General features: G+C 44.9%; 1 long non-coding RNA gene and 1 other non-coding gene across 2 annotated transcripts; one reads left to right on the top strand and one right to left on the bottom strand.

The window, feature by feature from the left end:
* Window positions 1-35593: 35593 nt before the first annotated feature.
* Window positions 35594-35734, bottom strand: LOC134021771 (U4 spliceosomal RNA). Its single transcript, XR_009930556.1, has one exon. It is a non-coding gene; the product is annotated as a U4 spliceosomal RNA (small nuclear RNA).
* Window positions 35735-41300: 5566 nt separating this feature from the next.
* LOC134021768 (uncharacterized) lies at window positions 41301-65092 on the top strand. Its single transcript, XR_009930554.1, has 3 exons — window positions 41301-41672; window positions 47241-47291; window positions 64921-65092. It is a non-coding gene; the product is annotated as an uncharacterized LOC134021768 (long non-coding RNA).
* Window positions 65093-72089: the final 6997 nt, after the last annotated feature.

Raw genomic sequence — 72089 nt, 5'->3', positions numbered from 1 at the left:
GCCTTGCTATCCCAGCATTTATACACTGGTCTGGTTTGGGAGCTATGACAAAGCGGTAACACTTTATAATAAGTCAACGCTTTTTGGCATTTACAAAGTGTTAACTAATAGGTAGTTAACTCTTTATAAAACATTTTGAAACATTAACAATACATTATTAAATAGTTAATAATCTTATTATTAAATGCTATGTTAATCATTAATAAACACTGTTAAACATTATGGATTTGATTCATAATACAATTCATAAGGTGTTTGATAACTGCATTACCATACTTTATAGACAGCTTGTTAATATAGTTGCAAACCAGTAGTTTATAATCTGTTAATGGTACATGAGCTGGTATAGAAAGCATTAGCAAATGGTGAACAAACCATTTACATTACCTTTACAAAGCATGAGTAAATAACTAACAACATATTAACTTATGTCTTTAATTAATGTACGCCAAGTCGAATACATGATGTACACTACTACTTAGCAGATGTCTTAACAACTATTTTATAAACACTTACTAATGATGCAACTTGTGATTAGTAATGCAAGTTATAAAGCATTTACTAACTGTTAGTTAAGGCTTTTGTGTTATTTATTAAGGTATTCTTGTCCATTCTCAAACCTCACATTCACAAAGGTATCGTAACAACTATTTTATAAACACTTACTAATGATGCAACTTGTGATTAGTAATGCAAGTTATAAAGCATTTACTAACTGTTAGTTAAGGCTTTTGCGTGACCTAATCTAAAGTGTGAACTATCTCTGCCTTATTAAACATTTATAAGTTATTTATTAAGGTATTCTTGTCCATTCTCGAACCTCACATTCACAAAGGCTGAACATACGTTTCTCAAAAGGAAACAGACACAACACAATGTGAAACACAAAATTACTATTTTATTGAAGTAATGACAGGCATGTGTCTTACTAACTACTTAGCTCTACTAGCCGAGAGTGACAGCGGTCGATACGTTAAAACCTCAGTTTGATATTTCCCGGCATGACCGAACGGTCGAGGTTAGTAAGTTGTTTATTATATGGCATTTTTAGCTCTTTTCATTTAAAACATGTAGTTTTGTTCAGCTCTACTCGTCTTCTCACGGTGTGTTTCAGGTGTTAGCACCTAGCAACCAATCTGAAATCTGAGCAACCAAACCTAGCAATCTGCCTAGCGCTTGTCGTTTATCTCTCTGTGTTCACAGTTTTCTGCTCTTTTAGAAAGTTAAGAATTTCCTCGTCGCTGTTGATGTCTTCATTGTCATCTGGATAGTAAAACTCCTCGATCTCGCTCATTTTGAAGATGACATCAGCGGAGGGCAATAAGAATACGTATCAGACCGCAGATGAGGTCAATACGCGCATAGATATACGCGGCTGGCATGACTACCCATTAGCCAATCAGAACGCTCGTACTGTTGTTGCAATTGAACCAATATGCTGTTCTTATTGGTTCAGAAGACGTTCTCAAAAGAGTTGTTGATATGTTGCCTTGGAGATGTAGTGACGTCACCAGTACAAGTGCAGCTGATTGCTCTGACAAGATGGCGTCTGCTCCAGATTCGCCGTGTTTGATTTGGGATCTTCCCACGTATTGTTGTAGTATATAAGAAACCAAATGTTTACTCTTCGACAGGTCAGCAAACGCTTTGTCGCCTAAATTTGTTAAAACGATTTGTTTGTAAACCTCGACCTACGATCAAATCTCTGCTTTCAAAGGCGTTTGCAGACCTGTCGAGGAGTAGCTAAACATTTGCAGTTTATTACAGCCATTTTTGGAAAATAAAATACAGCTTCGGGTAACCAACTTTTATACCAATTCTACTGTATTGCTTCTTAATGGAAATAAAATACTATTTTATTACCCAGGTAAATAAATTAACAGCTATTTCTTCTAAAAAAACAAAAACATCTATAGGCCTATAGTCTTTCTATAAATGCTTAATAAGGCATAAATAGTTCACACTTTAGATTAGGGCACGCAAAAGCCTTAACTAACAGTTAGTAAATGCTTTATAACTTGCATTACTAATCAGAAGTTGCATCATTAGTAAGTCTTTATAAAATAGTTGTTAAGATATCTGCAAATCATAGTGTACATCCTGTACTCGACTTGGCATACATTAATTAAAGACATAAGTAAATATGTTATTAGTTATTTACTCATGCTTTATAAAGGTAATGTAAATGGTTTGTTCACCATTTGCTAATGCTTTCTATACCAGTTCATGTACCATTAACACCTTTTAAACTACTGGTTTGCAACTATATTAACAAGCTGTCTATAAAGTATGATAATGCAGTTATCAAACACCTTATGAATTGTATTATGAATAAAATGCATAATTTTTAACAGTGTTTATTAATGATCAACATAGTGTTTAATAATAAGCTTATTAACTATTTAATAATGTATTGTTAATGTTTCAAAATGTTTTATAAAGGATTAACTAACTATTAGTTAACACTTTGTAAATGCCAAAAAGCGTTGACTTATTATAAAGTGTTACCGACAAAGCTTCTGTCTCGGTAATTGCCTGCAGGATTGGCAGATTAGTTTCTATCACAGAGAGCACATGCCTGTCACCTTACCATTCTGCTGTCTCGGTTTGATTCCATCCTAACGATTCCATACCTCTCATGGAACTACCACCGTGTGTGTGTGTGTGTGTTAACTCCCGGTGGCCTGTGGAAAAGTTAGTAAGGCGCCAGGAAAAAATTCACTAGGTGGATTTGATTTGTCATTGTGAGACGCAGGGCTTTTCTCACACAACACACAACACGCAGCTCAGAGCCTCGACAGGCTAGGCAGCATATGCTGGTGAACGCTCACAGACAGGGAAATGGGGGACAACATGCAGCAAGTGTGAAGAGCAGATGACAAACGAGCAGGCGCAGCACACACAGGCATCCATCACATCGTTACGAGGCTAGAATCCGATTAGTTCTCCCGAAATAGGTCATGCGTCCTGCGTCTTCACCAGATTTACTGTACAGGAGGCCCTTGGAGGTGTTCAAGGGAAGGCTCCAGACTTCCATGACATTTTATGAGTGACTGTACTGTTGCGGATGAGCAGCGTAATGTGAGCAGGGCGAGTGCTGTAATACAGTTTGTCATCAACCCAAATGATGCCTCTGTGTTTTTATAATCTCATTGAGGAACATTCACCTCCTCAATTAATATCCGAATTTAATTTCATGACAACCGTATTAACCTTCATGTGGTTTAATTGAAAACATGTGGTTGGGAAACAGAACTAGTGATGGCTGTGTGTGTGTGTGTTTGTCCGAGTGTGTCTAAGCATGTTAGTTCATGTGTGAGTGTGCTTAGTTAGCAATGGTGGGTGAGCAATGGTTCTTCTTTGATGTTAATGAAGAGAAATGTTTGAAGACAGAGAGGGAGGGAAAGACTATGTCATCACGGCAGCCGGGTTGCCATGGCTGGGGCTGACGCACGGAGAGACAGGGCCACAGACAGACTCACAGAAAAAAACAGCATGGGTTGTTATTTTCAGCAAAGCCAGAGTCCCTTCAAGGTAATTTGGTAGATCTGTTTCAACCCGCTGCCACTCAGGGCAGATGGGAGGAGGGGCGGGTGTCCTTGGGGTCAAGGTGGTGGGGGCTGGGGTGGAAGGGGTGAGCATGAAGTTCTGGAACAAAGCCCAAAGTGCCAGGATGTTGGGTCAGACAGCGAGCTAGTTAGTCAGATGACCCCGGACCCTTCAACAAGCTTTCATCTGCTCAGAGAAAACATCCACATATAGTACACAGTTATTTTCACAGAAAAGCAGAATTATGCTTTTGTATTTGCTTGCTGTAAATACTGAGCGAGGTATAGCATGTATACTACAGCGTACTGTCCAAAGTAAGCAAGTGTACTGCACATACTGTATATGTATGCAAATAAACGTGCTGGAAAACGTACATTTAGCCATGAATGACTGAAATGAATTAGGCGGGTATTACTCATCGGAGACCATTCAGGACAAAGACTCATGCTCTCTGGTGTGGCTCCGAAGAACCATGTTCTCCGTACACAGTCATCTAAGAACACCGGAGCCAGCATCAGACACATGGAACCAAGCAGCATCAGACACCTGGTGTGAGGGCTGGGGAAAGGAAAGCCACGGCGATCCGTCAGTCATCAATTAGTCCAGAAATAGCCTTTGTTGTAGAGGTGAAGGCAGTCGTGACAGAGAGGAGAGGAAAGGAGAACAACATGGTTTGTTTGTGGAAGTGATAGATGAAGAGGAGACAGGTGGCAGTGACCAATCAACCAGCTTTGAGTGACGTGACTCGGAAACCCATTAGGCGAGGGTTTTCACACGCTCAACTTGTAAGACTGCCATCTTTAAAAGTTGTACTGATAAGTAGACCCAAGTCTGGTGTCAGGTAGAGGCACACATATCCAATGATTTATACTAATCTCTTTAGTTGTGTGTGTCCATAAAGTATAAAAATGGCGTCCAGGGTCTTAAAAGTTCCACTTAGGATCAAGGATTCTACCACCAAGGATTCTCGGTCAAAGTGTTTAAGTGGATCTCTTTTTAAAGGTATTTTTGTCCTTACAGGCCCTCCAGCCCTGCTAATAATCGTTGGAGGGATCATCCAGTTTGGGAGTGGGATTCTAAAAGGGCTTTTTTAATGAGAAATGCAATTTGGCTTTCAGGCTTTCTTGCTAAGGTTAAAGCGCCCTACAATCTTTGGAAGATTAGAAAGTAATCACAAGGTATTAAATTTGACTGTCTGTCCCTGCCCACGCTTTTAACTAGATTTAGGGAATACTCTCTCCCATTATTCCATGTGACTTTTCTATAAATAACTGACATTTTCAACAGAAAACAGGGACAGACATAATATGGCTTTGTTTGTGGAGGTGTCGGTTGGGATTTAGTAGGCCTTATGTACTCCCTTAACCCTGGATCCCTCTTCAAGCCGTCATTAGGTCTCCAATCGTGGCCCCTCAAAAAAGAACGAAAAAGAGAGAGAATAAGAGAAGAAGAGAAAGTTTAGTGGGAGTTCAAAGGCAAGAGGAAATATGAACCAGCTGCGCCGGCCCCACTTTCCTGGTCGTAAAAAGCATTTTTGTATATTTTTATATCTAATAACTGGGCTCCATGCCTCACAGCCATTTTCAGACAAGGTCTTCAGCCCTTGTTGGCAAACAAACATTGAAGCAATTAGATATTAGCCAAACATACAAGTTAGACCATTGAAACAGTCATATCTCCCAGACATTTCAGTGGGGTCGAGCAAAGTTTACAGTAAGACAGCCTCCATTGTTACTGTCTGCACACACTTTTGCATAGACAACTGTTAATCTATAGTTTCATATAAAACATTTCTTCCAGAGCATATTACAAGGACAAGGATAGAAATGTTCGAGATCTTATCAGTATTCCCCCCACCCCCCTATTTTCTTGCCGAGTTCGATTTCTCACGATAAAACGGTTCCCCTTTTTCTCGCAACGTCAGAACGAACTGTTTCCGTGGCAACCACCCTCCCTCAGCCAGCTGTCCAAAGTGAGATAGTGCATGGCAAGTTGGACAAAGAGTTCTCTAAATTCCCCCTGCAATTATATACATTAGCAGCTGTGCTGTGCATTTGCCTCTAAACTGATCACTGCTGGTCCGGCCGCCAGGACTGCAGGACTGCTTGGGTTCATCTGCGTCTACATTTGGTGAAAAACCTGCTCAGCAAAATTGATACTGTTTATGAAGAATGAAATAAGTGACAAGGTCATCTTGATATGGATCTGCAGAGTTTAGACCACATTGTCTCTTAAGCTTCAACAGTAGCACACAGATGAAAGCTTTTTCATTTGGGGTTTTCAGACACACACACACACAAACCTAGTTTAACATGTACAGTTTAGCATCAGCGCTCCCCTGAAGGGACCAGGTAGTGCCAATGTCTGCCCGCCTGGCATGGTCATGTGACAGTGTAGGTCACCATCTGGTTCCATGATCCATTGTTTGCCCTCCTGTGTGGGCTAAGTGGACCACATCAGACTCGTCAGCATATGTCATGTTGAAACAGATTGTCTGTGACATACTACGCTTGTTTACGTGTCCCCATAGCCAGGATCCAGGTGGCATTGTAGCTTGCCTAGAGTATGCCCTGTACCAACCTAAATCTCATAGCACCCAACCGAATGACACACAAAACCTCAAGAGCGGTTCATTGGCCTGGTATTGAGAATAATATTTACAGATGTACACACTGATTGGCTCTGGAGCAGACAACCACTGCCAATGTCGGTCCGGGCAAAGTAGAGCACTTTGCCTAATATAATTAGTTATGACCTGGTCTTATGGTGAAAGATGCCTCTCTTCCCCTCTTCACCTTATTTCAGTAATGGCTAATAAGTTGCCATGACAACACAGCAGTGTAGAGGATTGCCCTTGTTGAGCTCCTGCGCTCTGATAAAAATGAGGTTTCCCTCTCTCTCCTTCTCTCTCTTTCTCTCTCTCTTCCTCCCCCCTCTCTGTCTCTCTGGACCAGTACAATAGATTGGATAATAATAAGGACTCATCATCCGTATAGAACATTCTCATTGGTATCATATTATTGTTAAATATTAAATTAGCCTACTTAAACATTACTGTCGAACGGTCAGAAAAAAAATATTGTGTTAACTCCTCCCTTGTGTTCTTTAAATGTAACAAATTAGACAGACCAAATAACTTGCATGATCCTCTTCATAGTATTATTGCTACCCAGCGATAGGATGATTTCACGACATCAAGACTATACTAGAGAGGGTACAATTTCTGGGGAAATTGTAGGGTGTGCTTGCTTGCGTCGGTTGCACAGGGGTCCGTTTTTTAATGACATTTTTACAACTGATATTTCTGTATTTTATATAAAAATGCATACTTATTATTTATAAAGATTACATAGATTTAAAAGCATTTTTTTTTGCTGCTCATTTACAACTGAAAATACGAGTGAAGTGTAGAATGAAATGGATGTCTTCTCATTTCCCCTGCAAGAGGCAGCCTCATCGTTGAATCAAAACGAATAAATTTGGCAGACCGGTGTACAAATTGACCTAATCTCTATGACTTAAACGTCCTTTTAAGTTTTTCCCTTCTCGTGATATTTTCATGCATTTAGCCTACTCATTGCATTCATTCATTAATAAAGAACCCCCTTTGAAGATTATTCTACGACGTTACCGGCAGTAGAAGATGGAATCGCGATTCAAACAGTACCATCTGCTAACTGAAAATATGCCCCCCAAAACGTAAATAAGCTTGACATTTATTTAGTGGAAAATCGCTCATTCATAAAAAGCTCACTGGTAGCGATCATTGTCAGTAACAACGCAAAATGCGACATAGCCCTGTGTGGAGAAGCTGCCCAGTGCCCCGGTAAATTGTACTACTACGGTACAGTACTAGTAGACTACTGCTGTGTTCGTCTTGGTAGCGATTGCGTTGGTTGAATTCGATGTAACGTTCCGTTGTACGGTTTAGGCTGAAATTAATTATTTTCATGAACAGATTGACAAAGTTTAGGCTGTGGCAATGAAGTTCAGGTTAGTAGTTAGATAGACTTTTGATTTAAATAAGGGGAGTGCCGAACATGTTCTGTCGCCGTTTGACTTCCTACAGCTGTGTAGATGTTTTTGTAGTGTGTCTCGCGTAGGCTACAGCGTTGCAGTGAGCAACACTGGTTTGAAACCACAGGTAATGATAATTTCACCAACAAATCGTTTACTTGTAATGTAATGTCATAATAAATCCTACAACGAAAATGTATTTGTGAGGAATTTTCATTTTAACGATTGAAACCAGATGCATCATAGACCACTGTGGTATGTGTTGCCCGGGCAACAGAGGCTAATGTCATGATGTTAATGCTTCAGTGAAATAGTAGACTACCGTTTCCGAAAGTGGATGTGGGCCTACTTCCTTAATAATATCAGCTAATATTGTACATTACATTTCACAATTGTGTTTCACATCACAAAGTAAAATGAGTAAATAGTTATCACCCTGGCCTCTTTGCTTGTGGCGTTTCTGCAGCTGCCTTGCAGTAAAGCTATAGTTAGCTATCCCCCAAGTTAACAGATGCGAAACGAATGTTCTGCTACAGGTAGTCACGCGTGTTTTCGTGACGTTAGTGACGTAGGGACGTTAGTGACGTAGGGACGTTAGTGACGTAGGGACGTTAGTGACGTAGGGACGTTAGTAACGTCAGTGACTGTGGCTAGCAAATTAGCCACCGTTAGCTTCACTTTTCACCACAAAAACGCAATTTCTACTTAAACCATGCAGCGGAGCGTAAATAAAAATACAACCAACGCAATCGCTACCAATACGAAACTTTTGACACCTTGGTTGTCTATGTAGTCCAAATATTGACTGATCCTTAGGGGGGCGAAAATAAACAATAATAAATATATATGTGAGAGAACAAAGGTTGAGCCCTTGCCGAAGGCAAAGCACACCCAAAAAAATAAAAATAAAATATATATGTGAGAGAACAAAGGTTGTGCCCTTGCCGAAGGCAAAGCACACCCAACTAGAGAGGGTACAATTTCTGGGGAAATTGTAGGGTGTGCTTGCTTGCGTCAGTTGCACAGGGATCCGTTTTTGAATGACATTTTTACAACTGATTTCTGTATATTTTATATGAAAATGCATACTTATTATTTATAAAGATTAAATAGATTTAAAAGATTTTTTTTTTTTGCTGCTCATTTACAACTGAAAATACGAGTGAAGTGTAGAATGAAATAGATGTCTTCTCATTTCCCCTGCAAGAGGCAGCCTCATCGTTGAATCAAAACGAATAAATTTGGCAGACAGGTGTAAAAATTGACCTAATCTCTATGATTTAAACGTCATTTTAAGTTTTTCCCTTCTCGTGATATTTTCAGGCATGTAGCCTACTCATTGCATTCATTCATGAATAAAGAACCACCTTTGAAGATTATTCTACAACGTTACCCGGCAGTAGAAGATGGAATCGCGATTCAAACAGTACCATCTGCTAACTGAATATGCCCCCAAAATAAGCTTTACATTTATTTAGTGGAAAATCGCTCATTCATAAAAAGCTCACTGGTAGCGATCATTGTCAGTAACAACGCAAAATGCGATATAGCCCTGTGTGGAGAAGCTGCCCCGGTAAATTCTACTACTACTGTACAGTACAGTACTAGACTACTGCTGTGTTCGTCTTGGTAGCGATTGCGTTGGTTGAATTCGATTTAACGTTCCGTTGTACGGTTTAGGCTGAAATTAATTATTTTCATGAACAGATTGACAAAGTTAAGGCTGTGGCAATGAAGTTCAAGTTAGTAGTCAGATAGTTTCACCTATTGAAAGACTTTTGATTTAAGTAAGGGGAGTGCCGAACATGTTCTGTCGCCGTTTGACTTCCTACAGCTGTGTAGATGTTTTTGTAGTGTCTCGCGTAGGCTACAGCGTTGCAGTGAGCAACACTGGTTTGAAACCACAGGTAATGATAATTTCACCAACAAATCGTTTACTTGTAATGTCATAATAAATACTACAACGAAAATGTATTTGTGAGAAATGTTTATTTTAACGATTGAAAACAGATGCATCATAGACCACTGTAGTGTGTGTTGCCCGGGCAACAGAGGCTAATGTCATGCTAATGCTTCAGTGAAATAGTAGACTACCGTTTCCGAAAGTAGATGAGGGCCTACTTCCTTAATAATATCACCTAATATTGTACATTTCACAATTGTGTTTCACATCACAAAGTAAAATGAGTAAATAGTTATCACCCTGGCCTCTTTGCTTGTGGCGTTTCTGCAGCTGCCTTGCAGTAAAGCTATAGTTAGCCTAGCTATCCCCCAAGTTAACAGATGCGAAACGAATGTTCTGCTACAGGTAGTCACGCGTGTTTTCGTGACGTTAGTGACGTAGTGACGTTAGTAACGTCAGTGACTGTGGCTAGCAAATTAGCCACCGTTAGCTTCACTTTTCGCCACAAAAACTTAACTTCAGCCTAAACCATGCAACGGAATGTAAATAAAAATACAAGCAACTCAATCGCTACCAAGACGAAACTTTTGACACCTAGGTTGTCTATGTAGGCCAAATATTGACAAAGATTTAGGGGGGCAAAAATAAATAATAACTAGAAACGGCTGTTCCTGCGAAACAGCAGTGAGAATGCTGAAAACCTGAATGGGGATAGCTGACCATGCTAAAAAAGCAGAAAATAGTGAAAATTTAGTAGAAAGTTATAAGCTGAAGCTTCAAAGCAACCGAAAGGTATTTTTGAAAGGGACTGGAGCAGCATTCCAACAATGATTTGAAAGGATTTACCATTACTTTTAAAGGGAGAATAATTTGCACAAAAACCTTAATATGTTAAAAAGTATAAAAGTGAGAAATGAGAAAATACCCGCAAGCTGAAATGAATTTCAAAAATTTGTGAGTCACACAAAAGAGGCAGTGTGGAAGCTGAACTGCATCATCTTAACAAAGCTAAGAGCTAAAATAGCCTACAATGTGGGAGAAGCTGAAAGCTGAACTGTTAAACAGAAGAAGAAGTAGGCTAGCTAGTCGTAACAAGAATATTATCGTTTTAACAGATTAAATTATAGTTGGGATAGTAATAGCAGTAGCAGATGTAGCCTACCATTGAGTGCGTTTACTCGGCTTTCTTAGTAGGATTCAATGTGTTAATGGAATGAAACATACAGCAGTAGGGCCGATACAGGAAGACACGGCGACACTTTGTTGCAGAAGGATGATGGTGCAAGTTTTGTCCGTGGAGCATACAACGATTAATAAAAAAGAATCATGTAGATGCGTTTATTGAGTAATCGCATAACTAATTACACATGTAAACGGAGTAATCGTATTATTGGTATAAACCGACAATTGCTAGTAATCGTGTTTCTCATGGTCAAGTAAATGTACCAATCACCTGTGTGAGAGACTGAGTGGTGCGTGTCTGTCGTTACGGTGATGGTGCAGCTATGATTGCTAACGCGGTGAGGGCACAGAATAAGAGAAATGTAGCTAGAATCCACACCTCAAACAAGATAACCTAGACGCAAAACTGTACGTCCAATCCAAAATCTAAGGATATTTTCCGAGACCCAAGACTTTGCCTAAACCAGAGATATTCTTTATATGTCTGTGCAGTCAGAAATACGACTCTACCTGCAGTTTCAAAAACGTGTTCCTTTTGCTTTCCTGGTGCTTGTTTGTTTGGTTGCCACGGTGATGGCGCAGCTGTGATAGCTAACGAGCTAGGCAGAGAGAAAAACGAACATTTACCTAGCATCCACACCTCAAACAAGTTGACCTAGACGCAAAACTATACGTCCAATCCAAAATATAAGGATATTTTCCGAGACCCAAGACTCTGCCGAAACCAGAGATGTCCTTTATATGTATGTGCGGTCAGAAATACGACTCTATCGGCAGTTTCAAAATCTTGTTCCTTCTTGCTTTCTCTGACTGATTTTACTCACCTCTCCATTGAAGTTAGTGAGAGAATTTGAAAGGCTGCTCTCGCTTCAAGGCTCATAGCTGAAAATCTGTAAATGTGAGCTCTTTAGTAGTTACATTGGCTGAAAGAGGACAATTTTTCCTACATTTTAAGGTATAACTGGTTTCTGTAAGTTAAACTATATGAACGTTAGAGTAATTTGTTTGACAAATTAGTTGAATATCAGAAAAAGAGCAGCCAGCAGAGTGTGCCACTCTGCTTGCTGCTCATTCATAAAAATCAAGAAGGAGCAAACATTTTAATGTATTTCAAACTGTCATAAATCAAAATTGGCTGAACATTTGAAAAAGCTGAATCATTTGGGAATAGCTGAATGTCTTGTGAACATTTTAAAGGTTGAATGGTGTCTCTAGCTGAAAGTAAGCTGAAGTAGTTACGTTTGAAAGAGGAGGAAGCTTTTTAATGATTTGAAAGGATTTACCATTACTTTTAATGGGAGAATAATTTGCACAAAAACCTTAATGTCTTAAAAAGTATAAAAGTGAGAAATACCAAAAGTCATAGCCATCATCTCCTGAAGGAGCTGAACGTTTTGATACAAAAGTTGTAGGAATCGGTTAAAGTATGCAGAACGAGTTAAAGGCCAAAAAACGGCGGAAGAACTAAGAAGTTGAAAAACAATAGTGAGAATGCTGAACAGCATTCTCACAACTAGAAAAGGCTGTTCCTGCGAAACATCAGTGAGAATGCTGAAAACCTTGAATGGGGATAGCTGTCCATCCTAAAAAAGCTGAAAAGTAAAAATTTTGTAGAAAGTTATGAGCTGAAGCTTCAAAGCAACCGAAAGGTATTTTTGAAAGGGGCTGGAGCAGCATTCCAACAATGATTTGAAAGGATTTACCATTACGTTTAAAGGGAGAATAATTTGCACAAAAACCTTAATATTTTAAAAAGTATAAAAGTGAGAAATGAGAAAATACCCGCAAGCTGAAAGCTGAAATGAATTTCAAAAATGTGTGGGTCACACAAAAGAGGCAGTGTGGAAGCTGAACTGCATCATCTTAACAAAGCTAAGAGCTAAAATAGCCTACAATGCGGGAGAAGCTGAAAGCTGAACTGTTAAACAGAAGAAGTAGGCTAGCTAGTCGTAACAAGAATATTATCGTTATTATAATAAATATATATGTGAGAGAACAAAGGTTGTGCTCTCGCCGAAGGCTTGAGCACACCCAATAATATATATGTGAGAGAACAAAGGTTGTGCCCTTGCCGAAGGCAAAGCACACCCAATTAACAAACTGGCATCTGAAAAATCTATAAAAGCTCACAACAAAAGAACCAAATGGCCTTTGTAAGTGGGTGTCTATATTAGGAAATCCATCATGGTGTTTCCATATCGATCCCAGAGTGTGTGAGAAACCAAGCCCAATTTCACAGCTTTTAATATGCACTCCATGTTATATTGGGCTGCTTAACTCTTCTCTTTCTTTCTCATTTTAATGACTTGAATCTCAGTCAATGTCTTCCCTTGGCTTGTTGCAGTTTCTCTTTCGCTCTCTCTCGCCCCCCCCCCCTCTCTCTGCTTTTGTGTTGCTCTGTGGTCAGAGTGGGCTTTTGGTAAACGAGTGGATATAGAACAGAGCAGACACACCCCATCGTTTTGGAAGGAGAACAAACTACGAATTTTCAATCTTCATATTGAAATGAAAGCTGATTTTAAAAAGGTAGGGATACGTCAGACTACATTACATTTAGTAATTTAGTAGGCGCTCTTATCCAAAGCGACTTACAGTAAGTACAGGGACATTCCCCATGAGGCAAGTAGCCCAAGGACACGTCATTTGACACGGCCGGGATTCGAACCAGCAACCTTCTAATTAAAAGCCTGATTCCCTAACCACTCAGCCATCTGACCCCCACTAGACAATTAGGGTTTTAAAAGGAATCCTTGTGGATCAAGGAACTTGGAAAGATGAATACCAATACGGAGATCAAGAATCAGTTTAGGAATGAGGAATGTGTGTGGAGAATCCAAGGAGAAGAGGACCCAGAGAAGGGATATGTTGACACATTTAGCCTCAGCTTGGTGCCTGCCTTCACAACAGGTTTGTCTTACCTGTCGTAGCTTGTCTGTAAATTTACAACAGAAAAGTCCTCTCTGCTCCACTGAGCCAGAGACACGACATGAGAGAATCTATGGAACAAGTTGAATGAGAGGATAAGGATAAATAGATAAGGATTAAAGATAAGGATTAAATTTCTGACTGACACACACTCCTCCAGGGGGAATTACCAGTTAAATTACAGCCAAGAAACCGTGTATCTCCACCATAAAGCCGTCATTACGACATCCCGTGCCAACATCCTATCCCCTTATCAACCCCACACCCTGGTCACCAGCACAAGCGTTGTCATGTTGCAAGTTTCATCCCTAATGGCTGTTTTTCATTGCAGCAGGTTCAAAGGGTGAAGGTTTTTTAGTGGACCAGTGAGGGTTTAAGGCTGGTTGATGTTTACAGGGTGAAATGTTTCCCTTAACCCCCTCCTTTCTCAAAACACATTGAGATGTAGATCAGGGCCTTTGCTGTGCACCTCTTTCTCCTCCCCTTACTTTTGTTTGATACGATAATGGATTCCCTCATTAAAAATTCCCCTCATCTGATATTACCAGCCCTGCATCGCCACTAAGCAGCAACCACAGCTGACATTTCCATTTCGATACCTTTGTTCTTCCTCCAAGGACAAAAATAGTGAACACAAATAAGCACAAAAATCCTTCTTCTTGTATTGTTTCAGAAGAGAGAGAGTCGATGCAAAGTGTACGTTTGTGACGAATGGGGGCGGGGAAATATTGTGAAAGAAAGGTCAAAGGTCACTCGATGTTTGACGTCAGGGGACGTCAGGAGGCGAGGAGGCGGTCTGCTGTGTTCCAATCTTCATTCTCTCTGAGAGCAGCGGGCAGCAAGGCAGCGGGCAGCTAAATGCCACGTCTGCTAATGCCACGGCAGGCCGACAGGAACCCACTGACAGACCTATAATGGCTGCGACTGGCACCTCTTCGCTCCCTCCTAATGGAGTCCCCCTCTTTCTCTCTCTTTCGGCCCATCTCAAGGCTTGCACACAGTGGCTACTGTCCTCGTGTCAATTTAGTGGCTCAGCTTCACGTCGAACAAACACACTGCTGCCGTGTGTGTATGTGTGTGTGTGTGTGTGGAGATAAGAATGTTGTATCTTACATTGTGTGTGTGTCTGTGTGGGCCTGCATCCGTATGTTTGTATTTGAGCAGCTGGGCGGGCATAACAGAGGGTTGTATCTCAACTATTCACACTCTCAGCCGACCAACCGTGAGGCTCCCTCTCCTTCCTACCTGCTGGGCTTTTCTCCTCCCCAACCATCACTCGCTCGCCTGCAGAAATATCCCTTTGTTAAGGTGGAGTGGTGTGTTCGCCACCCTATCTCGTCTTTTTACTTCATTAGTTATACTGCGAGGCAGGTTGTTATTGTACTCTGTGGAAGCGATTATAGCTGTAATGGACAGACACAAGTTAGGCACGGAAATTGGCTGTCTTCTGGTTCACCACCATCAATTTTTTCTGTACCCCATGCGTGGAGAAGTGGTTTTTAGATTTTTCCAACTCCGTAGATATGATTTACTGTTTGGAAATTGGAAAGCGTACCGTATATTTCCTACAGATATGTCACGGTGAACCATTTAATTTGCTCACATCAGAGGTAAAACACGAACTTGAAAGTCACAAAAGAGGAGGAGGAGAAGAGGTGGGGAAAAAAAGGGACACTTATTGAGGGATTATGTGTCATCATTGACATTTGCAGAACATTTTTATCGAGCCGTATTTATTATCTGTTGAATGACTCCCTTTTTAGCGCCTAATCAGCCCCAGCGCAGATTAGCTGGAGCTCATGTAAAATGTATTTCATGCCTCTGCTTTAGCATGAATAACCACTCAAGGCAGTGAATGTGTCACACAGACACACGCCGTTTCATTTAGTAGTAGTGTGCTGAGGAAACAGAAACGTGAAGCATAATAACTAGCCAATGAGAAGACTATATTGTGTGTTCTTTATATTCTTACAAATGGCAGTTGAACAAAAAGGGGACTTGACTCAACACCCCGACTACTTTATTGCAACAAGAAAACAGCATTTTTGTTTTTCTATTTGGCATGCCTTCTCTGTTTCCTGTTACTTAGAAGTCTGTTGCTGAGGTTGACCTTTCGTTGGAGGGGAATTAAATCATCCTCACAACCTATTGATATGGAGGACTGTACATTATTAATATGGTAATACTCACCAATTCTCCCCTGATACTCATTAGGTTGAGTAACAATTTGACCCCAGGCGACAACATGTCAACAAAATAAAGCTTACACAATTTGAAAAAGTTGTTTCATTTTAGATTTACTCACCACCAGGGCAAGAGTTTGGTTTACATAGTTTGCACACTTATGTCAGGGCTTCATTTGCCACACGAGTGAACTGTACAGTAAGTAACTCTGCTGCCCTGCATGTTGTTTGTAAACATCAGCATCGCTCGCTGATTATGCACATGTGCTAGACATTAGGTGGAAGATGGAAGATCACACGTTTGACTCATTTCATGGAGAAGATTTGTGTTCTGGGGGCATATCCCAGGCTAGAACTTATTCCTGCCTGTCTCTCACGCTGAGTTGGCAGGTCATTGGTTATCACTGGGAGTGAGTCTGTCTGGGGTGAAGGAACTGGCGGAGCTAGGCTGATGGTGAGCTTAAACAGTACAGTACACATATCTAAATAACACTACAAAATATAGGTATGCAGAACTACTGCTCTGTTGGATTCAGGAGGACAGACCAGACGTAGGTTTCCTTCCATGCAGACCTCAGTCTTATTGATGGCACCTCCCGTTGCTCTATCCCTACTGGGCACGACAGGAACGGTTGTCCCTCTGACCTCACATATATATATATCACACACATTGATCCCTTTAGGATTGCAGTGAACTCAAAACACAGACTGTTTGTCAACTCTGACCGCCAGAATACCGTTAGAACTATGCACTTCTGATACTTGACCTTCTGCTGTCCCTTCGAAATGCACTAGTTGTACGTCGCTTTGGATAAAACTTCAAATGTGATTGTGAATGCTCCTGGTTTCCCACTACAGGGTATTAAACAGGATGTGTTCTCGACAGGGTCTCAGTCCAGGTCAGGGAGCAGCTGAAGTGACATGGAACAGGTGCTGATGGGGCCCCAGGGAGACATGGGATATTCCATTGATCCACAGCCCAGATTGAATTCCCTTTAGATGTTAGCGGTGAAGTTGATGGCTATCAGTCATGAAGTGAGCGTGGCAGGAAGAAGGAAATGGGACGACAGCTGCGTCTCCACGGTGATTAATATCAGGTCCTTCATTGATCTGTTGGGGCTTCGAGGAGTAGAAATGAAAGCATCAAATACTAAAGCCAGTATGTCAGAAATGCGAAACTAATGCTGATCTGAGAAGCTAGAATCTGGTTATCTGTAAACAAAGTTCAAGTATGATTCTTAATTCAACTTTAAAAAGTATTTTGTCTAAATGTGTATTTGGGAAACCAACATGGTTACTTCTCTTCACTTGGAATACAATAATGAGAAGGATCTCAGTTGAAAGTGGTCTTGGCACTTCCTTCTCCCTTACCTGCCTTTGAAACTGTATGGCAGAGGCTGGGTGAAAAGGCTATATTGTGGCCCCAGTCAGAGCATCATGATTCAGATGTCACAGAGCTTAGAGGGCGGCCTTCTGTGCACAAAGACAATCTGTGTAAATGATTTGAGCCAGTGAAAGGTCAGACCCCACACATTTATTCCAGGAGGGGAGACATGAGTCATGCTCAGAGACATTAGTTGGGTTGGCTGAGGATAGACTGATATGTTGCAGCTTTGAGTGTGTGTGTGTATGTGTGTCTGTGTGTGTGTGTGTGTGTGTGTGTGTGTGTGTGTGTGTGTGTGTGTGTGTGTGTGTGTGTGTGGTGTGTGTGTGTGTGTGTGTGTGGGTGCGTGTGTGTGTGTGATCAGGCGGGCTAGCACTATTACTAGATTGACATCTTTATTTCTTCACTGTACAATTCATTGTCTGTTTTTTTCGAGATCGTCAAAATCGTTTGTTATGTTGTGGGTGTGCCAATGGGATTCAAGTAAATGACAACATAAATCTGTGAACACATCTGTGAAAACACAGCATTCATTTAGTTATTTGTAGTTTACAAAGCATGTCTTTTCATCAAATTCAATCCAATCGTTGCATTTTCACAAATATCTGCAAAACAATTTCTCTAAAGACTGTACTCTGTGTCTCTCTGGTGTGATCATGTGACCTGGCAGAGGCCCTCAAGCTGCAGAGTCCTGGACGTCCTGGACAGTTCTGGCTTTCAGGCGCTGGGTGGTTCTCCGCTCAGACACATCGTTACTGACACTTGTGTTTAGGCAGGGCCATAAACAGAGAGCGAGATAGGACTAAGGAGCCAGACTCATGGTTGGGTCTGAGGGAATTGATGCAGCAAGCAAATGGGCTTTGGTCTCAGGGCCAGGTACTCCTTGATGGTGTGTTTTTGCCAGATATGGTTCTGGAATCGGGCTCACAGTAGACGTTCATTCCATTTCATGTTAAATGGGCACAGGGTGGACTGGACTCACTGCACTAACAGCAAAACCATTCCCAGTTCTCTCCAACTCTGGCTGAAGTGTCCAGTGTTAAAACTCCTTAGCTAACATTTTAGTCATGATTTGTTTGTCCTCTAAATTCGATTGAGCTACTAGGACAAACATGGATTTAAATGACACCACACTCCGTTTGTGGGGATTGTTGTCAGACAAAATAATTTGCCCAGCTGTGCCACAGCAATATGGCTGCCATAGGGAGGTGTTCCTGCCCGCCTGACGCTGTCTCCTATCTGCCTGGAGACAGACAGCTGACGAGGAGGCAGAGGGAAGTGGGCGTCTCCAGTCAGCGGGGGTTCACCCCTGTCGCTCACCCTCCAAACTCATTAGACGGAAGACTCTCTGTGTGTCGCGTTGACGAGCTGTAATTAAGGAGAGCGCATCGGAGCAGTTTAATTACTCAGTGGAACATCTCGCTGGGACAGGGGTTACTTATGCTAGCATCTGATGTGACCTCAACCTCAAATTAGAACGTGAAGGGTTCTGGAGTGTGAGGTAACAAAAGCGGGGAGGGGGTGGTGGGGAGGTGGTGATTGTGGGTGGTGGTCATTACATGCATGTACTGTGTGTAAACCAGATGTATATTCTGATAGAACAACTTCATATTTCGCTCTGGATAAGAGCGTCTTCTGCTAAATGACTAAATGTATTTAATATATAGTATATATTGTGACGTAGCACCGGCTCTGACCACCAGAGATTGCTGTCACAGGTGTGGCGACACTTGCAGAATCAGAAAGGGTTTTAATCCCCATGAAAGTTTGCACAGACAAGGAATTTGCTTTGGCAGGAAGGTGCATACATTAAACATATAGGAATCTTACATTTTAATATGAGATCTAACTATACTAAAGGTACATAGACTAGCAATACTATTACTAAAATAATTAAACTAAAATATACAATAAAATATAAAGTTGCTATAATTTACAATATAAAACAAAAAAATGCAAATATTACAAAAAATACAAATGGTACAAAAGATACAAATAGTGTATTGCAGTGCAAATTGCAATGTGTTTAAAGACATTAAAGTCATTTAAAGTCAGTGTGAACCCTTGGCCTTGTTGAAGAGGCCAACAGCGGATGGGAAGAAACTTCTTCTGCCGGAGGGGAGTGACTGAAACAGAGTGTGTCCAGGCTGGGAGGAGTCGGCCACAATCTTCCTTGTTCGCCTCAGGGTCCTCGAGGTGTGCAGGCCCTCGAGGGTAGGCAGATTGCAGCCGGTCACCTTCTCAGCAGCGCGGATGATACGCTGCAGCCTGCTGTTGTCCTTGGCAGTGGCAGCAGCGTACCAGATGGTGATGGAGGAGGTGAGGTTGGACTCAATGATGGCTGTGTAGAAGTGCACCATCATTGTCTTTGGCAGGTTGAATTTCTTCAGCTGCCTGAAGTACATCCTCTGTTGTGCTTGTTCTAGTGGGGGGGGAGTTAGAGAAAATACAGGCAGGTGGAACTGGACTGCGGTGAGAAACCACCAGCCACTTCCTCAGTTGAAGTGACTTTTGTTGAACCCCCAGTTGGGGAACTTTTTGTTTTTGATTATTCTTAACACAACCGTTGTCTGCCTGAATCCTGCTCACTCTGGAAATAAAGCACCTTGATCTTTCCCCTATGCCTGGGTCCTTGTTTATCATTTGAGCAACCCACACCTAGAGCCCAGCTAATATCTCACAATATATATGTACTAATATATATATATATATATACACACAGTTAGGTCCATAAATATTTGGACATTGACACAATTTTCATCATTTTGGCTCTGTATACCACCACAATGGATTTGAAATGAAACAATCAAGATGTGCTTTAAGTGCAGACTTTCAGCTTTAATTAGGTAGGAATTACAACACATTTTATATGTGCCCCCCCCCTTTTTAAGGGACCAAAAATAATTGGACAAACTAACAATCATAAATCTAATTGTCACTTTTAATACTTGGTTGCAAATCCTTTGCAGTCAATGACTGCCTGAAGTCTGGAACCCATAGACATCACCAGACGCTGGGTTTCGTCCCTGGTGATGCTCTGCCAGGCCTCTACTGCAACTGTCTTCAGTTCCTGCTTGTTCTTGGGGCATTTTCCCTTCAGTTTTGTCTTTAGCAAGTGAAATGCATGCACAATTGGATTTAGGTCAGGTGATTGACTTGGCCATTGCAGAACATTCCACTTCTTTGCCTTAAAAAACTCTTTGGTTGCTTTCGCAGTATGCTTCGGGTCATTGTCCATCTGCACTGTGAAGCGCCGTCCTATGAGTTCTGAAGCATTTGGCTGAATCTGAGCAGATAATATTGCCCGAAACACTTCAGAATTCATCCTACTGCTTTTGTCAGCAGTCACATCATCGATAAATACAAGGGAACCAGTTCCATTGGCAGCCATACATGCCCACGCCATAACACTACCTCCACCATGCTTCACTGATGAGGTGGTATGCTTTGGATCATGAGCAGTTCCTTCCCTTCTCCATACTCTTCTCTTCCCATCATTCTGGTACAAGTTGATCTTGGTCTCATCTGTCCATAGGATGTTGTTCCAGAACTGTACAGGCTCTTTTAGATGTTTTTTGGCAAACTCTAATCTGGTCTTCCTGTTTTTGAGACTCACCAATGGTTTACATCTTGTGGTGAACCCTCTGTATTTACTCTGGTGAAGTCTTCTCTTAATTTTTGACTTTGACACAGATACGCCTACCTCCTGGAGAGTGTTCTTGATCTGGCCAACTGTTGTGAAGGGGTTTTTCTTCACCAGGGAAAGAATTCTTCTGTCATCCACCACAGTTGTTTTCCGTGGTCTTCCGGGTCTTTTGGTGTTGCTGAGCTCACCAGTGCGTTCTTTCTTTTTAAGAATGTACCAAACAGTTGATTTGGCCACACCTAATGTTTTTGCTATCTCTCTGATAGGTTTGTTTTGATTTTTCAGCCTAACGATGGCTTGCTTCACTGATGGTGACAGCTCTTTGGACTTTATATTGAGAGTTGACAGCAACAGATTCCAAACACAAATACCATACTTGAAATGAACTCTAGACCTTTTATCTGCTCCTTGTCAATGAAATAACGAACTCCCATGAGGGAATAACATACACCTGGCCATGGAACAGCTGAGCAGCCAATTGTCCAATTACTTTTGGTCCCTTAAAAAGGGGGGGGCCACATATCAAATGTGTTGTAATTCCTACACCGTTCACCTGATTTGGATGTAAATACCCTGAAATTAAAGCTGAAAGTCTGCACTTAAAGCACATCTTGATTGTTTCATTTCAAATCCATTTTGGTGGTATACAGAGCCAAAATGATGAAAATTGTGTCAATGTCCAAATATTTATGGACCTAACTGTATACACATCTCACGGCACAATGGCTAAATCTGGACTTTTGGATAGCTTATGGCAGATCGCAATGTGAAAACTAAAACACTGTGATGAGAATAATACATGCCTGGCTCCAGCCAACCAATGTCCCAACTGAGAGTGTATACACACCTTCCATGATGGACCTTAATTGGAGCTGTGAGCCCACTCTCCATGTCTCAATTTGTCTCCCTGTTTTGGCAACAACATACCTCTCGCCTACAGATCATTGTCGCCTCATGGTTCGCCTCACTATCATTTCTTTATTTCTCATTATTCCCAACTTATCTTGGGTTCTCGTTATCATGATTACAGGGAGTTTCTGCCAACGCACACACACAAAGAGGCTTGCTGCTGTCGAGGGTGAGTAAGTGGTAAAGTCTCCATCTGAGTGCATTCTATTCTCTTGAACATTCTTTGATTTTGCTCAAGCTTATTTTTCTCGAGCCAAATGTTATACCACAGATGAATCATTTTGAACCTATTTATCTTGTATTAGTTACCTCTGAAGTAGCCTACAGTTACTTTATTCATTATATAGTTTTGTGCCAACATGGAGGTATCCTGTCAGTAATATGATATTTAGTCAGAGGAATCCTGAGAGCAGAAAACCCCTTCCATTTGACTCAACAAATCCACTTTCTAATACCTACTGAGCCGCAACCACAGCTGCCTAACCCCACATCTCCCAAAAGACCGAACTTTGTATGCATAAAATAGTGTTGTGTGTAGAGTTACCATTTCCATTTGAGACTCCAGTCATCAGTGGCAATCCTCCGGTCCACGGAGCTAAACTGTGAGTCTTGAGGGATCTGTACATTCTACCCTGCACATCAATCACAGAGACTGTTTCCACTGTAAACTGGGCCCAATATTTCCTCTTTTAATTAAAGTTGAGCTTTGTCAGTGACTAATGCCACCCACAACACAGAAGCCATTAGCTCTCTCAGACCAGTGCATGTCGTGTCCAGGGGGAAAATGCCTAAGGCCTTGGTTAACCTGATTTGATTTCCCCCGACTCCAGCTATAGATCCACAAGGGGGAACTTCCCTGTGGGTTTGGCAACCATTTGTTTTCTTAATCTCCCAGAGCCCCTGAACAAAAAACATTTGTATTACTAATTAACTTTATAGACTTTATAGAAAAGAGTATATATATATATACGAGGCTCTCCCTTTAATTAATTTAGCTTGTGGTATTTGAAGATTTCCAAGGTTAAATAGCTTCATCACATTATGCTCCTGTTGTGTTCTTCCTTTTGAAGGATGTTGTTTGGTGCCTCGCAGGAGGAAGGGACATACCTTGTGTGTGTTAGCTGCCACTCCACACTTTCACACCGTCCCCCAGGGTTGCTATGGATGGGGATTAGGGAATGTGTCAAAGCTCTTTGATCAACAATCTGGCCTAAAGGGGCAAGACACTCCACTTACCTAAGAGCTAATTATCTAGAGACCAGGACAACCAGGACAGTGACATTCGTGGTGCCAAAGCAGTCAGCTGCCATGCTATCGCTGTAGCCTCTACAGACACCACTCCAGAGGTCACTCCATCAGGCGTTACCTTACTCAGACTCTTGATAAGGATTGTTTTATCATGGTCAAGCTATTCTCTGCAAAGATGGAACGTTTTCAATTTACGACAAGTTTATCGTTTTAAACGTGTCGTCTGTATTTTGTGAGATTTGAGTTCGAAACATTTGATCTTTGTTTGACGTCTCTAGGGTTCCTGTTCATTTCATTGGCCTTGTCTTATCTGAGTCCAAATGTGTAAGCTTTGCAAGAAGAACACAGACTATGCAGTTCCTTTCTGACACTGAGGACAGGCACTATTCGTACAATGCCTGAACACGTTTCTCTCATGCACCATGTGCTTGATACAGCTCAGAACATGTTCTTGGAGGGATGCATTGTTCAACCCTATACAAATTCAGGGACAGATTGGTGTTTGTTCATTACCACCATCATGAGAAGACTTACTTGTGAGAAATACTCTTTGTTGCCACTGAGCCCGAAAAAACACTAGGCTCCAATTGAAGGCAATACTACTGACAGCTCCGAGATGAAACAGGGATTCTTCTAGAATTTTTCAAGGCATGCTCTAATGGGATTAGAATCCCCTCTGATTCCCTACTAGGGAGACAGTGGCCAAAAGGGAAATATATTTCTAGCCTGCAGCCACTGTGGAGATTGTGGACTCCACATCATTGAGGTGATTACACCATCTGTGCACTGTTTGCACTGTTCTGTACTCAGGCATCTATTTATGTACATATGTATGTATCTATCGATCAATAGATAGACACTGACAGACTTTTGTAGGTGTATAATCTATTAGACTATAGTATGTTTCTCCAGGTAATTGTAATCCTGTATTGAGTCAATCTTTACCTGAGGACTGAAGACCGGATACTACTGTCTGTGAATTTTCCAGCATGGCTGTGTATGAAGAGACCTTATTTTACTGTTAACTCTTTCTACGTGAAGATCCATCCTTGTGTGTGGCGATCGATAGCATGTCTCCTTCTTCGATGACTTGAGTGGTGCGGAAACTATCTTGCACCGCTCCACTATAAAGAGAACTGAGTCATGAAGGGGAAGATGGACCTTGACCTTCAACCATCAACTGATGTGATGTCATCAGGGCTGACAGGAGCAAGGGCTGCCTGCGGGGCATGTCCTGTGTGTGTGTGTGTGTGTGTGTGTGTGTGTGTTGTGTTTTCCCTTAACTGTCATTTTTATAACAGGCCGTCACTCAATCCTTCCTTGTATCTCAATATTTTCATTCTGCACTGAAAAAAGGAAGTTCTCCTCTTCATACCCGACCTGTACTGGCCCTGTTTGAGGTGATTTATAAATGACAACTGTGAGGCTTTTACACAGTCACTATACCAGGCTCTCCATGCAGTGATTTCACTTGGGACTTGTGCTTGTAAAGCTTCCTCTGAAAAAGTAATGTAGAATCCATCTCAACTATGACAAAAGGAGCTCAAAATGCCTTGATACATTTACATTTAGTCATTTAGCAGACGCTTTTATCCAAAGCGACTTACAAGAGAGAACTTTACAAAAAGTGCATATGTCAATGATCCTAAACAAAACGATAGCCCCAAAAACTTTGTGGGTAGCCAAAACATGAAGCATACATTGTGAAAAGCAAATAATTGCCAATGGGTGGAACCAGAAGAACATGTAGTTAAACAAATTTCAATTAAGAAACATGATCCTCAAAAGTGCTAGAGTGTACCTGGAAGAAAGCAAGCAACAATAATTTAATTCACAGCGAGTACAAGCAGTTCAATCAGTTAGAACTAACCAACAAGTGCAGCAAGTCCCTCAATAAGTGTCATTGTGTTCCTGGAGGAAATAAACTAACATCTGATCCAACAAATCTTTCTTAAGTACCGTTATACTCCTGGAACAAGTGCGTCTTTAGTCTTTTCTTGAAGGTGGAGAGACAGTCAGTGTCTCTGATGGAGGTGGGGAGATGATTCCACCATTGGGGGGCCAGACAGGAGAAGAGCTTGGGTTGTGAGCGGGCGCTCTTGAGAGGTGGGACCACCAGACGGTTGTCCGAAGAAGACTGTAGGTGGCGGTTGGGGGTGTAAGGCTGGATAAGAGACTGGATGTAGTCATATGTAGTCCAGTTCACCGCTCGGAAGGTCAGTACCAGGGTCTTGAATCTGATGCGGGCCGTGATGGGTAGCCAGTGGAGGGAGATGAAGAGCGGGGTAACATGGGAGCATCTGGGTAGGTTGAAGATCAGGCGTGCTCGAATCCTCTGGAGAGGGCAGGTTGGGCATGCTGGGAGACCGGTGAGAAGCGAGTTGCAGGAGATGGAGGGCTTGGCCGGGATGATGAGAAGTTCTGTCTTAGCGAGGTTCAGCTGGAGGTGGTGCTTGGTCATCCAGGCGGAGATGTCTGTGAGGCAGGCTTCGATTCTAGCTGAGATCCCCGGATCAGTCGGAACTATAGACCTAAGGCCCTAAATAGCTTCCAAGAAAACCCATTTTCCAGCAATAGTTTGTCATAAGTATGATTACTATGACATTTGCCTCGACAGAAGCTCACCAAGACGCCATGACCCCGAGGATGTTTGCTGCCAAATGTCAGCAATTGTTATTTCATCGCTAGGACAGCATATCTTCCCTAGGACTGTGAAAGAGATTAGGAACAACTACATGAGAAACAATTGAAGGGGGTAGGCACCAAACCAGAAGCCCCTGTGTTTATAATTTCAAAATCAATATCTGGAAAGAACGCAAGCAGGAAGGATAATTTGAGGTTTTCTTTCCCCACCATTTTCTCTGGCACTCGCTTTGATCGTTTTCCCGAGGGACTGTCCAGAGTTGCTCTCTTTTTAGCAGTTGATCCCAATTACGCTTCGTGCCTTGACTCCATTAGTTTGGGGCTTAATGGAAAAACAGGAGAAGGAGAGAGGGAGGGAGGGAGGGAGGGAGGGAGGGAGGGAGGGAGGGAGGGAGGGAGGGAGGGAGGGAGGGAGGGAGGGAGGGAGGGAGGGAGGGAGGGAGGGAGGGAGGGAGAGGGAGGGAGGGAGGGGACATGGAGTAAACAAGTACGGAGAGAGGCCGGTTGGCAGGAGGAAGTGTTGACATATCGAGAGCAGGGCTGGTGACAGAGACAGCAGGACAGCCACAGCCTAGGAGGTCTGTCTGCTGTGATAGAGAGGTATGCGTTTCGTTCCAGTTGATGAGGAGGTACAGGATAGTGGAGTCCTGCCCCCAGCTTCACTGCAAGGTCAATGATATGCAAGGTTCCCATATGTGAGTTCAAATATTTAACCCTCGTGCTGCCTTCGGGTCACATGACCCAAAGGTTCATAACGAACCATCGTTGTGTTTACCCAATTTTACCCAATACAAAAACAAATTAAAATAATTTTCTTTTAACCTTTGCAATGTGGGGGGTCTGAGACAGCCTAGCTGTTAAAAGAAAATGCTTCACTTTGTTTTTGTATGCGGTAAATTTGTCGCAATACGACGGTGGGTCACAATGACTGATGGGTCAGAATGACCCGAAGATAACACAAGGGTTAAGTAAGGTAAGTGGTTTGTGTGCGCGTGTGTTTGCGAGAACATTTAACAGTTCTATTCCCTCCACTGATTATAAATCGTTTTGCCTTCTGTTCACATTCATCCTAACTCAGAACCACTTCACTGCTTAATGACAAGGCACCCAGCTGTGCTTAAGTCGAACACCAGAAGATAAAAGAGCAGCACATGCGGGCTGTTAGTAAACATTAAACATTCATACTCTGCTTGGATCCCCACGTCATCCCATTTCCTTCACCTCGTCCTTGTAATGTGCATTCCTCTGAAGAAGAAGGTCGAGTGTGGACACAGTCTCTTCATGTGTCTGACTGTACGTGCCTGCTGGGTGAGTGGATATTAACCACTGCCTCTATACTCTCAATCAGCTGGATGAGTTACACTGAGTCATTCATGCTGTTAAAAACACATGGGTCAGCGTTAGAGTCAATCTGCCCCTCCAAAACAGATCTCTCAGTCTTTGAGTAGTGGCAGCTGCCTTCATGCTGGTTGCTGGTGTAAAGTGGATTATTAGTCATGAAGGCTGGTGTGCTAGTTTAACGTGGATTATTAGTCATGAAGGCTGGTGTGCTGATGTAACGTGGATTATTAGTCATGAAGGCTGGTGTGCTAGTTTAACGTGGATTATTAGTCATGAAGGCTGGTGTGCTGATGTAACGTGGATTATTAGTCATGAAGGCTGGTGTGCTAGTTTAACGTGGATTATTAGTCATGAAGGCTGGTGTGCTAGTTTAACGTGGATTATTAGTCATGAAGGCTGGTGTGCTAGTTTAATGTGGATTATTAGTCATGAAGGCTGGTGTGCTGATGTAACGTGGATTATTAGTCATGAAGGCTGGTGTGCTAGTTTAACATGGATTATTAGTCATGAAGGCTGGTGTGGTGGTGTAATCTGGAGGTGTGAGTGGCTATTCATCTGTCTTGACTGACATCTTCCTGGTGCTGCTCTTTTGGCAGGTGCCTGTCCTGTGACACATTTGGAGATGTGACATAGAGGTTGCTCCCCATACGCCATCCCACAATATTGTGTCAATTATTCACAAATGATCATATTTCCCCACATGATGTCATCACACAGGTGTACATCAAGGTTCATGGCAACTGCTGTTTCTAACGTGTTTTCAGCAACAGCCACATTTCAAATCGGCACAGGAGATGCAACTGTGATACACTTCACCAATATTTTTCCTAGTGTTTAAGATGAGGATGGTTCATAAATACACTTAAGAACAAATAAAGCGATCTAATACATAAGGTTGAAATCTGTTAACCCTAGATGTTAACAGATTTTTTTTCACCTTCTAGATCACAGAGAGTCGTGAGGATTCCGAAGATCGGAAGATACAGGAAGAAGAGACATCAACAGTCGCCGCAGACAGTCCAGATGCTGCATTTTTATCCATCAGGAAGTGAGACAAGAGCGCTGGCTGGCCGGCTGGCTGGCTGGCTGGCTGGTAGGTTGATCAAACAACCGTTGCTGGCATCTTCAATTATTCATCATCCCTGTGGAGAAGCACTTGGCACTACAGTACGTCTGTGTGTGTGCGTCTGTCTGTTTGTGTGTGCGTGTGTGTGTGTGTGTGCGCTCAAGTGTGTGAGTGCGTGTCAGCTGCGATGGCAGACATCTCCAGGAGGCTGCAGACTGGGCCAGACAGCCCTGGTCTTGCTCCCCACCTCTGGGGTGCTCTAGATGGCGTGTCTCCAGGAGGTGTGCCACTCTGCACCAGGATCAGACACGAGGCGACACAGGAACGCACTGGCACTCTGCTCTTTCAAATCCCTGCCTTCCACTGGGAGCAGTCTGTTCACTACGATGGATACTTCGATGTGAGGCACAGAGGTGGGGGTGTTAGAATGCTGCACGTTTGATCTGTCTCGAAGTAAAAGACAATTACTGCGCCTAACTAAAAGTACCCAGTTTTTTTCGACTGTGCTTTATTCAGCCAGCTGGTCTCCATGTTGATTGGAATCGTAATTGTGCTGAAACACACTGTTCCCTGTCTGCTCTGTCTGTCTCTCACACGCAAACACGCACGCACACACACTTGGGGACCAGAGGAAGAAGGAGGACCAGTCTGTCCCCACCTCAGCCGATCAGATAGGTGGACCGAAGCTCACTCGCACAGGATATTACCCTCGTGGCAGAGAGTTCCTCTCTGTTACTCTCACTCAGTGTATTTGTTGAGATGACCCTCTTATCTGTATACACACAGGAGCCCTAGTGAGACTTCTCCACACAGTCAGACGTTTTCAGAATTGCCTTAGCATACTTTAGACACAATACTGGCTGACGAGTCCTGACAAGTCCTTTCACTCTAAATAAATTGCTTTTTTTCGCGATCTGATGGGAGGTGCACCTGGGATTCATGGTTTTTTTCTTCCTTGCAGCTCTTCTCAAGCTGTCTTGTTAAGACAAAGACACGTTAGATGCATTTGAAAGAGGCCTGTGGGTCTAGACAAGCCCCAGCACCACAGAAGCTATTAGCATGGCTGTGGACACCCAAGGGGGCTTGATTGTGTGTTTGAGCGTGTTGATTGTTTTGTTTAGGAAGCCCAACATGACACGAGTGTTGCCCACTCTTCCTACGCTGGAAACATTCTACCCTTGCAGAAAAGCATAGCCTACGGCCTGGACAGCCTCTAAGATTTCTATGAAAAAACTCAACGGTCTCATATTAGAATTTCAGATTTCTGTTGCTGGAGGCTTTTGTACGATAGAAAATGAGACGCCACTGAGCTGTTTTTCTTGATAAGGATGGGGTGTAAACAAGTGTGTAAAATTTGGGTTGTTAAATTTGGACTGGATCGTACCTTGATTAAATATTATTTACAATTCCTAATTTAGAAAATGGGATTCTCCTGAGTAGATACTCAGAGAGTATTTAATGAAAATGTAGGCAATTACCATGTGCTTACTTTTTCATCTCCACAACAGAAGTTAACTGATCGACCAAAACATTTAAATAACCATTCCAGTTGTTTTATCACATTAATTTGTAGAGCTGCAACTAAAACTGCATGAAAAACGTGTGTCTCAGGATAGCATAAAAAATGTGGTTTCAGCCATATCTAACTTCACAGAATCCGATACATAAAAAAGGAAAAATTATGCAATTGTTGTAGAGTAACACGTCATCCTACTGTTTATACTATTCCCAGTCTAGAAATATAATTGGAGTCCTAAGGATGTAGATTCTAGTTCATCTGAGAATAGGGAGTTTATTCATCATATTCATCACCAATGCAAATCACAGACTGTGTGATACTGCATTACCAATGAGGTTATTGTCTGTTTCTGGGGTTTAAGTGACTGCTACCAGCACTCTGTGTGTGTTTATGTGTGTGTGTGTGTGTGTGTGTGAGTGTGTGTGTGTGTGTGTGTGTGTATGCGCTCCAGTTTGTCCTGTATAGTGCCTACATGTAGAGCTGACTTGAGTGACCTAGTGTTTAGCCAGTGGAAGGAGAACCTGTCCGACAGGGAATTTGTCGTGGATGTTGACTACATGGTGATGCTCCATCTCTCCTGTATCTCGTGTGTGTGCATGTGTGTGCAAGGATGCGAGTGCATGCGTGTGTCCCGTGTGTGTGTGTGTTTATGTATGTGCATGTGTGTGTGTGTGTATGTGTGTGTGAAAGTTCTGCCAGAGCTAGAGATAGACGCTAATCAGTTCTTTGCACCTGCTCTGGGAAATAAGAGCAGGGCTCACTAGTTCAGGAAGCTGGGAGGTAAATCCTCCAAAAGAGCGTTGTGATTCCCTGGCTTCGACTACTGACATTTCTTTAACCTCTCTCTGTTCCCTGTGTCAATAGATCTTGGTTTAGATCAACCCTGGGATTCTGTATCACCGGAGGTGTCTGTAACTGATAGTGTCACTGATTACTTCCCCTCCATCACTGCCTGGACAGAGCTGAACAATAACGTTTTTAGAAGATTGTGTTGCACACCGAGTCTGTCAGCTTGCTTCCATTTCTGTTGCGGTCTTAAAAATGTCACTCAGAATGCCTCAGTGTCCAGCAATCCAACAGAATCGCCAACAGAATCATTTATTTCACAATAACAATCATTTCCTGAATAGCTTTCCATGAAAACATTTTAACCGTTATGAGTCATTTATTGTTTGACCCTGGCTCAGGTCATTCTTTTCTGCCTGCTCATATTTCAAGGAAAGGAGGGAGAACAAATGCAGGAACAAATTAAACGCATAAAATAATTCAGCAGTTCAGATTCAGAGAGACAAGTGGAAAATAAACTTCAGTCAAGAAGCGATTAAATAGCAGGCGTAGGAGTCTTCTAATTCACATTCACTGGTAAACCACATCACAGATAACCAGATACATGAAATAAACCAATTAGAGCTATTACACATCTGATCTTTAAAGCTAAATGGATACATACCTAATGCATACTTTCGAAACAGCTACTTATCTAATTGGGAGGAAGACCATATATATGTCTGCCCAGTGAAAAACATGACCTCTAAGTACACACTAGGACAGAAAGTCTCAGAAAGTCACAGTTTGTCTGTGGTAACTAAGCATACTATCAACGCTGATTTCCTTTTCATTATACTTTCTCTCTGGATGCCGCTTTGGATAGAACATGTCTGCTAAATTCCTCATTCGTAAATGTTAAATGTTTTAATTAAGCAGTTGCTGTTACCCAAAGCGACAAATATATTTGTTTATACCGTACCAGTCAAAAGTTTGGACACATTTTCCCATTGGACACATTTTCCCATTGGACACATTTTCCCATTGGGAAAATGTGTCCTAACTTTTGACTAGTACTGTATGTTTGCATATATATACAAATAGTCCAGATTTATATGCACTGGCTGCAGCTGTGTCACATGGGAACTGTTGCAGTGAGTGACTCAACTGTTTTGAGAACTGAGGCCTATCCCGTTGAATCTCGAAGTGTCAGGAAGAATAAAAAAACATCAAGTGGACAATAACTTGGCTCAGACTTTAGCTTGTTAGCAAATTCCACTAGTTTCTCATGACTCACTGTTGTGTCTGAGGTTGGATTGCAAAGCCGAGGTGTTGGTCACAGGGTGGGAACAGGTGACACCAGACTGGAGGAGAGACCTGTAGGGAAGGACAGATGGTTGGCAGCTGTGACAGCTCTAACTCTTATGCCTGCCTGTCTTATGCCGACGCTGAAGGCGATATCCTGATCAGCTCTGATGTGTGTGTGTGTGTGTGTGTACCGATTGCCTCTGCTGAGACAGAAGCACATGGCTGTGGCATGAGATCTCTGAGCCATATCACATTTACAAGACTTACAAGCCAGGTGATATTCATATTACAGAATACACTTTCAACCCAGTTAGTAACATTGTGTAGAGCAATAATCCAGCATCGTCCTCTCTCCCTGGTTCCTCATTATAAACCCAAGCACTGACTCAGAGAAGGAGATGGTCCTCAATTCATATGAATTAGAAGCCTTGACCTGCTTAGACCTTCTCTTTACAGAAATAATGGGATTTATTGAGACAGGAATGGAGTTGGTTGTTCTGGGTGTGTGGCAAAGGCTCCATGAAGAAAAGTCCTTTTAAGAAGGCTGAATGATTTCAGAGTGGTCTACTTCAAGGGAATAAAAGTATTTTTTCCATTTGCCAAAAGCGGGGAAATGAAGCTTATTCACAGTATATTATCAGTTTTATAGAACATTTTACGGTGTTCATACTCATTCCTTAACCTTTCTACAAAGCCATAAAACAAAAGCTATATTCACAAAGCGTTGCTCAAATATATTCTTCTACAAGTAGGCTATAACTGAGCATAAAAGGGAATCAAGGATGATCTAAATCAAGTAAAAAAAACTGAGCATGAAAGGGAAGCAATGATGATATAAATCAAAAAGTTTAAAAGAAATTGAAATGAAGACATTTCCCCTACAATTCCCATGTAGACGGGACAAATATGTACGCCTACAGGCAGACACATTCTTTATATGTATACCCATTATCTTTTGACGCACACATTCTATATGCAGCCCATTGCCCAGAATTGCATCAGAGGAATTGAACGTTTGAGAACAGCATGATGAAAACAAACGTTGTAGCCATTGCCATTCGTGAAGTCCACTCTGGTCTTGCAGTAGCTGTGGGGTACACTGTGTGAAGCATGTATGTCTGAGTGCTTCTCTCACCATAATCTTGTAAAAGGAATCGAATTAAAAGCACCCTGGCCCTGAGGAAACCGGCGAGGCCGATACTTTTCAAAAAGTCATTTGAGAACCCTGCCGGCTGCAGCCGTCTGGAGAGTCTCTGGTCTTAGCAGTGAGACAGCAGGAGAGAGCTGCATCTGGGATTTCTCTTCCTCTACACGCCAGAGGAAAACCTGCACCAAGTGCAGTCGCCATCACTTCAACTTAAACACAATGCACTTGTCTTGTTCTGAAGGGACGACATTTTATTCAGCGGTAACAGTAAGCCAAATGGAGATCCACAATAACAGTACAGTATATCTGGGTGTAAAGGCCAGTCCTGTCAAGCTGGCATGGATGAACAGGACTGCTAGCTGTGTCGCTGCATCTAGATTGAAAACTCTTTTATGATTCACCCATGTCAGCGAACACCTTTCAGCCCACTACTAACAAAGAGAAGGAAAGCAGGAAAGGAAGGTCGAGATAACACACAATCATCTCAAACAAGGAGCACTGAAAGGTGATTCGAGGCGGCGTGTTCACGGTGACACACGAAGCACCTAAATGAGCACAACCTCACTTGTAGTATGAGGTCATTAGGAAAACATTAAAAGAGAGGGGGGGCTAGAACCACGTATCCAGAAATGGCTCATTCTGAATAACTGACAGTTCTGGTGATCTTTCCGTTCTTTCATCTCAACTTTTAAATCATAGGTGTTTGTAAGTAGGCTATGGAATGGGGTTCTCTTTAGATATTAATCTCCTGGATCTGGGAGATGCTAGGATATGGGGGTAATTGGATGCACACTGCACCATCTCCTGTAGAGCGTTGCTCCCTGATCTTGATGTTTTCTCTTTGTTGATAAATAATATATTTTTCCCATCAGTTCACAAAGTTGTCACTGAATAGAATTTACATTACATTTACATTTAGTAAATGTAATGTAATGTTAAACTTTTGTACTCGCTGTGATATATTGTTTTTATTATTGTTGCTTGCTTTTTCCACAGGTACACTTGCACTTATAGCGGTTCATGTTGTTTAATTGTAACTTGTTTAACTACATGCTCTTATGGTTCTTCCCTTTGGCACTTACTTTGGTTGTTCACAATGTGTGCTTCATGTTTTGGCTACTCGCGATGTTTTGTGGCTATCTTGTTGTTATGATCAGTGACCTATGCACTTTGTAAAGTTCTCTCTTGGAAGTCGCTTTGGATAAAAGCGTCTGCTAAATGAATATGTAAATGTAGTCATTTAGCAGACGCTCTTATCCAGAGCGACTTACAGTAAGTACAGGGACATACCCCCCGAGGTAAGTAGGGTGAAGTGCCTTGCCCAAGGACACAACGTCATTTGGACGGCCGGGAATCGAACTGGCAACCTTCGGATTACTAGCCCACTTCCCTAACCGCTCAGCCACCTGACTCCCAGGATTAATTCACATTTACAGACAATTGCAAAAATTTGGCTATTGTTTTGTCCTATTTAGAAAAATCTATGAATTATTTTACATTTCTTGATGACTGAATGGAAATGTTACAGTGAATACATGGCCATGAATGTTCATGTTCTTTGGACAATACATAATAATTCATAATATTGTATTTGTCTTCAACATGTTGCCTCTAACAAACATGTCTGCCCCGGGTGGCTGGAAGACAAGGCTTTCCTATGAAAGAACCTGAATAGAACATACTAACTTGATATTCGCAACTGTCAAGCCTTGCCTTGGAGAGTGAAACCAATTCACACAAAGAGAATATTCTCACCCGTTTTCTCAAAGAACTGAGTGAGGATGCACTGCCGGTTACCATAGCAATTGTCGACAGTGTCACATGGTTACCTAGGAACCAGGCCTGTGGTGCTGGCCAATTTATTCATGTGTTTTTGGCACGCCTCCATGTACAACTGAAATATGAAATACAGCTGTTACAGAATGCATGGGCATATTTCTAAAGCGCTTGACAACAGACTTACAAATGACAAATATGTGTAAATATTTGGGGGTGGGGGCGTTTACATATCAAGTAGGCCCTTACACAGAATCCTGTTCTACATTGCCTGGCTTGATAGTTCAATAGGGTTCAATACAAGCTAATCAAATCCAATACAGGAAATGGATGCATAATGCATCCATGGATACCTCCTATAGGGTCATATGTAGGCCAACAGGACCACAGAGACAGTATTATATTATCTACCATGGAAACCCACCCACCGAAGACTGACTCATGGCTACTGGATGCATAGTGGAAGGCTTGGGCCATAAGGCAGGTCGTAAGTACAACCGTACAATGCCCATAGTAATAAAAGTTAACGTAGGGCAATGTTCCATGGCCTAGTTTTGTTTATACTGTGGAGATAGCAATCACCAATATATTCTGTCTGCCTAGACAGATTTGTTCTCCACTCAAAACAGAGACGCAAAAAACTGTCACATGTGAAACAATAAAACACTGTGAGTGCGTGCACATGTATGTGTGGCCTCGACGTGGAAGACACCGAAGTCAGATACAGAGAACAAAAAGAAATGTTGATTACTAGTATTACGTGAAGCAAAATCTTGTAAGGAGCCCATCTGCCAGATTAAGTGCCAGCCCTATTTACAACCCCTCATCTATATACAACACTGCTCTCTACTGGTAGATAATAATCTAAACACTGCGCCAGCATTGGTTAAGTGCGACCTCTACAGACCATCACGTTTACAGTTGTAAGTAATTATAAATACATTACACTAGTTGTTGATTTGGATAAGTCATACCCAATTCATTTTATACAACACAAATAAATCAAGTAATCGCAGTCGAATATTGTTCCGCAATTACACTTTCTTTCATATCAGCTTATTTTCTTTCACAAGCATAGTCAGTCTCCTTAGAAACCGTCAAAAATTGCCAACGACGACTATATTGCAAGTCGTCACGGCGGGGTATTGGGTAAAGTTTTCAACTAGCAATAATCGCGCCTCGGATAAACCTCATAGGCTACGATACTGCCACTGCGCAAAGCTGATCTCCTGACGGTCTTCGGACAGACCCTATATCTGAAAGATGAACATCCCAGTGATGGTTTGCATCGAGACCGTACTAATTGTAGATATACAGTCCTTTCAAACTACATAGACCTTACATTAAGTGATGTGGCAAAACAATACTTCGTTAAAGTATGTTTCGGTCATTGTTTTTGATCATTTAATAGAAACAGACTCACAATGCATTGTGGGATGCACCGGTTTTGTCAATGGCGAGATGGTCAACCATAATTTTACTTACATTTAAAATGTTCACATCTACCTGCGTTGAAGAGTTTATTATCAAATAGTCTGATTGCTTAGTATAAATATAACTCATATCCGATACGTTAAAAATGTCACAAAGAAACATCTTTGAAACATTTAAAACTACGGTGGCCACAAAAAGCGCGCAATAACAAATAGACACCTGGTGGTAAAAGCTCTCTCCACTCATAGCCTACTTCCATTTATCAGCATTCCAAACTTCAAATTGAATTTCACAGGAAACCGATATTTTTTGCACATTTACTCTTTGGAAAATATGGTTTTATTTATATAAATGTATGTCGCCTGTATTTCATTTACTGGTGTAATCACTATTAAGCACGTTTCCAAATGTTATTTTCCTTACCCTTTCTCGTGCGAATTTATTTCAACCGCTAGATGACAACCTCTCCACCTAAAGGGGTAGGCTATCAGCCGTATCACCCATACAATTTGCACAAACGGTGAAAACGTTGACAGTATGTGGAACCCCTCTAACTACATGCCCCAATTGTGAACGAAAACATAAGGTTCTAAAAGTCCCATATGTCAGCGCCTCTCACTCAATCTTGGCTTGGACTGTTAAATTCTTGCATTTGTACAGAATCTGTTGTGCACAAAGCAGGTTGATTACTTAACACCACTTGATCGTAACACTCAATCTCTTTCTACTGGATCTACTTTTTCGGGTACGGTAAACCGTCGAGTCGATTTTGTTTGGTACATTCTTTAGAAAACTAATCCCAATTTGAAATGAGCGCAATCTGTAATTAATCGCAAGAATTTTCCTCACGGTCTGCGCCAAGGCAGGGGTCGCCGTCGGTAGACCAGAAACAGAAGGCTCAGTAATTCACATTCACGTGACTTTACATTAAATAAAAACATAAATTTCCTAATATTTCATCATCAGTTAATGAAAATGAGTAGTAAAACATTTGACCACAAGTAAGTTAAATAGCCTACTAATACTAATTAATTGAGTTTACAGTTAAATAAAAATTTACTTGAATTATTTTTACTTTACTAAAGGGAAACGTTGTCTCATGAGACGTCTCCCTCAGGTCTAACAAGACAATTGAACACCAATTACACAAGTAGCTGTGTGTAACCCCAAAGAACATTCGTGTAGTTCTAGAAAGCATTTGTTGTTCTGTAAAGCCACACTGGGATAACGCAGGTGCTTTGGAAGCTGAGCAGATAAGCAGAGTCGCGCCAGGTGTAAAGCCTCCTGTGCTGACACATTAGGGGGGATTTACTGCTGACAGCCAGGCCAACATGCCCCAGAGAGGCAACGAGGATCACCGTCAGGGACAGGTAAGTATGTAGATAAAGGGATTACACTGTGTTTGGCCCACATAATCTCAAATGAATCCTGCTAGCTTCTGTTTCATTCCAACCTGGCAATCCATGTATTTACCCTTCCAGTCCACAACCCAGAAATTCAAAAGGAAAAAAATGGACAGCTCTTGTGACCTACAGCTACTTTATTGACCGTGGTCACAGGTCATTGTTCTCATTCGGAGATTATCAACAATAAATATTCCTGCTGAATTATTTTTCGAGCCTCATTCATCAACATTTTGTCCAGCCTCATTGTACACCCCATCCTCTGTCCACTCAGCGACTTGTAAGCTCAGTATTCATCTGGGATGAGTCACAAATGAGATCTGGCCTTCTTGTCCCTGAGGCTGAGATTGGACCTGTTGAACAAAGATGTGTTGGATATATAAGAGGGCCATGTGTGTGCAGTCCCTAGGCCCCTGGGCGTCCTACCAGTAGGCACAGAGATGAAAATAGAAAGCAGCAGATGGCTGGGCTATGGCACCGTTTCAACATGGGCTTCTGGGCAGCCCACATAACACCATGTCTTCCAAAAGGGGCCCTGTGGCAGTCCATGGTCTTAAACACACTGAGCCATTTCCCCTTCAACCATCAATCACAAGGCTTTTGTCCCCTCTGAAAATCAATGTTTTCCTCAGGTCAGCATCCAGTCTGTGGATCAGTTTATGCCATGTGGACCAGCCCCTAGTAGGGTAAGTATCATATTTATTTGTTCATGTATTTTATGGGGTGGGGTAATATAAGCTTTACTCTGGTAAAGCCCAAAGACTGCCAATGTGCCAACTTGGCTGATCCAGCTTATACTGAATCTTGTCTCTAATCACACATTCTCAAATCTCAGGCTTCCAAGAGACCTCAGTCTCCTTGAATCGCGGATGGATGATTAATCTGGACTGGGCCAATGTGTGTGACTGTGCATGGTCTGAGTTACATCCCACATCAAGTTTAGGGACAGATATTGACTGTGAGAGTCCCTCAGTGTGGACCACCTGGACTCAGGCTTGGTCGGGCAAACAGTGATTAGATTGTATGGGAAAGCAGAGGTGGGGAGGGGGGGGGGCATAGTGACATTAGTCTTGGTTGAAATGACAGTGCTGTTAGCTCAGGCAAGGCCGAGGAGATCTCAGACCTGATGGGACAGAGATGAACGTCACATGAGATTTTTATTTTTTTTATTTTTTTTAGTCCCATTTCACCAGACAGTGTGAGCTCAGGGACATTACCACGCCCAGGTAGAGTCATAGCATCTTTAAACACGCGAGCATGACTTCTAAACACGTATTCTACACTGTGTACAATCTAACATACACACAAAAACCCCCATGTCGTTACACAGCTCACACCAGCCCACACACTGCTGCCACTCTGCTATTCCCGGCGCCTATTCCCATAGCATGGCACAGTCACACCAGCTTGTCTCTTTCTCTCTCTCTCTATCCCTCAGCCCCCCCCACTCATTCCAAAACCAAAGTCTTCCAGTCACATGCTGCTCCTTATGACACCACTGAGCTCTGCCCCCCCGTCAGGTTAGGCTTCTCCTACCTCCTTCCTTCACAGTTAATAAGTCAGGTTGACAGACAGGTGATGTGGCAGCAGGTCAGGGTGCCATTCAAATCAAACTGCTCGTCATGCTTTAAATAACCTTCCCCTGTTCTCTGTTTTCACACCTTCACCTAGACCAATCCATGACAGTTTCCCATCTCTGGTAGGAAGCTCCATCTGTTATCCTGATGTCTTCAGTCTTCCATTCCAGCACACTACATCTGGCAACCTTCACCCACTGACAAAAAGAGTAATAGAGCGTCTTTGTTCTAGACGATAGCGCTGCATACCAAGGATGGGCTGGTGAATGTGTTTGCATAGTGTTATAAGGAAAGGCAGGGCGGTATCTAATCTACCCAGATAAATATTGGTTACGCATAACTACACACACCACTTTAATATGTGAGTCAGATGGCTGAGCGGTGAGGGAGTCGGGCTAGTAATCTGAAGGTTGCCAGTTCGATTCCTGGCCGTGTCAATTGACGTTGTGTCCTTGGGCAAGGCACTTCACCCTAGTTGCTTCAGGGGGAATGTCCCTGTACTTCCTGTAAGTTGCTCTGGATAAGAGTGTCTGCTAAAATGACTAAATGTAATATACTGGCAGGATATTGGTCCTATATGTGACCACCAAATATGCAGTCCCGGAGATTGCAGTGTAGATAGTCAATATATTCAGACTTGCAGAGAGAGTAGGTTTCTGTTGCAACAATGGTTAAATCCAAATTCAAACTCTAATTAAATAATAATTCCCCCTGGGACTTAGATATATTGCTCATACTGTATATGGAGTATCCATCCCTTTAATTGTATGGTAATAAACATTTTGTACTTTCAGTTAAGGGCATGGAAGGAATTACGCAATACCATCTACAACCAGTAGAAGGCACTCCATACACACAAATTAGCCCCTTGACGTCAAATTCAGATCAGACCTGGAATTGGCCTCTCAAAACTAATAAAGTATCAACAAAGACTAATTTGCGTCACATGTAATACATGTAATAAAGATAATGTCTCATTGGGTACAAGAAGCAAGCTGTGCAGTCATTGTCACAATATTCCTTGTTTGTGTCTGACAAGTTATTTACCTGTTGTGTAAGTGTAACTGTCCATTTAACCATAAATGTCCTGTAAGGCTAGACAACATCCCATGAGCTAGCTAAGTCTGTTACTGATTACTCTTCAGACAAACAGGCCAGACAATTTGAAGTCAAGCAACCTAAACCTCCTATGCTCTACCTGGCTGGTTTCCTTTCCGTACAGCCCCATCCTCTACTTGAGCCCAGGGAGAGATTGTCTCTCTTCTCTATCTCTCTGTGTCTTCGCCTGACACATGTCTGGCATGGCCTACTTTCTCCTTGATGCCATCAGTGATTGTGAGGACCTGTGAAGGCCATCCCTCCCTGAGTGTCTCTCTGCCACTGTTCAGGCTGTGTCAGCAACAAGGGGCTGACTCACACCCCGACAATCCCCCTCGGCCGTCCCCTTTGGGAAAAGAAGACACATCGCTCCCCAGACGGACGGCCTCATTTGCATGGCTATAAATCACTCACAAAGTGACAACCAACCCGTACCGCACAACATAAGCAACAGGGCCACAAAACTATATGTGCCAACCATAGCTTCGTCTGACTCCTGTGAGCTGTGGCAGGGAGAATACCGGGTGTCATTTGGAAATCTTGGTGATGGTTTGTGTTGTTGACAAGGTGGGTGTGGGTTTTCATTCTACATGTGCAGGCATGTTCAGAGCCCCTGCAGGTAGGTTTTCATCCCTGGACTGGAATGTAGCACGTGTCAGGAATGGTTGGATTTATGTGATAAACCTGATTAATAGGGAAATGTAGGCTTGTGTAACTGCCCAGTGCTATCTGCTGAAGAGTGAAATGGTGATATACTGGTGACTGTAGAATGTAAGCACTATTTTAAAATGTTTAATCGATACGTGACTTGATGAAGCTTGAATTAAACAGTTGAGACTTGAACCAACCAGTCCCTAAATCATGACAATACAGTTAAATCTCTATTAGATCGATAGAATGGTTTGTGTGTTTTTAACCATATAACCTTAATGAAACGTCCCAAATCTCCGTTTAGACATTAATCTGTAACGGATTAGGATACAAACACTTAAAGATTTATGTGCTATAAAAGAAGCATCCCAGATGATTTGCAGCAGAGATTGAACGCTGACCATCCATTGCATATTCTAGCCTATAATTCCTTTTTTTTTATCAGTTCATTATCCGGCATTTTGAACGAAGCACGCAATGTTAAACCTTGCTATTTTGTTGTTAGTCATCTAATTTCGTTTGATATCTCTCGGCAACCGAATGTTCTGTGTGAAGGGGGAGGAGAAATCCACTCTTCCCGGTTGATGTTGCGCCAGTCTCACTCTGCGCGCATTTCCCTTAATTTCCTGGTTCTCATATGCAATGTCACCCGAGGCGGATGTTTGACTCACAGGTGTGTCGCTAACTGAGCCCTAGCTCAAGACAAAACACACCTGGAATCACCATGTGATCCTGTACCTGGGCGTGGAGAAAAGTCCCTGCTATTATCTGACTCTTCTGTTGAGTTGAGCGATCATTTTTTTCTGGTGGATTTGTCAAGCGCTACACCAGTATTTGAACGGAATAGTGCCTTTCTACAACCGTCTCAGCGCATGTTGGAAGAGTAAAATGTGAACTTTACGTGTAGGCTATTACTTGTGGACTTATATGTTGTTGTTGATTTCGAGGGCATCGAAATCTTCACTGCTCGCATTTGTGCAACTGTTCCTTTCTCCAAGGTGAGTTCGGGATATCACGGGTGTTATCCCGTTAAAGCTCAGTCTATGATATGCATTCCGCTTCAGTAGAACTATACAAATTAAGTCGCTTTGTTATTTTACATGTGTCACTTAACAAAGCGCTACGCATTTTTATCAGACGAGCGTAAAAATGGCTTGCGACTTTTATAGACAAATGTCTGTACTGTATCTACCCGAGGGTCGGGACTTGTATGTTTAACATCAGTCGTCACACTCATACGAAAAGTTAACCCACAGGCTAAAACAGTATGCTATCATACATGGAGGTCAAGGTGTGCTATTTAACGGCCTAATTTAAATGGAAGTCGAGGTAGGGTGGCGCGGATTATTTGTTTTTACTTTGCATTATAAGATCTAAACCATTACAACAATAGTTTCAAAGGTCGACGAGTTGCAATCCTCTTGCAAATCTGCACATGGCTTAACGAACTAGGCATAATAGAATGTTGAAGTTGTTTGCCCCTTTCACCAATTTGTTGACAAACTTCGTATTTCAATCATTAAACTGCGGTTCTTAACAGTATGGATGTGTTAATGGCGGTTTTTAAAACTTGGATATAAAGTCAAGACATAATGCCAGGAACGTTGTCTCAAGGACTCTTGAGCTGTTCTGAATTCGATGGGTTTGGTTATGAGGGCTTCACATAGACAGATCGTAACATGCATGAACAAAAATAGGTCTATATTTGTGAGACTCATGTACTGTGAGTGTGAATCATCCCCCTGCCTGTTGACGGGAATAAGATACTTTGTTTGTCGATTTGGTAGTGAGCAATGCATCCTGTTAACGTTTTGTCTTTGCTGTGGAGACAGTTTCCCCATTCATGTCAGTAGTGAATCTCAGGAGTTGCTCTGTCAGTCCGTATCTCTCTGTCCCTGGCTCGGCCCTCGCGGCTCACTGTACAGCCTTGTTGGCTGTTTAAATCCTCCTTTTATTCCTTAACCCTGTATCTCCTGCCCCTCACACAGACCAACTGTCCATGCGATGTTCCATCTTCTGTGGATTATCCCCATTAAATGGTATTAAACAAACGTTCTCATAGTTGAAATGGATTAGTCGGGGTCGGGGGTGGTTAGGGGGGCATGTGGAGGGAGGAAGTATGGCTGGTGGGGTAGTTTAGGGGTGGGAGTGTGTGTATTTAAATGGTGTGTGTGTGTGTGTGTGTGTGTGTGTGTGTGTGTGTGTGTGTGTGTGTGTGGGGGGGGGGGGGGGTGGTGGGGGGGGTCAGCACCCAAACTCCTGACAGAGAGGAGCTGGGTTTCCAGTGTGAGCCATCTGCTTACAGGGACACACACAGGCAACAGAAAACGGTGTCTCTCTCCCTTAACCCTCCTTCTGTCTGCCTGCCCCACAATGCTTCATTCAGGGTTAGTCTCATGCTCTGTGAATAAATAGACACCCAATCTATGATCCTATCTATCTCTGTGAAAAACAGTGATAAATGTTTTGCCTGCCTTCATCAGAAACTAAATGATCCTCTCATGGTGTTTAGAGACTTACATTACCCATTTACGTCACATGCAAACATTTCTTAATTCAGGGAAATTGTCCTGGTCATCGCCCTACCTCAGTTCATTAGTCATAAGGGAATGAATAGATGACATTACAGTTTCAGAATGATCATGATTGTGTTGGCTGGAGTCATGGAATTATTTATCATCAGGTCTACTTCGTGGTGAGGTCTTCTTTCTGATGTTAGAAAATGTTTAAAAACAAAGTTTAAACTATTTAAAGTTTCAAAATGTGGAAACATCTCTTACGGTTTATTGTTAGTTTCCGCTTAACTGCCCTTATTTACTAGGTCATTAGTCACCAGGACACCAGCACATTTGTTGTTTTTCTCCTCAGTCATTTTGCCATTTTATTCTGTCATGTCTCAGCTGCTGGTATGTCTTACAGCGTGTCAAGTATTTGAGTTTTAAAGGTCATTAGTGGTTGAATCGATCCTTTGTCCTTATTTTCATTTGACAGGATTAGTGAGCTCCTAGTCTTTTCAATTTATGAAGGAAAGCCATAATCCCGGTAAACAGTGTCGGCCTCTGTCTGTCTGGCACTGCCGAAGCATCCTCTTCTCCAACCCAGGTGAACCTAATGCTGCATCTCCCGTCTCCGTGAAAAGGGCGTGGCACCATCTGACCTAAAACGCTCCTAGCTTTCATGCAGCATATTTGTCTCATGTATTTTCTAGAGGTTGGTGCGTGCTGCCGGTGTGTCAGTTTGGCATTAGAGAATGTGTGTGTGTGTGTGTGTGTGTGTGTGTGTGTGAGGGGTGGGGTTGGATGGAGATTGGAGATCTCCTTCAGATTGGAGATTTGTCTTTTCATGTCAGGGGGGATTATCTTGTGTTGAGGCGGTGGCGTGCTGAGGTGGATTTGAGTGATCTCATCTGCCTCTGGGCTGTATGGCTGCCACTCTTGGATTACAAGGTCCTGTCCCAAACCTTGCCTTCACCACCTGTACCCTTCAGGCTACATTCTCCCCAGTATTATTTCTATCACACACCAGGGAATCCATGGCCGCGTGCCAAACCTATCATTCCTGTACCGCTGAAGCTCAATTAACTACCAATCCAATTGCTACTCTAGCCCATGGTCTCCATTGTCCATACCCGATCCCAAACCTAGAATTCACCTCGTCTCCTGTGCCCTTCAGGCTTCATCATGTGACTGCTTCTATAGTTGGTCTCCACATACCTCTATAGCCTAAATCTACTCCGTGGCGTTCCCCCCCCCCCCCCCCCCCCCTGCTCTTCAACACTCCTAGTTCATGAAAAAGCCAGCGTGGTAATGATTGGCCTACCTCTGCGGTGAGATCATATCATTCTCACGTCTTCCCACCAGCAGCTGGCCGCACGGCTGGGTCCTGTTTTCCGGGGCGAGCAGGCTTCCTGAGCCCCCCTGCCATGCTCTCCAACTCCCACTACCTTGCAATTAGTGTAGCCTGGCCAGAGTTTGGGGAGCCCTCCCTTGGAATTTCCCCGCCCTTTCCACTGGTTCCTACCGCAGGGGTCCAGGCCCCGTTCCTCACCCTTAACCATTACTGCCAGATTAAGCTCTGCAGGGTTCACGGTGTCACCTTCAAACAACCTTGACTCGCTCTCAACCCACACACTAGACCTTTCATCCCACGCTGACGCTCTCCACAGTGCTCTCAACCGACCACGGCTCTCTTCTCCACGCAACTCCCAACCCGTGGGTTTAAGTCGCTCGACTTAAACCCACACCCCACTCTGCCTCCGTGGGCACCTTGAACAGACGATCCCCCATCCACTCTTGCGACGGTTTGCACATCAGTCAGAGTGAAAATGTGTGGAGAAATGTGCTTGGAAGAGATAAATAAACTGGCAGTGTGGGAGATAGGGCAACTTAATTGGTGGATTGGAAAGGTTGGACAGGCACTTTTTATGCAAAGGGAGCCCGAGATGCTTATCTCCCAGGGAAAGTCGGGAGGACGATGGTGGTCGTGATTTCATGCGAGGCGGGGGAGTAATGTTCACAAAGTCAGCCTCGAGGAATACATCCCCCGTCGCAGTTCGAAAGATGGTATTAGGAGCGTCGGTGGTGTAAGCTGTCAGGAGTAACCCTGAGGAAACGTATCTGAGGACTCTGCAGGTACAATACAGTCCTGGGTGTTCACTTTCTTGCTGTCCTCCTCCTTCTCTTCTGGCTTCCACCTGACGACTGACAGACTTGACAGGACGCCCACAATGGATGAGCTTTCGAAGCTGCTTGCTCATTGGAGAGGTGTCAACCTGCTAGTCTAGGCCTGCTGGCAGAGGCTCATATTGTGATACCCAGGGCGGAGAGATGGAGAAATGAGAATTCCAGTTGGCTAGAAATGTGAATAAGGTCACCTTCATTGCCTGCTTTGGAAATGTTGGTCAGATCTCTCTCTCAGAGAGACATTTTGGCTTGAGAAAAAAGGAAACGAAAACCCAATTTGTTTCTTGTTTTGGTAATTGAACCTGGCAAGTCGTGCTAGTCAAATGCTATCCATTTAGGACTTCAGAGAAAGTCTCTTATGCCCGTTTCCATCAGGCTGATGTTGACCGAGAATGTTTAGTCTGACTCTGTTTTATGAAGAAAAGAAGACTATGGGATCTTTCAGACTTTTGAGTTTAATGAAGATGAGTTGATGCATCATTTCAGTGTAAATTGAAAGAGCATGGAATTGACATCTGGATGATGTATGGCTTTCTTTAAGAGGTTTGGGTTTGAAAGCAGTCTCAAAGTTAAGGAATAATTGAAAAACTGCAGCCACTCACTACCTATAATGACTTTCTTTGCTTTTCAGTTGTTTTTTAAATTTATTTTTTAAAATAAGAGTGGGTCCAATTTGAGTGACATTTCATCCTAGCAGAGGCGCTGCAGGGCGCAATCCATTTTTATCCATGTGTGTAGTGTCACAGTTAATCCTCAAACAGACCAATTTCCTCCTGCCAAGATCATTTTTAATTATCACCTCGACTATGTGACTAATAGGAGGTCCAGCTGGTTGTTGCTAATATGGTAGTGGCTGTTAGGATATTGCCCTCCCTTAGATTTTTTGCATGTTCACTGGGCGATTAATTATGAAGTAGTGGACGTGGGCCTTGGCCAAACGGGGCTGGTGTACGACAGATGCAGGAGGGGTCAGTGCTATGGCAACAGCTGGAAATGAAGGTCACTCCACCCTGAGAGAGGGAGATATGGAGGGGAGAGTAAAGCTAGGGGGAGAGATGGCCAGATAGATGGAAGGAGTGATGGACCACTGAACTGGCAAAGTAAGTCTGAAGGACTTAGGTGGTCCAGAGAGAGAAGAGAGAGAGGGGGATAGAGAAGCCGGGCTGTTTGACTCCTACATTTTAACGAAGTAACTGGTGCTTCTCAAAAGATCTACGGTTCTTTATGATCCCACAGGAGAACTTCTCCACATCCATGTCTCCGTAAATTAAGCAAGGCCGTTCAGTAGCCTATGGCCCAATGGGGACCCATTAAAATGACCCCAACAGGAATTCCTCAAGTTACTGTGCCTCAGGCTAAATGTCACAGGATCAGCATCAGCTGCCTCCCATGCGGACATTACTCATGCTGACCGACTGTAGTTTTGCAACAACGTCTGATGCTTGTTGTCTAGTAAGCACTTAGCAGCCTCCTTGTTGTGGTAATGCAGAAGTCCGTTACCAGAGAATACAGAACGGGCTGTGTTGGTGTGTTCAGGGGAGTGTGGTGAGTTTGGGATCTCAGTGTTTCCACTAGGTTTACTGCTTTGGGGGGAGCGGGGGGGGGGGTAAATAAGATAAATAACATAAGGCCATTTAGTTTGTTTAATAAAAGAGCAAGCTATAGACCAGTTTTATAGGAAAGGTAACCTTAAATGACTTATTTTGTGATCTGGCGCTATATAAATAAAAAAATAAAAAAAAGGTTTTTACATGACCTTCCAGGGGGGGCGGGGGGGTGCCGTTGGGGGGGCGGGGTGCCCCCCTAATATAATGGTAGGGGAAACACTGGGTTCTTAAGGAGTTGTAACAGCATTTTCATTTCCTCCTTTGTTCCCTGGTTTAGTACTGCTGGTGGTTGAGTTTGGATTGTCTTGATGCGGACAGATGAAAGATGGTGAGTAGATGTTGGTCAAATGATCATTTTATTGTTTTACATATACTTGATAACAGGTAACTCAAATGAAAAATTCATGAAACTATCATTTTAATTCAGTTATGGCACACAGAAAGCCCCTAGATGCAACAGCCTGTACCGCATGGTACTGCACGGTCAAAAGAATGTTTTCCCACTCTGACACGCGCAGATGTGGCTACCAGTACTTAAGGCCTTGCCTTTGGGTTCCACCTTCAGCCTTTCAGTTATCCTCGGGGGAGGGGGGGGGTGGGGAGGGAGAGAGATTAATCTGTGACCATCTGCACTCACTCAGTTACATACTAACAACAAAGAGTGAAAATAAACTCAACATTGGGCTCCTTCAGGATTCATTTCATAAAGGTGAGCCAGGCTCAGGGTAACAGTCCTGTGCTAGTTGCATAACAGGCCTGCAGAGAAGCGTTCCTTAGTGGAGCGGTAGTAAGCTTTAGGAATCTCAGCTATGCCCATTACCCGAGCAGAGCCAGGGAACAGGCAGGAGAACTTGGACATTGGGAACGGAAACAAGCGTTCGAGCGTTTACGACTTCCTGTTTTTACTCTCAACACCTCCGTCTCCCGACTTGGTTTCAATTCTCTTTTCTACCACCGCAGCTCTCCTCTTCTCCTGGTTCTTTGTATTCCCAAACTTTTTTCATCCAACCTTTTCTCTTTCTTTGTCTCCCTTTTTTCTTTTTTCTCTCTCTCTCTCTCTCTCTCTCTCTCTCTCTCTCTCTCTCTCTCTCTCTCTCTCTCTCTCTCTCTCTCTCTCTCTCTCTCTCTCTCTCTCTCTCTCTCTCTCTCTCTCTCTCTCTCTCTCTCTCTCTCTCTCTCTCTCTCTCTCTCTCTCTCTCTCTCCCCCCCCTCTCTCTCTCTCTCTCTCTCTCTCTCTCTCTCTCTCTCCCTCCTTGTGTTTCAGCGCAGCCCCAGGCTGGGAGCTGTCTGCTGAAATGCAGATCTGTGGAGATGTCACTATGGCAGTGCGTCCCGGTGTGTGTGCGTCCCCCGCAGCCACCCTCTGCTATTCAGACCCAGCCATGTCATGCATTATTCCTCACTGACTCATCTGGGCAGCCCCAGACGTCCTCCAATCCCTACTCTCCGTTTGGTTTCAACTTCCCTCCAATGGTGGAGAAGCAGGGGAAAAACACTGATTCCTTTTTCTGCCTGCAACTGCATTTTACGGACATATTGAAAACATGCATATGTGATATGTTTGTGGATACATTCACCATCTCTCTCTTTCTCCTGCACTGGGTTTGCGTTTGCCTTCAAGCCAACCAAATTACAGACCGTAGAGAAATGGCATCATGGTATTTGCCAGATGCCTTCCAAAGAATGCTTGGATATTTACAAGCCCTGTCACCATGCACTCTCATACTGGCTTACACACACCCAACCACACGCTCCCACTCTTGACATGCTACAGCCTGGTGGTTTACCGGCGCTAGCTACGTCTTTTCTACGTCGTGTCTCGCCCGATCCCACGTCATTGATCTTTTAGTGGCGCTCAGCTCTTTAATTACAGTCATTAGCCAGAGAAGGTTTGCTGTAGCTGGGGTTAGAGTACCTTATTACCCAGACCTTGTCTCTCTCTCCGTCTAAATTTCTTCGTCTGAAAACAACAGATGCCCCAGCAGTTACAATGTTTACAGAAAATGCACTGCCAAATTGGATCCCTAAATCGTATGGATAATAGATTTTTTCTTCCTCCTTTCCAGCGCTCCACTTTTCAATAGGAAATGGAGGGAAAGTGTGTGGGGTCCAATAGCAGATTGAGGCAAAGTGTTAGGCTTTGTGTCTGCCATTTCTGCTGTTATTGGGTGACTAGGCAGGGTCAGATTATGCTCTTCTTTCCTTCTAGAGAGTTCCATTAAAATACTTTTCTGAGTGCTAGTTTGTACTCTCTGTCTGAGTTCATTGCATTTGTCTGTTTTTCTGTGTTCTGGTTCTTGTGACAAGTCCATTCCCTCTCCCCTGGTCCAGAGTAGCTCTGCCTTCTTTCACTTCTGTCTGAAAGCTGTACAGACATTCCTGAGTGTTTAGGAATAACTCTTTAGTCTGACGGACTCCGTACCTCACTGCACGTCTCTCCTCTTCACGGACTCCGAGACACAACAATGTGCTTCTCCCTGGAGTGGAGAGCTAAAGCAGCACATCTGTTCCACATGCGAGATGTAAACAAAACAAATCCTCATCACCAACGCTTCTAGATTATAGTGTGTGTGCGTGTGTTTAAAATAAAATGGCTGAGGAGAAAATCTGATCATGGAGGATCAAGTATTTGATCCATGTAGACCAGTATTTTCCAAACTTGTGAGCGAGTTAAGTGAATGGTCCTTTAGATTTTCACACAGGTAGCACTGCATCATAAAGCTTGGGTTAACACTGCACTGGTTAACACAGTTTAGTCTTCTAAGAAGTCTAAACTGTCAGTCTTTCTAAGAAGACTGACCCTGGTTGGAATACTCTTACATAGGCTACTGTAAAGCCACTATTACCTACCAAATAGTTTTTGTGTCTTTGTGTATTGTTGGCGTCTTGAGTTGAAACCTGAATAAGCCTACACTTACCCTTGCCTTTTAAAGTAGGCTAAATTTGGTAAAAAAAAAAAAAAAAGATACTTGTATTCCAATGCAGTTTCAACTATCCCCAGCGCACGGCACAATAGGTACGGCATGTTGTGTTTTGCTGTACCAGGGAAGTGGAACTTAAGATGTGAGTCATGCTGAAGTCTCCTTACATAGCAGAGGGCAACCAGTGAGGCCTGGCCTTCGACAAAGAGGGCTTTCTGAGAAGTGGGTTAAGCCTGGGAAGAAAGTGATGTGCTGTGAAACGCATGGTGTCAGTCTGGCCGTTTCATCCTCTGGGGAAGTGATAGAAGGACTCGGGACCGGAAGTGGACGCTCAATTTACTCTTTCGAAAGAGCAGCTGAAAATACAGCCATGTATTTATCAGCAATGAACCGCCGTCGGCACTTCGCCTAGCATCCAGCGATGCTAATGGTGAGGTGCGTGTATTTCAGGGGTTAACAATAGCCAACCTCTCCCTCCCCTAAGAACAGACAAATGCAAATCCCATTTCTCCTTTCCTTATCGGAGGTGTGTGTGTGTATGTATATATGAGTGCCAGGGAGGAGTCTCTCCTTGAGCAGTTCCATCCAGCTGGACCTGTGTGTCATGGTCAGGCCCTGACAGACACAAACACAGCCCTGCTCTCCTCAGCCTGATCGATTCACTGTTTGCTCTGTCTTGTCTGAGAGTGCAAGCTCACACTCCTTGGCTCTGCCCCTGGAAAATAATCCCAAATTGGACCACAACACACACACACACACACACACACACACACAAGTTCGGCCTAAGGGAGTTGGGCAGCACAGGCATGGATCCATGAATTCCTCATAACGCAATCTGTCGTCTGATCAATAATTCAATTCTATCTGTGAGCAAGCATGTCTGGATCCAATCTCACCTGCGCCTCCCCTCAGCCTCCTCTTAACAAGGTGGGCGTTATGTCCTTGAGCCAGGCTGGGCTTATAGGTGTGTGTGTGTGTGTATCCATCTGTGTGTGTTCACCACCCCAGTGCTTTAAGAAGGTGTTCATAATCATATAGTGTACATGGGTCCATCGTGTACAGCTTGTATCTGGGTATGAGTGCATGTCCATAGCTGTGCGGTGGAGAGTGTGTGTTCGTCCACGAGTGTAAGTGTTGAACTGAGTTTGCATTGTTCTATGGCTATGCGTATGAATGAGTGTGTGTGTGTGTGTAGGGGGGGATTGTGTGTTTGTGTGTGTTACCAGGTCTAGAGAAGTGATGTGTATGCGTGTCCGTCCAGTGGTAGAGGACGTGTGTGGATGAGTATGCGCATGCGGTCCCTCCCTCCAGGTGGTTTGGAGAATCAAAGGTGTGAATCTCATTAGAGGATGTGGTGCCTGTGGAGGGGCAGGAGCTAAGTCGTGTGATTAGCAGGCCCCCAGGCCTCTCCTCTCATCCCCGTCCAAGCCGGGTCTGGGGGCCACTGGAACCCCCCCCCCCTCCCTCCCCAACACACACCTCCACGCCACCCGCCCCCAGCCCCAGACAGGTTCACGGTCACCAGACAAGGACACGTAAACCCCCCCCCCCTCCCCTTCCTATCGCCCCCGTGCTCCACACTCTCTCATTTCCAAGCCCTAATCAGCTGTCGGTTTCCATTGCTGTTTTTTTTTATCCCTCTCTGAGTGGTTCATGAAACAGCACACTCGCGTCCCCTTTCACCCAGTGGCCCTTCATATCAGGCTTCAGAGCTTTGGAACGACCTACTTCCTGGGTTGTCACTGAGCGTTTCAAGGCCTTATCAAGGGCTGCGACCGTGATCCCCGGCCCACTATCATCCAAGGAGAAACTGGGCAACAGAAGACTTCTGAAAGACGATTGGCGCCTAACTTGTTCTCAATGGGCTCCATCTCTATGTCTGTCTGTGTCTCTCTCTTTCCCCCTCTCTACGTTTCCTGGAGTTTAATGCCTGTCCAGATAAAACAACTCCAGAAAACGTCTACTTTTCACCCTCTCCTTCCCACAGATAACCACACTTTATCTAAAAGTAGACACTGGCAGCTCTCTCTCTCTCTCTCTCTCTCTCTCTCTCTCTCTCTCTCTCTCTCTCTCTCTCTCTCTCTCTCTCTCTCTCTCTCTCTCTCTCTCTCTCTCTCTCTCTCTCTCTCTCTCTCTCTCTCTCTCTCTCTCTCTCTCTCTCTCTCTCTCTCTCTCTCTCTCTCTCTCTCTGTGTCTCTCTCTCTCTGTGTCTCTCTCTCTGTGTCTCTCTCTGTGTGTGTGCTGTCGGTGTATTGCATGTAATCAGTAATGGAAGGCTTGTGGTTTTTTAGAGGCCAGGGTGCTGGTGTGGGAATGATTGTGTTGAGGGAGGGAGGGAGGGAGGGGAGGCTATTTGGGGGAGAAGGCAGGAGGGGTGAGGCTGGCTGCCTGGTGTGTATCTGCTGACTGTCACTTCCATTAAGCGGCCTGTCTTCACTAGTCTCCCTGTATAGCCTGGTCCTGGGCTCCCTCAGAGAGGGAGAAGGTCCCTTTTGTCCCTACAGATCCGTCCTGCCTGCCCCAACCCCTCCCTCCCTCCTAACCGCTCCACAGATATGCTGTAATTACAAGGCAAGTCTCAGCTTAAAGTTTCCTATGAGAGGATTTTGATGGTCTTTTTTTAGGGCTTATTTGTGTAATCTGTGGCTGTTTCTTCGTGGAGTTTGTCGAAGTCTACGGATGTTTATCTCTGTTGATGTAACTTTTTGGCCTCAATTTCTCAGAGATAGAGAACAAGCAGGGTACAGAACTCTCTCCAGACACCCTATTTATACGTTTCCCCCAGTCCCTCTCCCAATCAATAAAATAAAGAAACGTTTTATATATCATGAGGCAACTGACTGCAATGTGGGGAGCATCCCGAAAAGAAAACAATCTCCTGCTTTTCTTTCTTGTTCATATTATCAGTTATCCTGGCCTATATGAACGTTCGTCTGTGCCCCATATGGAACAGCTCCTAGGAATTGTGAATCGTTTATTTTACAAATAAGTAAAACTGTTGCATTTTAAAGGCCGCTGCAATACCCCCGGTTGTCCAAGCCAGTTTAGTGAAACAATCAGTGCATTAATTGACAGAGTCAGTTCAGAATATCAATTAAGAGACACTTTATCTGCAGTCATGTCACACAGGGAAAAAAAAGCAATTAGAACCGATTGTGGGCTGCTGTTGTCTCTGGCTGGTAATTATTTGTTACTTTTGGGTTTTACCCTGTTAGCCTCCCCATACCCGTCTGGGCTTCGTATTGTTTATTGTTATTAATAGTCTGTGGTCTTGAGATCCCCCATTTGTGTGTGTGTGTCTGTTTGTGGTGTGTGTATGTGTGTGTATACAGCGAGACCAATGTGTGCTGTGGTACAACCTCGAGGGCTTCATATCAGCCTCGCTCAGTCTTATCCCAGTCCAGACACGCTCCCACTCTGGAATGACAAACATCTCTATGGCTAACTCACACACCAGAGTAGGCCTTTCCACTAGCACATACACAGTTGTGTGGACAGAGAAATTCACACAAACACAGTAACACTGGTGCTCATACTGACTGGCACACACACACACACACACACACACAGACAGACACATACACTCTCTCGCTTTCTCTCTAGCTCTCCCTGACATACACTAAGCTTTCATGTCAGTCCCAAAGTGGGGGCCATTCTCTTTCTAGTAATGACACGGTTGTGGTCCTCTCAGCAGTCTTCTCAGGCAGTGTGTGTGAGAGAATGAGAGACAGAAAGCTCTTACCTAGAGGTGTGCAATCAGCCCTGCAGACGCACACTGTCATCCAGCTTCAAGCAGAACCCTTCACGTGAAGGATCAGTTGAGCTCTTCTGTCTTCAACCAGCTTCCGGCTTGATTAGAATATTTCTCATCATGTTTTAGATTTTTCTATCTTAAGAGAATGACTCACACTTTCCAGCTCGACGCCACCCGGGTTTGATGCCAATTATCATTGGCTTGTTTGTTCGTCCAGCCCTATTTGGTTGTGGCAGAACCAATTAAAAGAAGGGGCTTTTGCTCACTGAGCGTAGCGAGGTGGTTTCATGGCGTGCAAGCTTTCCCCATGTGTATCCCGGGTGTTCTTAGTGAGGGTTAGTATTGGCTTGTGATGCGAAGGCCAGCGGTGGAAGGTCGATTCAGGCCCAGGCCCGGTTGACTTCAAAAAGTGAAGGAATGTTGAGATGTCAGAGTCACTCGTATACCAACTGCTGATCTGCACAGAGGGGTATTAGTGTACTTTGTACTTGCTCGTTCGCAGTGGTGTCTAGAGAATCTGACTCATCTTTATGTTGTTAAGGTGGATGTTCATGAGTCAATCTTCTTCCTCTTTTCGTTCGTGTGAGGGGTGATGTAGAGGGGGCACTGGCAGACCTTAAGTGAAAAAGATATTATTCTTAAAGTATACTTACAAAGTAGAAGCCCTCATACAAACATACTCATATTCTGCAAAGAAAGTTGTCAATAAGTGTGTGAATATTTGAAATCGGTATGTTATAAACGTTATATATAATGTTGTACCATCCAATATTGAATGTTCGCCATATGACTAGCCGCGATGCTAATATTTGCTGTTAAACAGTATTGATTTATGCTAACGCCGAACGTTCAACATTCTGTTATTAATATCAATACAATACATCCTACGACCAGCGGGGACGCTAACACTTGCATGAGAGGTGCCTGAGGAGAGGGGTCTGCCGTTGGACCCGTATTGAACAGAGCCCAGCTGGCTTCTCCAGGTGAGCAAAATGGTAACGTTACGCCTGCTAGGAGGTGCTCTTCTGTAGCTGACATCCAGTTCTCAAGGGACTGGAGAAGGTTTTAAGTGCGTTAGCTAAGTTTCTGTGTGTCGTTTTGCGCCCTCCGTGTCAGAGACACACTGTTGGCTAATGGCCTCTGGCCTTGATTCAGCTCCATCCAGCTAACCACCCCGTGGCCTCCTTTGCTAAACTGAGCCACGTCTACATACCTGGATACCTTTAGCCAACAGCCAGCGGTGGGGAAGCTCATCCACAATGTTTCAAGAAGCGTTTGGGGATTAAGCTTCGGGCTGTTTGAGGGGCCCAGACTAGGAACAAGCTGTTTAGCTAGCACCTGCCAGAGTCCCTTGCCATACACCACCAGCTACAAGGAGAGCTTGGTGCAGGGTGTAGTTGCCACAGAGGGTATTTCAATTCATGACCCAGCCACATGATAATGGCTTCTCCTTCTGTTTATGGATTGCCCTCTCACTGCCCTTCATTTGCACAACTGTTTTTGTCATCAAGAACATGTTCAGGCTTGTTGACAACCTTGGAGCCGCTAACTGCTAACCGCTCACAGCTAACTTATCTTCTGAGCTGTGATGTCAGCATCCTGTCTGTGCTTGTTCATGGCCGCCACAGCTCACCCGCTGACCAACGTCACTGTGAAATGAACTAAGCCTGTTGTTCCAGGGGGCATGAACCTATACGTAGGGATGGGCGCGTCGTCATTCAGACCTGGAAAGGACTGCTCCAGATGGGTGATTAGTCACACTGGTGAGTGTGTGGGTGTTGGTGTCTGTAATATAATTACTGCTAATGTGTGTTACAAACAGAGATCTAGGTGATTACTGTGGGATGAGCGAGGCTAACTGTAATATTAAATGTAGTGTGTGTGTTTTACCGAAAGGGCATGCCCCCTAAGTTACTATACTGTCTTTGATTCTTGGATTCTGCGCACCAGTGTTTGCGAACACGCCAGCCAGGTTCACTGGTAATGATAGTTGTGGTGAACAAGCTTGGCTCCCAGCTGGGTACGCAGAAATGTACGTGGAGAGGAGGGTAGGGGGAGGGGTGGGAGGTGGGGGGAGGAGGGATTGAGCGGAGATCGTGGGTTGGGGTTTATTGTGCAGGTGCAGTCATCCGAATGAACAGGCAGAAAAAGAGTGAACATATGTGCCATGAAAGATTAATTGCTTTCTGTTTGTGCTAGAACTCATCATCACCTCAGAAATACTAGAGAATAGCAAAAAGACTGCGATGCAAGCCTCACCTGTGGAGTGGTGACATATCACACACCCACAAGGCAGTCCAACATTACTGTGTTTCTGTGTTAATGATGAAAAGTCGTTTATTATGTTTACCTGAGCTAGTTAGTGGAAGCTGGCACCGTTTTGAGGGGGTACACATTGAACCGGTATGTGTGTGTAATTGTTGATGCATGTCTGTGATTGTGTGTGTGTTAACCTGTGCTTGTGTGTGTTACTGTTAGTGTGTGTGTGGATATGGGGGTCATTGTGCTGTCCACAACCACAGCTGTCGTCGTGCTTTAATTAGTTTTGCCTGGCACACCAGCTTCTCACGTGTTTAAGAGCCGAACAATAGGTGTTTATCAAGGTCTAAATACAGCCAGAGAAGAGACGTTCATTTTGCCAAACGCCTCAACAAGATTTTAGACTCAGACCGTCTATATGAACCTAGGCCAAATAACGCTTAGTCTGAGCTCATAGCTGGCTACTAAATACTGACATACCGGAATCTTCTCAGTTTAGAGCTTTGCTCCCTCTCTCAGCCTTTACTATTGCTCTCTCTCTCTCTCTCTCTCTCTCTCTCTCTCTCTCTCTCTCTCTCTCTCTCTCTCTCTCTCTGTCTCTGTCTCTGTCTCTGTCTCTGTCTCTGTCTCTCTCTCTCTCTCTCTCTCTCTCTGTCTGTCTGTCTGTCTGTCTGTCTCTGCATCTCTCTCTCTCTCTCTGCATCTCTCTCTCTCTCTCTGCATCTCTCTCTCTCTCTCTCTCTCTCTCTGCATCTCTCTCTCTCTCTCTCTCTCTCTGCATCTCTCTCTCTCTCTCTGCATCTCTCTCTGCATCTCTCTCTTTAACTCGTTGTCCGCTCTTCTCTATCAGAGCCATGCCATTGACTCATTGGCTGAGTAGTCCTCTGCTATCATCTCTTCTTCTTTGATTTTCTTCGACCACACTGGGTCCCAATCCGAACAGAAGGATTTTTTTCACTCCAGCTGATGATCCGATATGAGTCGACAGACACCCTCCCTCCCTCCCTCTGTCCTGTCTTCTTCACGTCTGTGGATGCTACCTGACGAGGCTCATTTGTCAACCGCCCCCCCCCCCCCCCTCCAGCCACCTGACTCTCCATTGCTGCGTTGGGGCCTGGGCCAGCCAAGCAAAGGCTGGGCAGCTGGGCGGACGTGTGGAGCGGAGGGAGGGAGGGAGGGAGAAGGAGAGAGGCAGACTTGAGACGGCGAGAGAGGAGGAGATGCTGAGTATAACTGAACAGGACTGAGCTCTGAGTTCAGGTGTGGCTCCTCTCTCTGCCTGAGGGTCTTCCTCACTGTTTATCTCCTTCTCTCCCGATGCTCCTTCATTTCTCCCGCTCTCCCCTCCTCTCTCCCCTTTTCCCCTCGTCTTTCTCTCCCCCTCTTCCATCATCCCTCCCGCTCTCCCCTCTCGCTCTCTCCCTGCCTGCCTCTCTCCCCCCCAGCTCACCCCGGCCCAGACAGTGTGACTCCAGTGAGAACTTCTGCTCCAGCTGTTGCCCCCTCCCTCCCTACCCCCCTCCCGGCACCTTCGTGTGTCAAGGCCTAGAAGCGGGAGGATCTGACAGTAGCATCGCCCCCAAGCTCATTGTGCAAGCTACAGGAATGCTAGGGGAGACTCCATTTTTTTGTGTGTGTGTCCTAACCAGATTTCACAGGCATTGTAGTCTGCTGTATTAACACAAATCTAGTCCCATATTAGGACATCCAATTCCATAACGAGTTTGTGCAATAGACTGGAGAGACACACGTGCACACGCTCTCACACTGCTCCCTGGAAGAGATTTCAGAGATTTGTGAAGGCTTGACCAGATTAGAATGCCAGCAGGAGGAGAAATCCCTGTTCCATCCTGTCATGTGCGTTTCCATTGTTGCCTGTCATTCCCCTGTTCTGTCGTCTTCTCTCTTTGTGGGCTTGTGTTTCTGCTTGCTATCTGGCTCGCCATTGATAACACCCAATCCCTGACGATTCTTGGCGTACAGGATCCGCGGCGATTGCAGCGGAACGTGTGTTTGTCCACGCGATTTGTGTATTGTCTGTGTGTGTGCACTTTGTGTGCGTACTTAATGTGTGTGTGTGTGCTAGTGTACTGGATGTGTGTACTGTATGTGCGCGTGTGTGTGTGTAGGTTTGGAAGGAGAAGGGATGCGACTCCTGTCGTTGTTTATCTACCTTGCCACTTCCAGATGGCGCTCAGCAGAAAGAATCCACTTCCTGACACAGTCCTTCTCCCCCTCCCCTTGTTCCCTCGACCGCTCCTTCCCTCCTCGCCCTCCCGCCGCTCGCTCCTGAATACAAGCTCGTTTTCAGGGCCAAAAAACGCAGTAGGCGATGAGGGGGGGGGGGGGGGGTGAGAAGGGGGCCGGAAGTGGGGGGTGGGTGGAGACCAGGCAGGAAGGCAGATGGAGACTACAGGAGGAGTTCTGGTATGTCAGGTGTTGCTGTGTCAATGTGTGTGTGATTGCATTTGGGACATGGGTGTGTGTGTGAGTGCAGGTGTGAAAGTGTGAGTATTTGTGAGGGCGTATGTGCTTGTGTACATTGTCAGCAGCACTTTGCTTCTTGTAATGTTGGTTTGTCTCCGTGCGTGTGTCTGTCTGTTTGCTTTGTTAGTGTGTGTGTGTGTGTGTGTGTCTATGTTTGCATCTGTGTGTGTGTCCTGTTTGTCTGTATTAGTGTGTTGGAACTCTTTGTATCCATTGTCTGCACGTTTGGCTCCGTATCTGTGTGTTTGTCTCTGTGTTGGTGTGTGTGTGTGTATATATTAGTGTGTGTATATTTGTCTCCGTGTTGGTGTGTGTATATTTGTCTCTGTGTTGGTGTTATTGTGTATATATTAGTGTGTGTATATTTGTCTCTGTGTTGGTGTTATTGTGTATATATTAGTGTGTGTATATTTGTCTCTGTGTTGGTGTTATTGTGTATATATTAGTGTGTGTATATTTGTCTCTGTGTTGGTGTGTGCGGGCGCTCCTGTACACATTTGAGTCCTTGACACATTTCCATTCGAGGTCATTGGTTCACAAAATCTTGTCTGGCGCTCCAATCATGTCGTCCAGCCTCGTCCCTTTGGCCGAGGATTGATGGCCGGTCAATTCCACCGCCGGAGATAATCACATGGTGTCAGCCTCCACCGATCCAAACTCTTATCTGCCTCTCCCTCTGCCAGCGCGCCGCAAAATTACCACCAACCGGGAGCTTCGCTCTTATTGTCTCTCCCGCCTCCGCTTAACCCCTCCCAGGAAGAACATTCCAGTCCTGTACATGGCTTTTGGTTCTAAACGACCCCCCCCCCTCTCCTTCCTTGATAACACCACAGCTCCCCCCCCGTGTCCTACCTGCAGGAGCGCTAGTCTCCTTTTGTTGTCTGGAAAACGCTTCATATTGTTAAGCTCATAACACAAACAGGGCCCCCTGATGATGATGATGACGACAGGCTTGTTTTCAGCCGCTCGGTCCCTCCCTCGGGCTCGCCGCGTGCTCCGTCGTGCTCCGGGCCCGCCGTCTGCCCTCCCTCCCTGCCTGTCTGTTCCGTTTCCTCCTCGAGCGACCCGGCTGATGGACCTGGGAGCGTCGTCCTGCGGCGGGGAGGGGGGTGTACTAATTGTGGCCTAATGGGAGGTGCTGCGGCGCGAGGGGTAAAAGCGTCGGGGTCTCTCCCGGGGGGGCAGCGGAGGCAGAGCAGGGGGCTTGGCTGATGATCGCCGCTCCCTGCTCAGCATGATTATCCTGTCTGGTTAATGTGCTCTCGACGCACAAACTAATGGAGGGGCCTCGGGAGGCAGAGTCTGCATGGGCTGTCAGGAGGGCCAACAGATGGGATGGAAAGGTGGAGGGGGGAGAGGGGGGGGGGGGCAGAGGTGGAGGGTGAGAAAGACATGGAGAGAGTGAGAGAGAGAGTGATGAAGGGCGAGAGGGATGGAGTGGGAGACCGAAATGGAGGGAGAGAGAAAGATTAGTGTGGAGAGGCAATTTCGGTGAAGAGAGAGGTATGGTTTGATCAATTATGAAATGGAGCCCTTTTAGTCAGTGTTGGCAGCGTCCCTCGCTGGTTAACTATGTAAAAGGGTCATTTGGAATGGTCTCCTAGCCTTTAGGAATAAAAGCTGCCCTTGTTTAGAGTTTCAAGTATCCGTCCACACACACACGCGCACACACACGGATGTTCATTATCCACATGGAAGTTGGCACAGAATGTCCTGTAGAGTGACTGTGACTGTGTTTATGTCTGTGCAGTGTTTCCCCCAGGTTTACAGCTTTGGGGGGGAGGGGGGACGGGACAGAAATGACATGGCCGTCGTGTAAATAACATAAGGCCATTTAGTTTGTTTAATAAAAGAGCAAGCTATAGACCTGTTTTATAGGAAAGGTAACCTTACAATTACTTATTTTGTGATCTGTTGCTGTATATATATATATATATTTATATATAGTATAATTTTTTTTAATTAACTTGACCTTCCAGGGGGGGCGGGGGGGAGCGGGGCGCCCCCCTAATATAATGGTAGGGGAAACACTGCTGTGTATACTGTATGTTGGAAGGTGTACGTGTAGTTATGTTGGAGTGTGTGTTTGTGACTGCATGTCTGTGTGTGTGTGTGTGTGTGTATACATGTTGGAGTGTGTGTGTGTGTCTGTGTGTATAAATGTCGGTGTGTATGTGTGTGTGTCGGAGTATGTGTGTATACATGTCGGTGTGTTGGTATGGAGTAGGTGGTGGGGTATTCCCATGCGGCTGGCCTGGCAAGCTCTGATCCTAACCCCTCTGTAATTAATCACCAGAGGATTACAGGCCAGTCTCTTATCCAGGCCTGCTCTCCACCGCTCTGCTCCCCTCCAAAACACTCCTCCAACTTTCAGCCTAGTCACACTTGATAGCCCCGACAAAACCTACTCACTGCTCTGCAACCTCCTACACACACACACACTGCCGCCCTGCGTCCCTCTCTGTGTTGGTGCTAAGCAGTGACTCCTGGGTTTGACTGACAAACTGAACTAATCTGATAAACAGCTGGAGGTCAGCAGCTTGCAGAACACACACGTCACCGTCTTAGCCGTAGCCAGAAGGCGCACGCACACACACACATGCACATACATCAATGCTTCTTGTCCGGTCAAATACCGGGGAAATCTACCGCCTCCCTCTCCATACACATTCCTAAGTCGGTTTACACACACACACCCACCCTCTCAGCTCATTGGGTAGACAGAATCCCCTGTGACAGCAGCCCATGCCTGACTCCATCTCTATCACCATGAGCACCTCACAGGGAGGCTGATCGGTGCTACGCTGAATACATTCCCCCCCGCCAGACAACTTCATAAAGCCATGCCCTGGTTCCCAGGTGGACCATGATCAGTGACGGGAGGGCATCGCTGCACCGTACCCTGTGGAAGGGAGAGGGACAGAGAAGCGGATGATGGGTGGATGGAGAGGAGGAGAAACAATATGGCTGTCCTGCGACAGATGAGCAGTTGAATGCCTGGAACATTTCTCACTGGGGGGTAATGATGCGACACTTGAGGCAATTAAGAGCACAGACTCCCGGCGTGCGCCTGTCAATCACTCGGCCGTCATGGTGACAGCTCGAAAAGTGCGTTGTGTGGAGAAGCACCGATCCGACACTCGAATGGTCGCTCACCTGAGGTGATCTCGCCCACCACGTCTCCCTTTGTCCTCCTCCCCCCCCCCCTTCCTCTTTTCTCCCCATCCGAGCGTGCAAGGAACAGTCCCAATCAACAGTGCCGTTTCCTAATGTGTCTGGCGCACACTTCCTCCTCTGAGGTGTTGGAAGCCGGTCTCTCCGCTCCTCCTCTTCCTCCTCCTGTTGTTCTTTTTTGTTCTCCAACTCCCCCCCCCCCCCACCCCTCCACTCCTAGCCCGTCACGGCTGCTGAACGATTTCCTCTCACCGGGCATGGTTCTCCCTGTTTCCCAGCCCGTGTCAAACGAGGCTCCTATTTAAGCTCATTAAATGTTTCCAAGACAATAGGAAATCAATGGTGCATATGGGTGTGAGAACTTTTCTCTTAATTTAATCCCCCCCCCCCCCGCTATCTGTTTGCAGATCTTTCTCTCCCTCTTTATCTTTCTCTCTCATTCCACCCTCCCCTCCTCCTCTCTCGATCTGCTACGTGACTCTTGGGTGAGGGGTGTGGGGGGGGGTGGTAGGTAGGCGGAGGGTTTCGGAAACCATCTATGCCACGCCAATGGCGTTTGGCGCCACTGCGTACTGACGTCCAGCTTTCAGGATTCACCACACGACTCGCCAACAACTTCAAAGATTCATTGACCCGACAGCCCGCCGTTACTGCTTTAGTGTTTGCTTTGAGCCCCGAGGGAAGGAGTTTGAATGACGAAGTTTGGTTGTAGTCTTGAGGAGAGATGGAGGAAAGCAGGAAATGGTCATGTTCCTGGATTTAATAAAACACAGCTTTCTCTTCCTCTACCTAGGTTGCCTTCACACTTTTCCCCCGCTCCTTCCCTACCCCCTTCTCCATTTCTCTCCATTCTCTCTCTCTCCCACTTTTGCCCTTTCCGTTCCTTGTTTGTCAATGTTTGAATTTGATGGATTCTGTGTTCTTGTGGGGTGTGTATGTGTGTGTGTGTGAGTGTGTAGTCATTGTGTTTCTCTCTGTGGGGGTGGTTTGGACCTACACCTTTTTTTCCGGAGCTCCTGTAATTGCTCTTTTGGGGGGCGTCTCTCTACCTCACAGCTCTCTGTCTCTCTGCTGTTCTGTCTCTCTTTTTGTTGGTCTCTTCCCTTCCTCCGTGACCCCCTCCTTCTCTCCCTCCCCCTTCACCTCTGTCTTTGACCCCCTTCCCCCACTCTTTCTGTGTCCCTTCTTGGCTCATTACGGAGGATTGCCCACCTGCCCAGCGTCTGACTTCACACACACACACACACACACACACACACCCTTCCACTCAGCACTTTTTCTGAGCTGGCTGTCGCCTGGTGCTGTGCTATCTGCTATAAAACAGCTTTGCTAATACTGTTTGGCCAAGAAACGGAAACAATGGCGCCCTGTTCTTTTTTCCCCCTCCTGCTTGTGGAAACGGCCCCTTCACATCGCTGGACTGGCTGACAGGAGCATGCAGGAGCTTCCCAGTTGAGCTTCTCCTGCTTCCATCTGCAGCCTCCAGCCCCCAGCCTTCAGCCCCCAACTCCAGCCCCAACATCCGGCCCTCAGCCTTTACATTACGTTTACATTTAGTCATTTAGCAGACGCTCTTATCCAGAGCGACTTACAGTAAGTACAGGGACATTCCGCCCGAGGCAAGTAGGGTGAAGTGCCTTGCCCAAGGACACAACGTCATTTTGCGAGGCCGGGAATCGAACTGGCAACCTTCAGATTACTAGCCCGACTCCCTAACCGCTCAGCCACCTGACTCCTTTAGCTTCCAGTCCCCATCCTTCAGCCCCCAACTCCAGCCTCCAGCCCCAGTCCCAGCCCCCAACCTCCAGCTCCAGCCCCCAACTCCAGCCCCCCATTGTGGCGTATAATGGATGGAGCCGGTTGCAGCCTCCCAGCTCAGAGCACCATCAGAGGAGTTATCTATCTAAGGGCTTGAGTGGCCCGTGATGAATGGCTCTGTGTCTCTGCGATCGATAATCTGCTAGGACCCAGATGAGCTGGATGGGGGCCCGCGCTCTCTCCTCCCCTTCCCCGCCGCTCTCCTCTTCCACCATCCCGGCCAGTCCTTTCATAATCTCCACTATGTTTGTGAACTGTCCCTCCCATCCAGTAGGACTCGAATGGACCATTGATCTTTTTACCCTCCGCTTGTTTTAAAATAAAAGGCCGATCTCCTTTCCACCCAAGCATGTAGCAGCTCTGACAGCAGTGATTGCTACAGTGGCGACTGGCACGCAAACACTACTTTAGGCTGATCGAAGGGTGTAATAGGAGAGCCACGTGGACAGGCAGAGAAAGTGCAATTCACCCCTCACCCGCCCCCCCCCCTCACCCCCTCCCTTATCCCCCCCTCTGTGAGATGAGTAGAGTGCTCTTCTGAGGTTACCAGAACTATACAGGGTGATGTAAGCGATGGGTCCTCATGTGAATACATGCACTCCAACACACATGCATGTGTGGGTACGCACACGCACACACTACACACTACAAGTACTGCTGCCTAGGCTTATTGAATGTAATCGGTCTCAAAGCTTGTCTAACAAACCCCACCCCTTCTGAATGAAAAGGGTTGTTTCCCCCCCCCCCCCCCCCCCCGCTTAATCCTTTTGTATTTTTGTTTTGCATACAGTATTTTAGCATCGCAGCCCTCTCCCGGACCACCAAACAAGGATGTTCTCTGTGGTGCGCGGGCTGGGCTGGGACTGTAGGTGTTGCGCTTTTTGATCTGCTTAGCGCTCACACGCGCACACACACCTTGGCTCCGCTGGAGAGGGATTTGAGATGAAAAGAAAGCGAGTAGATATCGCTTCCTTCGCCAGGGACCCACAGCAGAGTTGGTATCCTCCCCTCCATCTCTCTCCCTCTCTCTCCCTCTCTGTCTCTCCCTCCTCTCCCGTCGCCTCTTCTAGCTTTCAATCCCCACACCCTGCCCCCCCCCCCACCCTCCCCCCTCCACCGCCTCTCAGCTTCACTTCCCTCCCCCTAGTGTGACATTAAAGGAAGGTGGGGGGGGGGGGGTCAGAGAGGGCTTCTGATAATTGCATAGCTGACGGCCACCACACCTGTTGCTGTCAGTAGTGTGTGTGTGTGTGAGTTAGAGAGCCTCTGGCCTGGTCAGGACCCCTGCTCGGCTAGTCTGGCTCTCGCTGCACTGACGATGGAGGAGACGGGGGGGTGTCTGTGTGTCATATTGGAGAAATAGTGAGCCTAGTGATGTGTGTTTCAGGCACAAACGTGCAGGGTTTCGACTATGTGTGTACATGTTTCCTACCCCCACGTGTGTGTGTGTGTTATTGGCCTTGTGTGTGTGTGTGTTATTGGCCTTGTGTCTGTGTCTGGACACAACTGACAGTAAGCCTTCTCTCCTGATCTCCCCTGCCCAGAGCCCAGGCCCTTAATGAAGCGGAGGGTCAGCGGCGGTGTGCAGCTAATTGGCTGGCTTTGCCCGGGGCTCTGGCTGCCTGCGTTTGAAGCGTCCGGCGAGGGTCTGCTCGGCTGCGGCTCGCTCTGTTCCGCTCCAGCGGCAAACACGCTCACAGCACCTCCGTCCGCCTCGCCCTAGTGAGTAACAGCAGCCCTCTCCTCTCTGTCTCCTTCCTTCTCTCTCTCTCTCTCTACGCCACGTATCCTTTCTCGACTCCCGCTCCCACCCCAGCTACAGCCGTAGGTAGGTAGTCCTGCCCCCCCCCCCCCCCCCTTCTCACCACCTTTCTCACTTTGACGGATCCTTTCACTTCCTAGTCATAACTGTAGATTTTCTCCTCATCACATCCGAAACTACACTTTCACTCGGAACTCTCACGCGTCCTCATTTCTCTCTTTCTGGCTCTCCTGCTCTCTCTATATCTCTCTTTTCTTTCTCTCTTTTTTTTTCTTTCTTTCCCATTTTTAGACTTCCTCACACTTTAAGGGCCATTCGTTTACCGCTGGACTCTCGCCACCCTCTCTCACACTATTCCTCCTCGCTCGCCACGCTGAGATTTGGGCAATTTCCACGGTACCCTGTTGGCCTGCGTCCAGGAAAAACCAACTTCCAGCCTCATTTCTTTCACGATGGGCTTGGCTCAGCCACACTGTTTAGGGGAGGGAGTGTGTGTGTGTGTGTGGGGGGGGGGGGGGGGTGGACAGAAGAGATAGCCATAATTAGCTTACCTTCCTTTTTCTCCTCGTTAAGGCTTTTCTGGCCCCTATTGTTTAGCTGTCACTGCCAGAGGGAGGGAGGGAGGGAGGGAGGGAGGGAGGGAGGGAGGGAGGGAGGGAGGGAGGGAGGGAGGGAGGGAGGGAGGGAGGGAGGGAGGAGCGGGCCACATTGCAGGGATAGATGCACTGTCTCACCTGGGATATTTTTCCTCACTGCTCTAGCCTGGGGCCAAAGTGCATGACAACCATGATGTGATTCAGTTGGCAAAAAGTACAAAAGGCTCTGAAAACTAAACGTTTCATTATTTCAACTCATGCTTCTACCCAAAAACATAAATATGAAACGTAACGGATTTGACTGATTTTAAATGGCCCAACTAACCCAGCACTTATTGTTGATTGGCTATTTTGATTGACACGGTAGCAGTGTGGCCCTGAGGGTGAGAGGTCAGCATGGGTCTAGTTAGAAGTAAAGCTCTAATTATATAACCGCTCTTGGCAGGACAGAAAGGTTAGCGTACTTAAATTTTGAAATACATTTTTGCTTCTCGGACCAATAAAAGTTCAAATTCTCAGGGATTAGATGTCTATATATAGACCCGTTCTCATTTAAAGAAGTTTCCTCTGTACATATAAATGTTATTTTATCCCAGACAGACAGCTGCCACAGTTACCATTTGGCTCTCGTTTATTCTGACTGCGAATGACTTCAGTTCCCACAAGTCACAGCGGCGCTGAAAGACAAATGTTGTCATTAACATTGGTTGTGTTTGGGCGAGAGCCCACAGTCTCTCACCACCTCGGTTAACTTTCCTGCGGGTCTCGCTGTGAAATCTGTAAAGCCACAGAACCGACCCTTCCCCTCCCTCTGGCTCCGTGGCTAGGTCTTGGTCCACCTGCGGTGGGCTTAGCAACCAGACGGCAGCCCTTCCCTAATGCTTCTCCTGATCAGGCTGTTTGTTTAGGTGAGATCCCCAGTGCTCCACTTTCTACAGCCACATTTCCCCCTCGCGGCCTGGGTAGTCTGGCAGTGTTGCTTGCGTACAATGCATGGGTGTGTTGGAATGTAGGCTACCCCAGGTGGCTGCAGTGTGTGCTGCCTGTGGTGAATTATTAGAGGAGGAGGAGGAGAATGAGGTGGTGGAGGAGGAGGAGGAGGAGGAGGGGATATGGTGAAGTCGCTTGAGGTGCCGAAGTTACATTTGTGACCCAAAAACGGAACCATATTAACAATTCCTACTTTGGTGTTTCTCTCTTGTTCAGCCCATCCTCCCCTCCCTGTGTTCCCAGATGATCATGGAAATGTCATGCTAATGACACGGGGCTTTGTTGTGCGGGCATGGATTAGGCATTGTCAATCATTTCCCCCATGGGGTGTGGCTTCTGCAGAGCCCCGGAGCAAAGAGGTGTTTGGGGATGAATGAATTGGGGTGCACGAGAGCGAATAATTGTATTTGTGTTTTTCTGCCATCTATTGTTCTCCGAAGTGTTGAATCTGATGGGCGTTTAGCGTGTGGCTCCCATGGGGATAACCTTGGCCTCAGCTGTTGTGTCCACAAAGCAAGTGTGAGTGTATTTAGTCTAAATCAGCTCGATGGTGTGGCCCTTTCTTTGACACATTTCCGTGTGTTTGAGACTTGGCACTGGAAGTTTTCACCCTCACACCCCCACACTGAAGATTCTGTGAGCCTGTGCTCCGAACGATATACCCCCAGAGAAGAACCTGTTTTAACGTTGACAAATTTAAGAGAAGAGGAAAAATTATGTAAAAGACGGTTATTTGAGCCGTCGTCTCCTCCTTAGTGCTTAATATTCGGAAGCGGAAGTCAAATGTTCTAGCCGTTTTTCAAAAAGCATTGCATTTGTTTTGGGTTTAGCCCCCGGCACATGACACTTTTGAAGTCAGTTCAGGTTAATCGTGTGGAAAGAAGCTGTCCAACATCAAAAGTCCTCTTTATGATATCTAGAATGACTCACGGTACAAGAATGCGTCCCCAATGATGAGTGAATTATTCATTGGTTACACAGAATCGTAGTGATGACCCATACTTTAATGTCAAGTATGGAAAGTACAGCTGCATGAATGTACTGCCAGTGACAACTACACTGCTTGTATCCATGGATTAAACATTTATTGTAAAATTGGTTGCAAAAACACACTTCCAATTGGTGCATGTGTGAGTGTGTCAAAAAGGCGTAAAAATGTATGTTGCTGTGATTTATTTATAGTAGATAGCTGTTTCTGTTTTCCTTCCTCCAAGGCAATCTATGTATAATTAAATTGCAGGCATCAAAGATTTAACAGTACCAAAGTTGGGTATTTCAAGCAGCATCTAGACATGGTATTCAGAATGTGTAAAACAAGCAAACGTTACTGTTCCCCCCCAGGCTACACCTGAGCTGTGATTGGCTGAACCGAGGCAGGAACATGCTTCTCTCAGGCCTTCTGGAGCTTACTTATAGATTTTGCGCATCCTGCCCTGTGAATGCCAAGTCCTTGGGGTACCCAAATCACAAAAAGCACTGTGTTCCTTCATTACCCACCCACCCACCCACCCTCACTCCATCCCTCCCTCCCTCCCTCCAACTCTCTTTCCATCCATCCACTCCCCAATTTATCCCTCCCTCCATCCTTCCCTGCCTCCCACCGTCCGCCAACCTCAACATGGTACACCACCCCTCCAGTATTCCATCACCCCCTGTGAAAATCCAAGCTGTCGAGGCTGACGGTGCCCTGGGTCTCATGCCAGGGCGTGGTTGGAACAGATCCGGCCTCCAGGCCACAAGCACTCCTCCACTCAAGCCCCTGCAAACAAGAACTGCCCCGCGCACCTGTCATCTGAATGCTAAGCGCTCTGGACCGCCTCTCTGGGTCTGTAGTACGTTTTTTTACACTGTATCAGGTTTTGTGTGAGCGCTCATCCTTTTGAAGTGTGGCTAGCGTTAGAGCTCAAATGCTCACCTGAAATGAGTGGCACGTGTGGGTTTTTTGTTGTCTGTCAGTAGCTGTGAGCGAGAGCTATGTTGAGAACCCATCTTCAGAATGACCATAACAAACGATTTTTAGGTGTGATTCTGTACACAAGGATAAACTTCCGTGCCCCAAAAAATGCGAAACGGGTGGAATGTCCGGGCTGGAGAGCTTTGTTGAAACAATGATATAGCTTCAGTGTATCTTCGGGACTCGGTTGCCTTGTAAGGATATGGCAATGCAGCTTGTGACATATTTCTCTGGGGCAACAAAGTGTTGCATTGGTTATCTTTCACATTATCACTGGGCCTGTGCTTCCAGAAAGAACACTAGCGCCTCGCGAACTAATCGGCCATCTGCACTCCGGGGGTTGAGAAATGTGGCCGTCAAGCTTTATGGGAACATAAGCAAAACAGGCCCAGCCTTGTCGGAGTGAGAGAGAGAAACGGAGAGAGAGACCTTGCCGGGCGAGAGACACCAGACTAAAGCTCTCAAATAGTTTTATGTCTGTTCGAGAGACGTACAAATCTCCCAGCGCCATGCCAAGTTCCTGCAGGATTCATTGGAGCAGAAACTGTAGAATTTTCAGCCTCTCCACCCACCCTTACCTCTCCTCAACCGTCACAGGACGCTATACTTGGCAGCAGTGTGATGGAAAGCGTGCAGCAGTTTGTGTGTGTGAGTGAGCACTCGCCAGAGATGGAAAGAGATTGTTTGTTGGGGTGTTTTACATTGGCAGCAGAAGAGTCAATTACAATAAAACCAGCCATTTTAAAGAGAAATTATTTAAACATTGTTAAATATTATTTGAACATTGTGCAAAAAAAAATCACTTTCAACAAATACTGTGTTTAGAAATTGGAGAAGAAAAAAAAACACAGGAGAGGACAAGATAATGAATTTCCTGCTAGGAAACTACAGGAAGTAATTGCAAGCTGGACAGGAAGAAATGTCAAACCCCTATGGACCTCCTGTGCCCTCCATTTACAAATTGCACTTGTGAAGACAAACGCTGAGTCTGAAATGGCATACTACCGTTCTGCATAGTATGTCAGAAAATAGTTATTTTTGTGTAGACAGTTCGCTAGTGTGGATAACACAGTATGAAAAAAAATAACAGGTTGACATCCTGTAGCACTTTGCAGAATTCAAGCCAGCAAGCTTTTATGGCTACAAGTGTAATGGGTACAATATCTGACCAGCTGAGGCTCTGTGGATCCAAATACGGTCCGAATAGCTAGAAAGCATGCCGGCATAACAGGACATACTAAATTTGCATTTGATATGCAGGCAAAGTAGTTAGCATGCTAACTAGCGCTGCAGTCCCCACTCTCAGTTAACTCAAAGACCACAGAGGGTTTGCTCAATGCAGCTGCCAGCCTTATCACACTGCTGGGAGTCACTTTTTATTTGGATGTGAAGAGCTATATAAATAATGAAATGGAGCTGGTAATTGGCGGTTCTTGGTAATTAGGAGCAGCCTGTCAGCCTGCTAAGTCGTTGCTTCAGCCTGATAGGGATGCAACGAGGACAGTAATTACTATTATCTGTGGGGGTTGTTGACACAACAATAATCCCATCCTCAGTCCAGATAGTTTGGTTATGTTCATCGCCTCCAGTTTTTAAGAGCGATTTGCACATACTTCTCAAAGCTTTATCTTAGCTAGCATTTGTGCTAAAATCCCGTCGTCCACTCACCAGACGTCAAACCCTGGGCTTAGAGTTTTCTGCCTGGTGACTTTGAGAAGAGCGTCCATATTTTCATTAGTCAAACAGTTTGACTCTTTCCCTGCTAGCGGTGTGACGCCCAACCATAAACAGCATTATCAACCATCTCAGTGGGTTTTCTAATACCCCTGTAATCCTGTCATTTCATTCATGGATACCTCCAGGGTTAGGGTGGGCCCGCGGCATATCTGCCTGCTTGTCTCTGCTCCTCTGTGTGAGAGATTGGATTCTCTCTCGTTTCCCCCGACCACACACAGATAGACAAAACACGCACACTATGACACTCGCGCACACATACAAAACACACCCCACACACACTCACAAACAGATGTGTTGGTGTGTTAAATCAACAGGATGGACAGGGGGTTGGACTGTATAGAACTGGAGGTACATATAAAACTGTAGGACAGTATATAGGGCAAAATACATTCATTCCCAGCTATGGGGTAATGATCCCTCACACCTGGAACCCTGAAATCCTTCCTGCATGGGACCTAACTAGTACTATCCATCTCCTGGCCATAGATGGTGACCATTAACCTGAAAAGCAGAGTGTTTGTAGGAACCCTGTACCTAACAGCCTCTCTGCTCTTTCAGATAAAGTGAAGATCATAGACGTGAAATAGCGTTGATAGGGACGGCCGGGGGAACGGAAATGAGGTGTGTAGAGAGGTGGCGGGCGTTGAAACAGGGACGCCTGCCGTCTCCTGCACACCTCTAGTCTCTGTTTCCCTCGTTGTGTAAATTGTACTGTCCCTGAATTAAACATCAGCGTTGTCAGCGCACCGCCCAAGGCGTGATGGACATTCAAACATATCGGCGGCCCAGGAAAATTACTTTTTAAGTAGGCTATTTATGGCAGCAAGATATTGTGTTCATTTTATTATAATAAAACATCCATTAGGTTCTGAGTGAATGACACAAGGGAGCAGGCGACGGCTCAAGGTAATAATGACTTGGAGTCTAGTCTTCAACCAGCCAAGAAATGGCCTCGCTCCTGAATATTAGTTTCCTTTGTAGCGAGAGGCAGAGAGCGCAGATGCACACGATACGGTTCACGGGGACTAATAAAGAAATATATCTGTTTTTATTGTGCTTCTATGACAGAGTGCTGTTTTAGGGCTAGTAAAAGGAGCTGAAACACGGCATAAAATCATATTATGGGCCATTAGAGTGGGCCCGGGCTAAGCGTTGTCAGCGGTAACCGGGGCCTGGGGGGGAGGGGTGTGGTTGGAGGGTAGGAGGAGGGAAGGAGGAGGGGCGTGAGCCAGTTCTACCTCTGATCTCCTCTTTGGCTGCTCACTAATTGAATTGTCTGACATCACTGCTGCCACTCGTCCCTCGGTTGCCAGGGGAACGGAGGAAGCGGTGGTCTGTCGCTTTGGCTGAAAGGGAAATGATGAGGTGCAGTGATGGCTTTTAATATGGCTATGTGGGTGTCTTGACTGCATGAGGAGGAGTGATGGAGGGTGGTCTGTTGAGAAAGTCACAATGGCTTGCTCCATAACTAGGTCCATAACTAGGTCCATAACTAGGTCCAGACTATAAAAAACGGCCCTCTGACATCCTAAACAAACTTTCTTGGTTCGAGTTTATCCAGAAAAATCCCCCCCCTCTCTTCTGTGAAGCAGCTGTGGTCCATAGCCTTGACACATGATGGAGGACGCGTCAGGGTAGGCCGTCTCCTGACCCCAAGTCCCTGTGTATGTCTCT

Source organism: Osmerus eperlanus, chromosome 5 (assembly GCF_963692335.1).
Source record: "Osmerus eperlanus chromosome 5, fOsmEpe2.1, whole genome shotgun sequence".
Lineage (NCBI taxonomy): Eukaryota > Metazoa > Chordata > Actinopteri > Osmeriformes > Osmeridae > Osmerus > Osmerus eperlanus.
The sequence above is the reverse complement of the archived record's forward strand: the minus strand, read 5'-3'. Positions and strand labels throughout refer to the sequence as shown.